This window comes from Diplotaxodon limnothrissa, linkage group LG3 (assembly GCF_057381915.1).
Source record: "Diplotaxodon limnothrissa isolate DT_005_m linkage group LG3, D_limnothrissa_male_GT1.1, whole genome shotgun sequence".
Lineage (NCBI taxonomy): Eukaryota > Metazoa > Chordata > Actinopteri > Cichliformes > Cichlidae > Diplotaxodon > Diplotaxodon limnothrissa.
The window spans coordinates 26153830-26207918 of NC_140598.1; the positions used below are offsets into that span (position 1 = coordinate 26153830).

Here is a 54089-nt window from a genome sequence, read left to right on the forward strand (position 1 = left end):
ATGAGGATATCACCAGGTAAACTCGCCACATTTTTAAACATTTTGTTGTTCAACAGCATCAAGACTGACGGAGTGTGTTTGAGTTAACCTCACAACTGTCACAGATGACACATTTGGTGTTTTTTTGCTGGTTTGTCGGTAGCAGCTCCTGAAACGCAAGTCTACCACACATCTGTTCGACCAACGCCAGTTAATCTGGAACACGGGCCGATTTTTTTGTCCCAGTCCAGCCCTGGATGCATCTGGAGACGGTCCTATTAAGTCCTATTCTAAAGGCTGATTGCCCTCCCCCACGCTTGTACCTGTGGCTTTCTGTCCTGGGGGTGGGGGCTGGTTGTTCTCCTGCCCTGCACCCAATCCTTTTGTTCATATTCAAAGACCGTTTTTCTGTATGTATTCTTACCCCCTAAAACCCGTCGTATTGTAATGTTGCACGCAATCACAAGTTCTAAGTCTGTCTAACTCCAATGTATACCAAGCAATCTATTATTCTCAACAGCGCTAAAAGCTTACCTTTAGATGAGCCCACAAACCGAGAGAAACTCCGTGATGAAGCTGGAAGTCTCAACAAACAGATCAGGGAGCAGAGACCCACGTGGTTCACGCTGATCTGAGCTACGATCCAGGAAACAAGGGTGTGCAGATCGATGCAGAAATTGATCCCAACGTTGGTAGTGGTATATATTCCTGTAAGTTTACTACTTTACTCCAGTTTCATGAAAAAGTAACTCTCTCTCTGCTCGACACCTCTCCTGCACACACACACAATTTCTCCGCCCCTTCTTCCCGACTCTGCCGTGATTTGTTACTCGGTTTGGTCACATGACTCATTTGCGCAACGTAACCACGCGGGGTGTAGTTTCAAAATTAGCGCTTAGCGCTTTGGCGTTGACGTCACGCCGCAAAGCATTGTGGGAGCGTGGCACCATTTTCGGGGTCTACGAATCAAAACAAACACACTGTGTTGGAACGAAGATTACAAGATGCTTAAAAGCAGCTCAAAAGAGAATGGACTGTATAGAGACCGATTTCGTTCAGAAATCAAACGCAGCAAACCTTCACCATCTTATCCAGGAGGGTCACCTCTTCACCCTCACATGGAAGAAGTAATCTGATGGTGGTATGTTTGAAGCAGGTCCCTTGTGTAGCGCTGCAACCCAGTCACGATGTTTCATCCATTTCATAGGCTGGTTTGCTAAAATAATGCCAAATTATTAGCAACTCTATAAATAGAAGGTAGTTCTGCAAAATCACTCAGTAGGATGTTTGTTCTAATTTGCTATGAGCTCAGAGCGCATCGAAAATAAAACTAATAGGCTATAAAGAGTGATATGAACATATTTAGAACTTACCGAAACGAAAATGTCTGGAGCACCGACAGATATTTGGAGATGGAAGAGAACTGGATATCAGCTCGTCTCACAGCTGCTATCCAGACTAGACGCCTTCGTTTGCTAACATCGATACACGAGCTGCCTCATGTTGCTTCCAGGTTGGGAAAGAATGAAAAGATAAACCATTTTCAAGCTTATACTCTGTTGCCGGTCGTGTGATTGAACATTGCAGCCGACCACACAGCAACATTACTGTGACCGGTGACTTTCCTTAAGCAATGTCACTCACACTTTGCATCACTATGAGCTCAACAGTAATCAGATAAGGAGCCCAACACTACAAATGTCACACAATCACTGCACTTCTACTCTAACATCACTTGTCTGTCTGTGTTGAATCCTTCACAAGCACTCTTAGAGAGAAACAAACGTTAGCAATATGGAATGGAATGTGATGAAACCAGATATGTTTGGGATGGATGGGTTTTGCGCTATGAATTCTATAGTGAAAGTGTTGTTTTGTCTCTCTGTGCAGGCCACGGCCTATTATATGCCACAGCCTATTGGAGGCAGAGTTGCAGAGGCTAGAGTGACCACTGGCTATGTGCTTGCAGGGTGGTGGGTCTCAGAGGACAACTTCTAACCCTGTTAAAGGCAACACGTGGAGTGCAACTGGCAGTGTGGCATAGCTGGCTCTGGCCTTGGGACTGTGTGTTTTTATTTGATTCATAAATGGGACACTGGACTGATTTATCTTTTATCTCTTGATTTTTTTTTCTCAATAAATTATCTTTTAGAATTTTATTGACTGTCATCTTTTTGCCCACGACTGAGACGGTTGGTCAGACCTAGAATCTTTCTTTGGGTGTGTTACACTGCAGTCACTGATTCTGGCTTTAATTAATAACTGACGCTTACATGGTCTGAAATCAGACTTAAGAGTCACTACCTTTGTTCATTTTCCCCACATCATATTTACTGGTTGCCCACAAGTGCTCCCGAATATCACACAATTCTGGAAAGTCTGGGGCCAACCAACATAGTTCCACCTGCTAAATACACAGAGAAATGTCCCCCTTTTTTATTAATAATAATAATAATAATGGATTGGATTTATATAGCGCTTTATAGGCACCCAAAGCGCTTTGCAATGTCACTATTCAGTCACTCTCGCATTCACACACTGGTGGAGGCAGCTACAGTTGTAGCCACAGCTGCCCTGGGGCAGACTGACAGAAGCGAGGCTGCCATATCGCACCATCAGCCCCTCTGGCCAACACCAGTAGGCGGTAGGACACAACGACACAACGACCAGGACAGAGAGCCCGGGGATCGAACTGGCGACCTTCTGGTTACAGATACGCTTACACGGTCACCCCTGAGCCACGGTTAGAAGCTGCAGAGTTCACACAACACTAATCTTCACCATTAAATGCTTCCTAAACACTTTCTTCTCCAGGTCTGTGCTTTTTGTAACCTGTTCATGTGTTATGCCTTTCATTCCGTTGTGTTCTGGTGTGAAAGTAAGAGGCAGGAGAAAGCACTGGGTCTTTGGCTCTTTACTACACATCTGCAACACAGAAATACGGGTCTGATCTGTGTGTGTCACACGCCTGCCAGTACAGCACAAAATAAAAAATATGTCACTGAAAGATCATCAAAACAACTTATAAGAGCAATAAACAAAATAATTCAAAAACAAATAAACAGTCAAATACAATTTAATAACCAGGACCCAATATTCTAGTGCTTATAGTTCAAACATTCAATTCAATTCAATTTTATTTATATAGCGCCAAATCACAACAAAAGTCGCCTCAAGGCGCTTCATAGATACAGAGAAAAACCCAACAATCATATGACCCCCTATGAGCAAGCACTTTGGCGATAGTGGGAAGGAAAAACTCCCTTTTAACAGGAAGAAACCTCCAGCAGAACCAGGCTCAGGGAGGGGCGGGGCCATCTGCTGCGACCGGTTGGGGTGAGAGAAGGAAGACAGGATAAAGACATGCTGTGGAAGAGAGACAGAGGTTAATAACAGATATGATTCAATGCAGAGAGGTCTATTAATACATAGTGAGTGAGAAAGGTGACTGGAAAGGAAAAACTCAATGCATCATGGGAATCCCCCGGCAGCCTGCGTCTATTGCAGCATAACTAAGGGAGGATTCAGAGTCACCTGATCCAGCCCTAACTATATGCTTTAGCAAAAAGGAAAGTTTTAAGCCTAATCTTAAAAGTAGACAATCATTGAAGAAATGAATTGCAGTGAGAAGCTAAAAAAACAGCTTCTCAACCAAACAGCTTGCATCAATTTTGAGAGGCCTGCACCACACCACCAGCTAGAGGAGTCCATCCCTCCACCCTGAGGAAAATCCTCAACTGGCTTCACACCTTCTACTGCAGATTTGAAAGTCAGTCTGTTCACACCTCCAATCTGTTCACCTCACATCTACACAAGACTTCCTGCAGCCCTCACCCCCCTCTGCTCTGATCCCCCTTGACCTCTTCTCACCTGTCTGCACTAAAGTACCGTGAGAAGGATGTGTCTGCTCTGCAAGAGACAGAAGCCCAGGAAGCCTTCAAGATCTAACTACTCAAAAATGTTGTGTGGATATTGAATATTTGTGTTTGGTAATCAATGTGCATGTCTGTTTTAGATTTTTAAGAATTTTATGCTTGTTTATCTTGTTATGTATGGATTAGCCTAGTTTTTGTTTTATCTTTCATGAAAAACATTTAAAAATAGAGAATAGCTAATATACTCAATATTAGTTATATCTTTTTTTGCCATGAACACCCCAATCTGGTATGCTTACCCCCAAATTTTATTTACAACAACACAAATTATACATACCAAGTGATGGATGTTGTATTAACATTTTGTCGATGCTTAAAATCTGGAGATGAAATTGAAAAACTTAAACGTCTTTTCTTGTAGGGCCAACACACATAAGTGAGTAGTTAGCATGTATATTAATGCCCATTCATTTCACTCCTCTTGGAAGTTATGAAATTGAAAAGTTAGTTGTCAGGAGATTTCTTCTCAAAGAGTATCCCTCCATGGCGCAATTCCAGCTGCTGATTGTGAAAAGGGCTCGGAGGCCAGTACGTAAAATGTGGACTCAAGTGAAGATTCAACCACAGGAGGCAGTGATAAGATTTCACGTAAGCCTTATTGACCACAAGAGTAAAGATCGACACGAGGGAAGAAAGCTTGGCAGGAAGTCTCTGACGTGGTGAAACTGTAAACAGAGGGAGAGTGTGGTTAGGAAGGAAGTGAGGGGAGCGAAGACTGGTGAAGTGAGGGTTACTGGATTTGTGTCTTACTTGACAGTTGGAGCGCATATGGCTCTGGAGGGAGGGGAGAGTGGCCTGGTGAGCATCTTGGAAGGCGAGTGAGGGGAAAGGATTGGACCTGGCTTTCCCTGAGATCCAGAGGAGACAAGCATCTCTACGACACCAACTGTCTGCCATCGATAACGCAGTTTTGAGATCCCTTCCCAGGCGCCTCAATGGCCACTCACACCTTGCATCAGATGATCTCAGTAGTTCCAATAATAAGGGAAGGTCTCATCGTGGTTTCACCTGAAATCTCTGATAATGACCCATGACCCATTTTTTTCACATCTTGGCTCATGGGATGAGGCAAATTATTATTATTATTGGGTCAGACTCCCTGCATATAATTTGCTTATATGCAGCAGCCTTTTCTGGTTGTTTTCACAGCATATCTATGTGCTTTGAAAAAGCACTCGCCGCTCCTTGATGGGATGGATCTCTAGATGCTCTTTTGTGAGAATATCATCCTCTTCATTCAATCCCTATGCTCATTGGTTCAGAGATGGACAGGTCATTTCCTGCAGATTCAGATAGAAAATATATATGTATTTAATTTTTTTAATTATGTATTATGTATTTATTATTTAGATGTATATTAGCATCTATATTATTTTAATGCTTTACCTCTACATCGATATAAAGATACCATGATGAGAGTGGAGATGAAGTATGGACAGAAGACCACCAGATAGCGAATGAGTGTAAAGTCAAAATGAAGGGAAGTTTGAGAAGTTCCTGGAGTTTCTGGAGTAGGAAGGGCTGTAATTGCAGGTATATCTGCAGACAGAATCCCACCTGTTCAGGTGAAAATGTGGATGAAGTGAGTGGAAAAAAATCAGAGTGAAGCTCCTCACCTGTGACAGTGATCCAGCTGGATGGAGACTCTCCATGACCGCTGATGTCACACTTGTAGAGGCCTTCATCAGACCTGGAAACATGCTGGATGGTCATGTGACCTGTAGGCTGCTTCCTGATGAGGGAGCCATCTTTATAGAAAGCAGCTGGGAGGTTGGAGGGAGTGGTCTTTGTTTTACAGAGCAGAGTGACGTCATCTCCCTCCATCACAGGGAGGACAGGACTCTGCAGGATCACTGATCCACCTCAACACAGAGACAAACTACAGCATTTCATCCATTTACACACAGCTTCATCAACACTAACTCCACACACTCAGCTTACCAGTGACTGTCAGGTTAACCATGTTACTGATGGGACCCTCTCTGGACTCACACCAGTAAACTCCACTGTCCCACGTGTAGATGTAGCTCATGGTACATGAAGAAACAGACCATATTCCAAAGTCAGCTCCACACTGAATCATCAGTTTTTTGCTTGTGTTTCTCCACAGACTGAACGAGCTGCGAGCAGAGCCGTCATCCTCCTCACAGTGCAAAGTTACAAGGCTTCCTTTAAAGAATTGAGAGCTGCTGGGACTCACAGTGAGATGAGCTGTTCGGTAAGGGGGACATAAGATATTACCAAATAGTTATTTGGAACAAAAATATTTGTATCTGGGAACAGAAAAACTTCATATCAAAAAGCTGAGTTTCCTTATGAGACCACAGTGCATGCCTTGGTCATTTAGACCAGTGGTCCCCAACCCCCAGGCCATGGACCAGAACCGGTCCATGAGTTGTTTGGTACAGGGCTGCGAGAGTTGAGGTTCGGGTGTGAAATTTATGGTTTTCGGGGTTTTTTATTGGTGTTTATCGTTTTATCGTTATTATTTCTTGTCTTTCATCGTTAACATAGTTTCCCTGGGTCTTTTCTCGTATGTTATGAATAAATTTGTCAAGAACTGTAGTTCTAACATGCAAGCTTGACCCAGAAGCAAACACAATACGCAGGAAATGCGCACAGAATAAACTTTATTTCTCAACTAAAGGCGACCCGGAATAACCAAAGGGAACATGCTGTTTCAATGTTAGAACAGAAGTGACCTGGAGATAAATGATTTGGGAACGCCATGATCAGAACCGTGGGAGGCTGCAACAGAAAAGGGAGCGAGTTACTGGGGAGCAGGGAGATAACAGCATACAACAGGGTAGAGCTATTTATCTTACGATCGGGCCGGACCGTTGGAAATGGAGGCAGGGGTGAATGTCCGCGGGAGAGGATTCCAGGGAGACGGAGAGGATGATGACAGGTGGTTTATCTGAACTCCAGGCAGGCAGGAGGACATGCAGGTGAAAGCTCAGTAACACAGTAGCAGGAAACACAGTAACAGGATTAACACAGTTCATAGAAAGCAGAAATTCCTCATCAACCTTCGCAAGGGGCGAACTAGCGTGGAGCAGCCGGCAGTGAGGGGTTAAATAGTCCCCCTGGTGATCGCCTGAAATGGGATGAAGGTGTGAAGACGACAGCCACACCCGCAGGTGTGGGCATCCCAACCGCTCCTCAGACACTGAGCTGTGGACCATGGCAAAATTATCTTTTTTTTTTTGGTGCCGGTACTGGATTTATTTTGTTATATTTATCCACGACACCTTAAAGGCCAGTCCGTGAAAATATTGTCAGACATAAACTGCTCCGTAGCCAACAGAACCACAAGAATCATGTGGTTCTGTTGGCTTCATCAGGTGACGATTTCCAGCTCACACTGGAGCATTTTGCAGCTGTGTGTGAAATGGTGGGAATAAAAATCAGCACCTCCAAAAGCCATGGTCCTCAGCCGGAAAAGGATGGAGTGCTCACTCTGGATCAAGGATGTGCTCCTGCCCCAAGTGGAGGAGTTTATCTTGGGGTCTTTTTAACAAGTGAGGGGAGAAGGTAGCAGGAGAGTGACAGATGGATTGGTGCTGCAGTGGCAGTGATTCAGAGATTGATAGAGAGCTACGTGAATCTCTTAATTCACCTATGATCACAAACTTTGGGTGGTGACCAAATGAACGCTGCTTTAGAGATAGGGTGAGGAGTTTGGCCATCTGGGAGGGGCTCAGAGTAGAGCCGCGGCTGCTCCACATCGAAAGGGAGACAGTTGAGGTGGTTCGAGCTTCTGACAAGGATGCCTCCTGGGTGTCTCCTAGGTCACATGTTTCCAGGACAGGCTGGAGAGATTGTATCTCTTGGCTGGCCTGAGAATCCCTTGGTGGTCTCCCGGAAGTCTGGAAGAGGTGGCAGGTCTGAGCTTCTCTATTTAGGCTGCTGCCCCTGTTTATCTGGCCCTAGATAAGGGTAGCTGATTCATTTAAATTGACACAATGATCCTGCTATAATCAGGTTTCTGTAAGGCACAGTAAATAAAGTTGAGCTCAATTCATATGCTAAGAGTTTTTTATGGATTTGTTTTGTTTTTGATGGTCAGGGAACAAACACAGTTTTAAGGTATTGGGGGGAATAACAAGAGACTCTACTTCCTGATGCTGGCACTGAACAGTCATGTATTTGGGGGTTTATTAAATTCGGCCAGATTTCTTGAAATGAGAGCAGATCCATCCAAATTTTCTAACCTCTGACATGAACAAATCCCTGGGGGCCATTTTCCTGGCCGCTAAAGTATGACCTGTCAAAATGATAAATATTCAAAATATGAACATGATGCAAAAAAAAAAAAATGGATATATAAATAAAATTTCAGCTTTTCAGCAAAAGTTAAAATAACAGAAAATCATAACATTCAATTTTCTTTGCTCTTATGCCATTTTGTCAGAGCTGGATGCATCTTTTTTTGGCAACAAGCTGGTTTAAGTTTGGTGTGAGGTCTTGTGTTGTAGAGATTCTCAGGGTGGACTGCAGGTGTTTATCAGTGAGACGACTCCTGTGTGCTGTTTTGTTGATCCTTATCACTGAAAACAGCTTCTGCATAACAATAATAATAAATCTATATAAAACGATCTCGCTGGTCAGAAATAAATGGCTGGATGTGGCCCACGGGCCTTGAGTTTGACACATGTGCTTTAGAGGGTTAAAGTTTGAAAGAGAAAAATTACTAACCTTGATGTGCATTGCAGCTCAGCAGTGAGGCGAGAACTAGAGGAAGTGACACCTAAGTTAGTTTGTTTTCACACTGCGCATTTATTTGATGCTCAGGAAGCTTCAGCCCTGCAGAACATGTTCTTTTCATAGTTCTCAAAATATATACAGCTCTTGTTTCTTTAGTCTAATCCAGACTCAGCTCATCATTGTTACAGTAAAAGTGTTAGAAGTAAACTTAAAAAGTTGCTGCTGTAACCAGTCATAGGGATGAGAAGATTTTTAAATTCTAATAATGTTCCCACAGAACAGCTATAGCTATCGCAAAGACATATTTCATATATAGCAAACGTTGTTGAATATACGGTTATTTGGTTTGTTACCATAATATCAACTTTTTCAAAATTTGTGTTTTAAAATGATTTCATAGTTTGGAGAAAGTGTAATGTGAGAATATCACAAACATTCTAAGAAACATTCTTGGAGCTGAAAACTCCAGATCAGCTCCGTACACTGAAAACTAGAAAAGACAACAGATCTGCAGTAGACTTCTCTGGTAAGATTTTTAAGGTAATTATAAGTCATCACAGTTAAAGAAACATATTTTGCTTACAGAGCAGTGGCAGCAGAGTTGTTTCCTCCATTGTTTTTTCTCAGTAATGGTACTGAAACATTCAGCTGCTTAACTTTAAGCCCCTCCCAGTCCCCTATCCTGACTTGCTCTCCACTGTGATGTCCTCACCATTTACCTGCACTGTGCTAGGATAGAAAGCAAGCACTCATGCAAGTCATTGAAATTCAGGTATTCTGATTACTTCCATGGCCATGGGTGTATAAAATCAAGCACCTAGGCATCCAGACTGCTTCTACAAACATATGTGAAAGAATTGGAGCTCAGTGAATTCTAGTAGTATCATGATAAGAGTCCAATCATAAAATTTCCTCACTAATAAATATTGCATAGTAAACTGTTTGTTTTAAAACCACTAACAGGAAGCACACACTCCAAATAGGAGTGCACCCGCCCGCAGCCAGCACACTGCAGCAGCACAGCCCAGGACATGCCACACACGTGCAATTAACCAAAAACCCAAATAATGTCACCACAAGCACAGTGTCTACCTGCGAAAAAAGGAACATCAACAGTCAGAATAATAAGTAGAATAAAAGAATGTCTGTCATGTCCTGTATTTACTTTCACTTTCCGTTCCACTGTCCACTGCATCGTGCACAGGGTCACAGAGGAGGTGGTGGCCACGCGCCACCAGGTCATCCACCTCCCACGGATGCCATGTGGAAAAGAACGAGTTGCCATGTCCAATGGGTTTGCACAGCTGGTAGGCCACAGGGCCTTTGTGAAGGGTGCTGGTGCAATCGACTGCTGCCATGTCTGCATCAAGCCCCCAGCGGCCCTGTCGGTCAGTGCTACAGCAACAGGAAGTTGTTCCCCTCCATGATCCTGCAGGCGGTATGTGACCATCAGGGCCGCTTTGTCGATACACATGTGGGCTGGCCGGGGTCAGGGCATGACTCCAGTGTCCTCCGCAACAGCCCACTGTACCGACAGGCTCGTTACCATCCCCCAGGGCATTTCATCCTTGCAGATGGAGGGTACTCATGTCTCCAACATCCACTCCCCCTCATCACCACCTAAAAGAGGCCAGTCCACGGTGCGGGAGCCCAGCACTTTGACGCACATCACTCCAGGGCACACTCCGTCATGCCTTTGGAATGATGAAGATGAGGTTCCGTGTCATCTTCCTGCAAGCGCTGGAGGTGCACCACACCTTCGTGCCACATGTACATCACGCTAATACGAGCATCATTGTTGTTTGTCGAATCATAATGGCAACTGTACTGTATAATCTGGCATGTACACTGTACTCACAAGATTAAACATCTGTCGCAGGTCATAACAGCACGTGCCGTGCTGCACAGCATCTGCATCAGTGCTGGTGACATTGTGGCCCCAGATGAGGGGCCCGAGGATGATGCCCAAGATGATGGGGAGAATGGTGTGGAGGTAGTCAGTGGTGCACACTGGCGGGACCAGCTATCTGCTGAGGTGTCTGCCCTGGAGGAGGTACCCCCAGACCACGATTATTGTCATCAGGCAAGTATCCCTTAATGGTGCATCTGCACAGTGCTGGGATTTCACGTGACAGATCTGTATTAACATGCTTGTTGTTACCATGTCGTTTTCCCACCGCCATGATTACAATCCAGGGACATGGCAGCTGTCAGTTTCACCAGCCCTGCAGACCCAAGTGGTGGATGATGTGGTGGACAGTGGGAATCAGCATGCCTGAGCAACATCTGGGGACGCCTATGTGGGATGCTCCACTCAGTACATGGTTATGCGAACCGGGGGTCTTACCTGTGGCACCTCCCTCATCTCTCTGGTCCTGGTCCAGCGGACCAAGCAGCACTGCACAAGACTCCCTGCTCAGGCAAATGTCAGGCCTGGTTGATGATGTATGTGCATGCTGGGACACTCAGGTTTATCCTGGACCACAGTGGGCAGTGCATTTCCCACAATCATGTTGTGTTTTACGTTGCACTGTTTATATTTTCACAATTTGGCATGTGCAATAGGTCAGGCCCCCCCCGAAATTGTGTTATGTAGTTTGTGACAGACATGCACTCACAGTTGGGATGTTCTGGCTGTTTTATTTACACAACTGAAATAATCATGTTTGTACAAAACAAAGGTTGGGGTGCCAGCATAAATAAAGTGCAACTATGTACAGTGGCTGTCTGTGGACATGGCTCAGTCCTTTTTCTGCTCCACTAGCTTTTTGAGGACACCTATCAGCCTGTCCATCCTCTCGGCTCTCCGTTCCTCCATTTGGTGTTGCTGAGCCATGTCCTCTTTTATTAGGGCAAAGAGCTCATCCTCCTCGTCCCTCCTCTTTTTCGCCACCCGTGCCTCAGGCGGCTCCTCATCCTCCTACCCCTTCTGGTGTGGGAGTGGGTTGCCAACTGCTGCACTGGGTCCTGGTGTGTCCTACTGGATGGAGGAGATTAGGACAGGTGTCCTAGCACCTCATCCATGGCACCAAACTAGGGCCATGTTGCGGCAGTGGGCTTCCCCACTTGCACCCTCGCCCGTCGCTGGATACTTGCGCTTCTGAGGGCATCACAAGTGGCAGTTGGCTGGCATTCCTGCCTGGTATATGTTGACATTTCTGTTTGCGGCTCAGGAAGGGTCATATTAGTACAGTCAGTGTTGGGAAGGTTACTTTTAAAATGTATTCCACTACAGATTACAGAATACATGCCCCAAAATGTATTTTCTAATGTATTCTGTTACGTTACTTAATGAGAGTAATGTATTCTGAATACTTTGGATTACTTAATATATTATCATGCTGTTTACAACTACCTGAATGTACTATTGCTGTGTGATTTATTACTATTACTGAAGGTCCGCGACTCCGAACTGTAGTAAAGGGACCTCTGGCTAATACGGCGGGGTCCCTGTCGGCTCGTAGCCGAAAACTAGCTTTACTTTGTTGTGTGGGTCAACTTTTCTTGCGAGAGACAGAGAGAGGCGTTGAAAGGCTGCTCCAACGGAACTTGTTGTTTTCGGAGGAAAACACGAACACGGTGTACAGTCGAGTCTTAATAGCTTACTTACAACTGGGCTCGTCAGGCACTCTTCTTGGCTGCAGTGGTTATTATTATATTTACATGCTTCCAGCTCCCGTTTCTGCTTGATGACAGCTCGTTCTTTTCCACTCGCCTTTTTCTCCCTCCTCTTGCTCACAGACACATAACGTGTATGGCAGTCCATTCTCCCTGCAACACGGACTACACTGCCCATGATGCTACATTCTTTAGAGCTATACCTGTAGCAATCTGCCTGTTAGCTTAGCACAACAACAACAACAAAAAGGCGCTCTCTCACCCAGGAAACGCAGAGAGAGCGTCGCCCTGTAACCATGGCAACCGTAACTCTGCCGCCTGGAACAACAGTCCTGACCCGCGACAAAATGAAACAGGAAAGTACCACAGTGTAATCCATTTATTTCAACAAAGTAACTGTATTCTAAATACCACCTTTTTAAACGGTAACTGTAACGGAATACAGTTACTCATATTTTGTATTTTAAATAAGACATGCATTCCGTTACTCCCCAACACTGAGTACAGTTGATTGCACTTGTAGTGGTGGTACTTTTATTCATACTGCCCTCCGTCTGGTACAGGATTCACAGCTTTGCGGGTCTGTGCGATTACGGTCACGTGGGCCCGACAGGTGTCACATGATTCACCTTGACATTTACTATTAACTTTCCATTAACTTATACATCTTGGCATTTGTTTCGCTCCTTCACACATTTGCAGTAGTTGCTGTCCCCTACCACCGTTTCAACCTCGTCCGCAGCTGATGCCATCATTACGCACTGACCTGGCTGCATCACGCTGTGCATTGTGGGATATATGGGACCACGAAGTGTGCACCGGACCACGCTTGATATTTGGGAAAATCGACGGCACATTTGGAGTATGCATTTGAAGTACACTTCAAATTGGGACAGCCATCGTCGTGTGGCGGTGACGTAATTCCACTCAAAATGCGGTCTCCAAATCGGGACACAGCCTCACTCTCCCTCAACATGATGAGCACATGACCACTGATGCGCTCATTTGGGTGCACTTGATTCTTGACATCCTGAGGCCCAGCCAGCAGGGAATTTGCACCTAAGTCATGGTTGGCTTTGTTCAGCATGAAGACAGCTAGCCTTACTCTATTCAAAATTGACAAGCAGCTGATGACAATTTGCTCATAACTGACATCTTCAATTTCTCTGTTGAGTAGATTACGGCTGGATTATTCTTTGTTGACCATAACATTTTACTTTAAATTTTAAAACAACTACAATATTATACTACAGCAACATCAAAATACTTTTACTTTTCTTCTTATATATAAGATTTTATAAAAAAAACAGCAGGTTCCCACACTTCGTATTCTTAACATCTCTGATGAGAAACAAAAGCCTTCATACAAAAGTTTGTTTGAAACGGAAACACCCAAACCCACAAAGCTGCCATCTGCTTTCAGTGTACGCTGACACATTTTACCACAGAGCACATTCTCACGAGAAGAAGACGGTTCTTAGCCGAAACAGGAAAAAAATGAGGTTAGTTAACTAGAATCAGCAAGACCACTGTGGTTTTAGTTTCAGAAATTTAAGGAAGTCAAAAGTACTCACTGTATTAAAAGAATGTTTGTGTCACGGTCTGGCTGGCAGACCGTGGGGGTTTAGGGAAGGACCCAGGCGCGGTGCTGTGTGTGCGAACAGTGCGTTTATTTACAGTGGAACCAAACAACAATAAAGCCCCCTGTTTTCTCCAGACTCCCGTGTTGTGCCTTCTCAAAAAGTCCGTGCTCCGTGTTCTCCACTCTCGTGTGTTCTACACACACCCCGTGCCTGCTGCCCTCCGATGTTCCACGCTCCTCCTGAGGGGAAAATAACAGAGGCAGCCGTCAAGACCATTGATTGTAGAAAAGTACTTTAATCCATAGTTCCTGATTAATGAGGAGTTGCTGAAGTACAAGCTTTTTAAAAAAAAAAAGTTACTGTCTTTATAGATGTGGCAAGAGACTGAAAACATGCTGTTGTTTGCACATATTTAGTATTCAGCTCTGCACAGGAGCTGAAGCAGGATGAAGCCTGTTGCTTTTACAGTATAATACTTGTAATAAAAGTACAGTAACAGTAATTAGTGACTGAGTAGCCCGGAGCGTTTCTCTTGATTTCTTTAGTCTGTGTAAATTCATTCACCTGCACGGGTTAGCTAAACGAACCCTGACAGCCGAGTCCTCATTTTAGCTAGCTAGGTCTCAGGACCGAGCTAAGGACGGTAGTTACGGAGTATCTTACAAACACATTTAACTTACCGAAAAAGTGCATCGGGTCCTTCTGTCGGGTAGTCCAGTTTACTGAAGAACACCTCAGGCTGTCAGGTTAAAACACTCGGTCGTGTTTTCGTAGCGTAAACGCTGGCCCTCCTCTCAGAGCCTACGCTCTATTTGCTATTCCCGAGCAGAGATACGCAAGTTTCTCCGTGACTGCAGCTGCCAGTCTGTTACGATGACGTTTCACCCCAATTTAACATCACCGCGGTAGGAATTAGAATCAAACTTATGGGAAAGGAGACCCCTTGGATATAAATCAGCATGATGAGAACTATTGAAAACAAAAGAAAGAATCTTTGGAAAAAAAATTTCTGAGGAGAATAAATTTACTTTAGTCTGACCCCAGTCCCATCCGCTAACATGGAGGAGGTGGGGTTTAAGATAAGATAAGATAAGATAAGATAAGATAACCTTTATTAGTCCCACACGTGGGAAATTTGTTTTGTCACAGCAGGAAGTGGACAGTGCAAAAGTTATGAGGCAAAAATTAGAATACAATAAGAATAAATACAGTACACAACTGTACAGAATAGAATAAAATAAAATACTATATACAGTAGAATAAAATAAAATAAATATACAATAAGATAAAAATAGAATACAAATACAAATACTATATACAACTGAGTAAAAATACAACAATGACAGAAAGGATTATTGCACTTAGTATTATAAGTATAAGTATTTAAGACCTATACTGCAGCCAGACACCAGGGGGCGATAGAGACGTTTTGGGGTGTTGTCGCGTCATCCATGTTTTCTACAGTCAATGGTCAAGACACTGTATTCCGGTAGGCATACACTCACAGACCTTGACTGAGCCAAGACTGACGTGAAGTCTCATGCAGTGATTCCGCATCGGTGGCAGCTCCAAGATTCTCCTAAGTAGCTCCCCCGACGAGCCCTGATCAGGAGCAGGTGTGTGGTTTCGGGTGTGGCCAGTCCCCAGCAGGGCCACACCCACCAGGCCTGAAGGTGCTTGTAAACGAGCGTTCAGACACACCGCCATACACACACATATGTACAAGCATAGAGAAGAGGGGTAGCAACACCAAAAATACATATGATGTAACATAAGTCTATAACTGCTCAGGGATCCTGGGTCACTCAGAACACATGTTCACCCATATGTGAACATGTGTTTTTGAAAGCTGGAGAAGCTGTCAAAAAGAAAAGGAACTGGCTCAGTCCAAACACAGTGGAAAAAATGTTTGTCATTGTGAGTACGACCAGTAGCACCTAGGTTCAAATAATGAGACGAGATGGAGGCCAACCACTTGTTTATTCATCAACAGTAAAAATACGAAAACATAAATGGTCAAAACAAAACAAAACAATGTAGCCAAGTGAGACTTGGTTTCACTAACTGCCTCAGATGTTAACTGGCTGCCCTTTATAGACTGCAGCTAACTGGCCCTATAGCCATACCATTACCTCAGGTTACATGGTAATATGGTCAACTACACCACACACACATATTTTCTAAGAACCCTCATTAACAATAAATCAACACTGTTGACATAAAATAATTAAATATTTCCCACTTGGCCTACTGACTACAGTGCACCATAGCTGGACTGGCCATTGGGCATACTAGGCATTTGCCTGGTGTGCAGATGGGGGATTTTTCATTTTTATGGTCCATTGCTTTTTGTTTTGTTCTGTTTTGTAACAGTGGTGAATTGGCCAGTTGGTCATGATCAACTATGGGCTGAACCAAGTACAGCTGAGGAGGTCTGATTCAGCCTCCCCCATGCTTGGGCAACGGCTCTGAAAGCAATCTTATCACAGACAAACGAAGAAAATTGTATTGAGATGTAAAGAAACACAATTCGTACTTCAGCTAGAATGAAAAAAAGACCCAAAGCTGGAGTTATCCTTTGTCTTTATGCTGTGCAGCTGTCTCTTCTTCTCATTCCCTCCCTTTCCCTCTCCTGTTGCTACTTCAACAATGAAACTGATCAATGATCAGCTGATCGGTTTTTGTGATGCAAGTCACTCTTGTTTACGCCAGAAAAATGAAACCAGCAGATGTTGCGCTAAACAATAGCAGCAGGTTTAAGCTTGATAAGCTGTTGTTACAATTTATTTTATATAACTTTCTATTATTATTTTATTTAATATCAGCTGATGATAGGTGGAGCCACAGCCATAAAAGCTGCTAAAATGTCTAGCTTTTAATAAATAATTATCTGAATTTTACAACCAAAGTAGTCATCTGATGTAAAATGTATAGAAATCATACAATCTTCCTCAATCGTCCTTACATCTGCTTAGTTTGTCCTCTGGAAGGTTTGTGTCCCAATCTGAACTTTCTGAGACATGTTAAGAAGGTAATTTATCCATTTAAATCAGCTGTGATGGATCAAGGACACATCTAAAACCTCTGATCCAGGTACACGAAGATGAAAGGCAATACAGTCTATCAATCACTGAAAAGTCATGGCAACACTTTTCAGGCAAAACAACATGTGCAAAAACTCGAGAAGGCCAAAGGGAGTAATTACTGTGGTTTCAGGAACGTGTTTGACGAGAACCTATTCAATTCAATTCAATTTTATTTATATAGCGCCAAATCACAACAGCAGTCACCTTAAAGTGCTTTATATTGAGCAGTGAATCGTACAATAATAGATACAGAGAAAAACCCAACAATCATATGACCCCCTATGAGCAAGCACTTTGGCAACAGTGGGAAGGAAAAACTCCCTTTTAACAGGAAGAAACCTCCAGCAGAACCAGGCTCAGGGAGGGGCGGGGCAATCTGCTGCGACCGGTTGGGATGAGAGAAGGAAAACAGGATAAAGACATGCTGTGGAAGAGAGACAGAGGTTAATAACAGATATGATTCAGTGCAGAGAGGTCTGTTAATACATAGTGAGTGAGAAAGGTGACTGGAAAGGAAAAACTCAATGCATCATGGGAATCCCCCGGCAGCCTGCGTCTATTGCAGCATAACTAAGGGAGGATTCAGGGTCACCTGGTCCAGCCCTAACTATATGCTTTAGCAAAAAGGAAAGTTTGCAGCCTAATCTTAAAAGTAGAGATAGTGTCTGTGTCCTGAATCCAAACTGGAAGCTGGTTCCACAGAAGAGGGGCCTGAAAACTGAAGGCTCTGCCTCCCATTCTACTTTTAAATACTCTAGGAACAACAAGTAGGCCTGCAGTGTGAGAGCAAAGTGCTCTAATAGGGTGATATGGTACAACAACCTCTGGTCTTGCCAGAGTCATCTGCTAGCCTGTCAGCTCAGTATCTGGTGTCCTACTAACTCAATAGCAGCCGGGCAACTGTTGTTAAACCATGTTTCGATGAAAAACATGCCATTTGAGTCCATAATCTGTCTGTTGTTGGTGAGGGAGCTCTATATCTCATCCATTTTGTTTGTCAGAGAATGGACACTGGCGAGGAAAATGTTGAACAAAGGGAGCAAGGTGGTGTTAGCTTTAGCTTAGCCCAGAGCCCTCTACACCAACCCAACCTTTGTTTACATTCTTGGCACCACCTGCATGCACATCCGCCCGGCCGGGAATAGTGGGCAGCCTCTGGTGTTCTGGAGATCTCTGGGATGAGTCGAGATCGGCGACAAAACTACTGGAGTAATTTCCACAAGCTCTTGTCTGCTGTAGGTCAGCAACACACAGCAATTCAGGCTGAACAATCCAGTCAAGAGAAAATGAAAAACCCTGCTACACAGCAGATTCTGGAGAGACACTGAGCCTGTTTTACTGTTGGATGCTTTCATCTGTGAAAACATATATTAAACAAATTCAAGAAAAACTGCCAGACTTTATCTGATACAACATATTGAAGAAAATCACCTCCATTATAAACGGTTACTGCTCGTCTGTTTCTGCTGCTTCTTTGTCCCTCACTGTAAACAGCCTCACTGGTTCTCCATGAAGAACAAAGATTTGCTCTCTGTGGCTCCAACACAACTTAAAGACAATCAGAGTTGGACGAAGTTCTCCAGAACAGCTGCACAGGAGGTCATGACCTTTACTCATTAGACCAAGTTCATTTTATTTCACTGACAGACACTGTGGAGGGTTGTCTCTATACACCGACCTGTTTTCTTTGAAACAAGGTCATTTCCTGTTACAGTAATACATTGCAAATGAGGCTGACTGTGGGTTAAATGGTTTACAGATATCTAAGATGCATCTGTAAAAACAGGATGTCAAAGTGAAACAGGAGTAATTTGAATCAGCTTTGTTCATCTGAGATCCGTTCACCTACAGATTAACTTGCTACATTATTTTAATTGTTCACATTTAAAAATGCTTGTGTTGAATAAACCTAAAAAGGAGTCAGTGAGTCATATTTCATCCATCAGTGATTGTGGCACAATGTTGTGTTTAACATGTTACAGAAAAACAGCATTATAAAGAATTTTTAAGTTGTTTTGCGGGGTTTTTTTTGGCGTTTTACAAAAAATCTTGTAATATAAGTAATATATGTAATACTTTCTGCTGCCAGCTTCCTAGAAGTTAACATTCTAGAGCACAGTGGCGCCGTACATGCCAGATATAGAAGGCATTAATGGACTGAATCATCCAATTAGAGGACTTGGATACATGCTCTAGATTGAAGGATTCATTTATTTTAATGTATATTTTGTTTTTGTTTTACACCACTCGGAGGAGGCCCTTTGTCTAGCTGCGGATCACCAGTGTGTTTCTGCAGTTGGGCTAGCCAAGGGGGTGTATATTAGGTTTATTTTTAAATACATTATAATTTTGTTTGGTTTTTTTTCATTCAGATGAAAGTGTGTGTGTTTCTGCTGCTTTTTTCTCCCTCACTGTAAACAGATGTACTGAGAGACTCCTGCACTGAAGTTTCATAGGAAAGTCCAAACAGCCTCACTGGTTCTCCATGAAGAACAAAGATTTGCTCTCTGTGGCTCCAACACAACTTAAAATGGTAAATGGCCTGTATTTGTATAGGGCCTTACTTAGTCCCTATCGACCCCAAAGCGCTTTACACTACATTCAGTCATCCACCCAGTCACACACAGGTGATGGCAAGCTACATTGTAGCATCTGACAAGGGGGGCATCCTTGTCAGATGCCCAAACCACCTCAGCTGGCTCCTTTCGATGTGGAGCAGCAGCTGCTCTACTCTGAGCCCCTCCCGGATGGCCGAACTTCTCACCCTATCTCTAAGGGAGAGGCCAGCCACCCTTCGGAGGAAGCTCATTTCTGCCGCTTGTATCCGCGATCTCGTTCTTTCGGTCACTAGCCACAGCTCGTGGCCATAGGTGAGGGTAGGGACGTAGATCGACCGGTAAATTGAGAGCTTCGCTTTTACACTCAGCTCCCTCTTCACCACGACGGACCGGTGCAGCGTCCGCATTACTGCAGCTGCAGCCCCAATCCGTCTGTCGATCTCCGGCTCCCTTCTCCCATCACTCGCGAACAAGACCCCGAGATACTTGAACTCCTCCACTTGGGGCAGGAACTCATCCCCGAACCGGAGTGGGCACTCCACCCTTTTCCCGCTGAGAACCATGGCCTCAGATTTGGAGGTGCTGATCCTCATTCCCGCTGCTTCACACTCGGCTGCGAACCGTTCCAGTGCGAGCTGGAGGCCCTCACCCGATGAAGCCAACAGAACCACATCATCTGCAAAAATCAGAGATGAGATTCTGAGGCCACCAAAGCGAAAGCCCTCCGCCACTTGGCTGTGCCTAGAAATCCTGTCCATAAAAATTATGAACAGAACCGGAGACAAAGGGCAGCCCTGGCGGAGCCCATCATCCACCGGGAACGAGACCGACTTATTGCCGGCAATGTGAACCAAGCTTTTACAAGGGTTGTATAGGGATCGAATGGCCCATAGCAATGGGCCAGACACCCCATACTCCCGCAACACCTCCCACAGGACACCTCGAGGGACACGGTCGAATGCCTTCTCCAAGTCCACAAAACACATGTAGACTGGTTGGGCAAACTCCCATGCACCCTCAAGTATCCTCGAGAGGATAAAGAGCTGGTCCAGTGTTCCGCGACCAGGACGAAAACCGCATTGTTCCTCCTGTATCCGAGGTTCGACTAACGGACGAACTCTCCTTTCCAGCACCCTGGCATAGACTTTCCCAGGGAGGCTGAGGAGTGTGATCCCCCTGTAGTTGGAACACACCCTCCGGTCCCCCTTCTTAAAGATGGGGACCACAACCCCGGTCTGCCAGTCCACAGGTACTGCCCCTGATCTCCACGCAACATTGCAGAGGCGTGTCAACCAGGACAGCCCTACAACGTCCAGAGCCTTCAGGAACTCGGGGCGGACCTCATCAACACCAGGGGCTCTGCCACCAAGGAGTTGTTTAACTGCCTCAGTGACCTCGCCCCCGGAAATTGGTGCGTCATTCCCCTCATCCCCAGACTCTGCTTCCTCCTCGGAAGATGTGTCAGTGGGATTAAGGAGGTCCTCGAAGTATTCCTTCCACCGCCTGGCCATTTTCTCAGTCGACGTCAGCAGCACTCCGCCAGCACTATACACAGTTCAGGTAGAGCACCGCTTTCCCCTCCTGAGACGCCTGATGGTTTGCCAGAATCTCTTCGAGGCAGTCCGAAAGTCTTTTTCCATGGCCTCTCCGAACTCCTCCCACACCCGAGTTTTTACTTCAGCCACTGCCCGAGCCGCATTCCACTTGGCCTGTCGATACCTGTCGGCTGCCTCCGGAGTCCCACAGGCTAACCAAGCCCGATAGGACTCCTTCTTCAGCCTGGTGGCTCCCTTCACCTCTGGTGTCCACCATTTGGTTCGGGGATTACCACCACGGCAGGCACCAACCACCTTGCGGCCGCAGCTCAATGCAGCAGCTTCGGCAATGGAGACGCTGAACATGGTCCATTCGGACTCAATGTCCCCAGTCTCCCTCGGAATGCTGTTGAAGCTCTGCCGGAGGTGTGCGTTGAAGATCTCGCGGACTGGGGCCTCTGCTAGACGTTCCCAGCACACCCTCACTACGTGTTTAGGTGCACCAGGTTTGTCCAGCGTCCTCCCCCGCCACCTGATCCAACTCATCTCAGCTCAGCCCCTCTCTTTACCCGAGTGTCCAGAACATATGGTCGCAGGTCTGGTGATACGATTACAAAATCGATCATCGACCTACGGCCTAGAGCACCCTGGTGCCACGTGCACTTATGGACACTCTTATGTTCGAACAGGGTGTTCGTTATGGCCAAACTGTGATTAGCAGAGAAGTCATTTTGTACAACCATTTAAAAATATTACTAAAACTAAAATAAGAGAACAATCAGGTGTCACAATAAGATGCCCCACAAATGATGTGTGCCAGTAAAAAACATGTTTTTCCACCAAAAGACAGAACAGCACAGGGATAAACCTGCAGGCCTGACAACAGGAGGTGTATCACTCTGCTGGTTTTCTACTTAGTGACAGTGTTTACATCATGGTCACCTAAATGCACAGTAATGGCAGGTTTTGTAATAACGCAGATCGCGCTAACATAATATGCACTGTTAGTTGATTATTTACCTGCCGCATTAACGGGAGAGGGCGTGCAAACGTTACCGCTGCTGCTGGGTTGAGATTCACGAGGCCGGAGCGGAATTAAAAACACGACATTCATTTAAGGTTATCGCGTGTTTTGTGAGCAAATGCTTTTGCATATTCGTAGTGTTTCCTCCATTAAATGAAATATCTACTTTGCAAGTATTGCAAGTTGCCCTGTTGTGATCTGTTCTCGTAAAGTATAACCAAACTTTTGAGCCTTTGAGCCGCTTAGGCGCCAAGTTTCCTGCCAGGTAAATGACGCTCCGCAACGTGGTGACGTCATTCAGGTAGACTGGAGTTGATAAGGGAATAGATTGCAAAAAAGGCGAACAATTCCAAGGAATTGAAACAGTGGGAACCGGTTCTCAACAAGAACCAGGTTTTGATACCCATCCCTACCCAGGACAATAAGTAATACCCGTCCACACACACAGGGCTGTACTGGCCCGGGCATTTTGACTAGAGACCGGCCCACCAGGTATTATAGGAAAAACCATAAAGCCTTTGAATGAAAACAAACGCTGTTGTCACAGTGATGTACAGTCTTGTTGGTACATATGCATCAGTCTAATAAACTTAAACCTACACCATCCTCCCTATCCTGGTATTCTAAACAGTACCTGAAAATAGACTGCTTGGTCAAGTTAACCTCCTGAACTATCTACAACACATGGTGAAAACCTGAAATTAAGACAGAGAAGACTAGAGGTGAGACATGACCATTACTGATTACTGATGACAGATTTAGATATATTTTCATAAACCATTCATTTACCACATCAATAAACAGCATGGCAGGGCAAATGAGAGAAGAAGAGGCAGCTGTGCAGCGTAAACACAGAATAACTCCAGCTTTGTGTCTTTTTCATTGTAGCTGAAATACGGGACAATCTGTCACGGCGGGGTGCGCCGGTGTGTTTTTGAAACAGGACCCAAAAGTAGATGTGGACGAAGAGTTGCAGGTTTAAACAAAAGCAATCCTTTATTTGGATGATGGCAGGAGTTAAACATGTAACCCTAAGCAAACTAAAAAACACTACGAAACAAACACTATGAAGCTCTAGGACTGTGACTATAGCAATGACTAAGACAATGGTGGGGATAACAGACGACTTGACAAAGACATTTAGAAAACAGGGGACCTAAATACACACATGAGGCGATCAGGGGAAGTGGAGACACATGAGGAATCCGCTGATTAGGATAAACATAACGATGCACAGGAAAGAATAAAACTAACCACATGAACACAGAACACAAGACCCTTTTCAAAATAGTCTCTGCTCCTCCTGCCTTTCTGTCATCCACCTGACAGCGTGTTGCATCTGCTGGCCAAAACCACTTGCTAATGTTACTGAATCTGTGGAAGCTCCGCAATAGCCACCAAACAACTGAGTTATTTTTACACATCTCCCTTCATCTTTTCCCTGTTCACTGAGGCCTGTAGAGTCTTGTCCTTTTTTCTGTTTTGTGTTTGTACAGGAGGTCACGACCTTTTATTAATCAGACCAAGATGATCTAAATTCACAAACAGAGTGGGGCGTTGTCTCTGCACATGTGTTCAACCTGTTTTATGGAAACAAGTTCACTTCCTGTTGCTTTGTGTATCTACTCTGGTCAAAAGAATCCACGCTTCACGTCCACAGTTCCTTTTTATTCCTCTCACAATCACGGCGCACCGTGAAAACTAGAAACAGGTAAGATGCTATCAATATGACATCCATCTCAGCCACTTACTTCTTTTCACAAAGTGCACAAGTATATAACACATAAACATGAGTACCAAATAAAGAAAACAAATAGAAAAACTATAACGATCTCAGACGCTCTTCTGCTGTTGTCATGGCAACCCACACACATATTTCAGCGTCGGCTACATTCATCAAGATTTCTTACTCAGATATGTGATGGGCACTGCAGATATAAGACGTGTCTGTATAGACATAACATCAAAGGGAGATAACAGTTTGTTGGTCTGTGCTTACTTGGAGCACAGTGCAGTTTACCCACAGATTTGAACTTGTTGCTTTCTAAAGAACTGTTTTCATTTTTCAAAAAACTTTTCTTTGTGTGGAATAAAACTTCCAAAACTGTTTTTCCATCCTGATGATCAGAAGAGTGTTTGAGGGTCTCAGAGACCCTTCAGAACAACATTAAGTGTTAATGACCTCTTTTAGCTGTTTAGTGATTACAATCATGTGATTTCCAGGAAGTGCTGCAGCTGATGCATGCCCTCTCTCCCTGCGGACTATTTGCTGCTGCCTGTCTCTACATGTTTCCTCTGTGTGTGTTTCTGCTGCTTCTTTGTCCTCACTGTAAACAGATGTACTGAGAGACTCCTGCACTGATGTTTCATAGGAAAGTCCAAACAGCTTCACTGGTTCTCCATGAAGCAGCGGTCCCCAACCCCAACCCCCAACCGGTCCGTGAGTCGTTTGGTACCGGGCCGTGAGAGTTGAGGCTCAGGTGTGAAATGTATGGTTTTCAGGGTTTTTATCGGTGTTCAGCGTTATTTTGTTATCCTTTTTAGTGTTAACTCGGTTTTCCTGGGTCTTTTCACGTGTGTTATGAATAAATCTTCTTTTTTTTTGGTACCGGTACTAGTTTTATTCTGTTGTATTTATCCGCAACACCTTAAAGGCCGGTCCGTGAAAATAATGTTGGGCATAAACCGGTCCGTGGCACAAAAAAAGTTGGGGACCGCTGGCATAAAGAACAAAGATCTGCTCTCTGTGGCTCCAACACAACTTAAAGACAATCAAAGGTGGACAAAGTTCTTCAGAACAGCTGTGGAGGAGGTAATGACCTTTGACTTTATTCATTAGAACAAGTTTATTTCAATTAACTGACAGACAGAGTGGATGGTGGTCTCTACAGGTTCATTTCCTGTTATTGTAATACGTCTGTCACTTTGCAGTCGTCGACTGTGGGTTGAGTGGTTTTGCTAAGCAGACATGTCTGAGATGCGTCTATAAAATAGGATGTCAAACGAAACAAGAGTCAGGTTAGTTCAGCTGGTTGTACACAGTCGAGTTCACCCACGCAGTATTTTAATTTACTAGTTTTTTAATTGCTTGTTTTGAATAAGCCTTCAGTAGGTTCCTTTTGACCTACAGAGAAAGCAGATGGATTATACCAACCTCACATTGTTTTTTATATTCATCTTTATATCAATCTTTGTTTTCCATTTTGATGATCAGAAGAGTTTTGGACGATTAACAAGATCTCTTGAGAACAACAGTAAGTGTTTGCTGTCTTTTTCTAACATCGTTTTCAGTCTTTTAGGTAAAAAGTTTCAGTTGCCATGGTTACAATTCAGTTAACATCCACCCACAAAAATGAGTGAGACTTAATTTCAAATGTCATTTCCTTTCTAGTGGATGCTAACCCCGTAAATCCTGAACCATGAAATAATTTCTAAAGAAATTCACATTTTATTGATCCAACATATCAAACATCACTTTAATGCAACTTCTCTATCATATCAAGACTGTCGTTCTGCTACTTCTGGGCATCGTTCAGGCATCGTAGTCTAAGGAGCTTTGAAAGAAAAGCATCTGAACTTCTTTCAATTGCTTGAAGATCTTTCACCTCTCACCCAAGAAACTTCTTCAGTACTAAGGGTCAAATGGTGGAGAGTCCCAGATTTAAGCCCTGTAGGAATATCCCCACCCAAGAGGGACAAAGGACCCCCTAATGTTCCTCTACACAATCACATGAGCCAAGGTGTGAAAACAGGTGTAGGTCACTGCGCCCCTTTGTTTTGATCATGCAGTATGGCAGCCCCTACATCTCAAAATTGTTTAGTGTGGCATTTCCATACCTTTAGAGGATTGGAGTGATCAATGTCTGCTCTGCTTGGGCTCTCAACTTGCTTTATTAGGCAGTGAAACCCCTGCTTATCACGTATACTGTTACACAGAGTGGAGTAGGCCCGTGCTCGATGTTTTGGCTCTACACGTGCCCTCTCCACTCCTCATGTTCCTACTCCCAAACCGCCTAGCCTCGCTCATGAAGGAGCAAGCCATAGCTCCTTCTTAGCCTCATTTTGGGTGGCACGCCCCCACCTCTGGCTGCCACAGTCCCGGCTCTGGATCTCCGGCTCCGATCTCAGACGCTCTTCTACTGTTGTCATGGCAACCCACACACATATTTCAGCTACATTCATCAAGATTTCTTACTCAGACATGTGATGGGCACTGCAGATATAAGACGTGTCTGTATAGACATAACATCAAAGGGAGATAACAGGAAGTTGGTCTGTGCTTACTTGGGGCACAGTGCAGTTTACCCACAGATTTGAACTTGTTGCTTTCTAAAGAACTGTTTTCATTTTTCAAAAACTTTTCTTTGTGTGGAATAAAACTTCCAAAACTGTTTTCCCATCCTGATGATCAGAAGAGTGTTTGAGGGTCTCAGAGACCCTTCAGAACAACATTAAGTGTTAATGACCTCTTTTAGCTGTTTAGTGATTACAATCATGTGATTTCCAGGAAGTGCTGCAGCTGATGCATGCCCTCTCTCCCTGCGGACTATTTGCTACTGCCTGTCTCTACATGTTTTCTCTGTGTGTGTTTCTGCTGCTTCTTTGTCCTCACTGTAAACAGATGTACTGAGAGACTCCTGCACTGATGTTTCATAGGAAAGTTCAAACAGCCTCACTGGTTCTCCATGAAGAACAAAGATTTGCTCTCTGTGGCTCCAACACAACTTAAAGACAATCAAAGATGGACAAAGTTCTCCAGAAGAGCTGTGCAGGAGGTCATGACCTTTGACTTTATTCATTAGAACAAGTTTATTTCAATTAACTGACAGACAGAGTGAAAGGTTTTCTCTCCAGGTTCATTTCCTGTTACTTTAATTCGTCTGTCACTTTGCAATTGTGGTCGACTGTGGGTTGAATGGATTTGCTAATCAGATGTCTGTAAAACAGGAAGTCAAAGCAAAACGACAGACAGGTTAGTTCAGCTGGTTGTACACAGTCGAGTTCACCCACGCAGTATTTTAATTTACTATTTTTTCTAATTGCTTGTGTTGAATAAACCTTCAGTAGGTTCCTTTTGACCTACAGAGAAAGCAGATGGATTATACCAACCTCACGCTTTTTAACTTTATATGGATTTTTGTTGCATCCTGATGATTAGAAGAGAGTTTGAGGGTTTAACAGATTTCCCGAGAACAACAGTAAGTGTTTGCTGTCTTTTTCTAACATCATTTTCAGTGTTTTAGGTAAAAGGTTTCAGTTGTCATGGTTACAGTTTGGTTAACATCCACCCACAAAAATGTTTGAACAGAAAAACTGTTTCAAAACTGAGTGAGACTTCATTTAAAATGTCATTTCCTTTCTAGCGGACGTTAACCCTGTAAATCCTGAACCATGAAATCATTGCTCGATAATTTTATTGGTCGACGTCACTTCAACGTCACTTCCGTACGAGACGTTACACCGTTGAAGTGTGGAGTTTGACCGAGCGGCTGAACGACAGATCTGAGATCTGTTCTAACAGTCAGTGACTTTCAGCTTTATTTTAAACCTTAAATTTAAACTTGTGTCGTCAGATTTAAACTCAGGTTCAGTTATTCGGTGAAAATACCGACAGACTCAGACATTTAGGACAAACTAAGAGTCAGATCAGCAGCAGCAGAGACACGGAAATGTCTGCTGTAACTGCGTCACTCTGCTCCACGTTGCTGATGTTCGATGAGGCTTCATGTTTGTCTCTGCAGGTGAGATTTAACTGTTATAAAACAAACTGAGTGTCACTCTGGTTAAATTTGTTATGTTTCTCAAAGAATTATTTTTATATTGATTTAGTTTGTCTGTGTGTGTGAAGGACACGCGAGGCTGGGTGGGTCTGTGTGGACGTCCGTGTCTGTGATGCAGCTGTGACAGAGACAAAGAAATCTAATGTGTGTGTTTTATTTTCTTTCAGATTTTCCACCCTGGTGACCACAGAGGCCTTCGAGGGTTCCAGACGTCCTTCAGAACAACAGTAAGTGTTTTCTTTCTTTTTCTAAAACTCACGTTTAGTCTTTTAAGCTAAAAGAAAAGCTAAAAAAAATCAGTTTGAAGGTTTCACTTTACAATTCACCTCCATAGAAAAGGAGGAAATTTAGCAGAAAACCTCAAATTCTAAAACTGATGAGTCTTTGTTCTTTAATCGGACAGCACTGGATGGACTGGTGATTTACAGGCTACTGGTTTTGTAAACTGGTGCAAGTTGCTGCTGGTTCTCAGGTTAGTCAGAGTTGTGTCGCGGTGTTGTTTGATAAGCTGCTCGGAGCTGAAGCCTAAATCGCAGCAGGAAGAGGTTGCAGCAGGATGTGAGCTCGAAACTTGCTGTGGCAAACAAACTCGGTGCAGAGACAAAAACTTCTGCTTCAAAGACAAAAAGTGTTCATACATGACGACTGACACGTGAAGCAGGTTTAGATTTTTCCTGCGAGGATGGTTCAAGAACAGAAAGAATAAAACTTTCTTTCGACTTCACCTCTTCTGGTGTGACGCGCTTGTTTCTACTCGACCCCGCAGTGCAGCGTACCAATCGTCACAACGTCACAACTTCCTTAAAACAAACGTTCCTGATCCAATTGCTTTCTTTCAGCCTAAATTTTAATCCCAGGACAGACTGAGACATTTAGAACAAACTAAGAGTCAGAACACCGGAAATGTCCGCTGTAATTCCGTCATTCACTTTGATGTTTGCCGTGTTCGTCTCTGCAGGTGAGATTTAACTTTGGCATAAAACAGGAAGTAATGGCTGCATATTAAATATATTTCCCTGAGAGCAATTTTCATACTATTCATATTATCAGCACGCTTCACTGTATAAGTGTTTATACAAAACACAGCTACTGTCATGCACAGTAATCTCCTCATTTACTGTAGATACTGTTATGAATAATAAGGGTCAAATTTGGAGCTTTAGGTGGAGGAAGCTGAAGTTCAGGTGTAGCTGTGCAGTGTGGGGAAAGAGTGCCCTCCAAAAGAGTCCCATAATAACCAGTGTTGTGAGCTCCAGTAGATTTGTTTTCTTTGTGTTCAGGCTGTGATCAGGCTGCTGCTTCTGATGCTTTTCTGCTCTTTGTGGATTAAAGCAGCTACAATCTACAACATATAAGCAGGAGTGACAAATAATCCTAAAGAACATCATCTGCTTGAACTGGTGACTCTAACATCCTTCTAGAAACAAGTCCTGCATTTGGGCACTTATTATGAAGCATGACCTAAACTGAGAAACCATCCACCACTGTCAAATCCAAATGAGGATGTTGTCCCAGCTCATCAAATGTTTAAATTAAAAGTGATGTGTTGGTGTGTTTTTGTTTGTTTGGCTGCTGTAGAAGTGAACCGTTGTAATTTGACCTTTAACCTTTCTCCTGTGTTGTTTCCTCTTTCAGACCAGAAAACCATCACAGCTGAGTGTGGACAGGACGTGACTCTGACATGTCGAGCTCCAAACAGCATCAACAAGATCATAGTTGTAGAGTGGAGCCGAGCTGACCTGGAGCCACAACATGTTCTTTTGCAGCAGAATGGGCAGTTCGATCTAGAAAACCAGCATCCATCTTTTAAGAACAGAGTGGATCTACGGGACAGACAGATGAAGGATGGAGACGTGTCTTTGATTCTGAACAATGTGATGATTAATGACACTGGAACATACGACTGTCGTGTTCAGAGACAGAGAGAAAGTTTAAGTCTCATCACCAGTGTCTACCTGCATGTTGATCCTCCAGGTGAGTGAGTAGAGTTCAGTGTGTGTGTGATCAGAGGTGAAGCTGCTTCCTGGTTGCTGTTTACTGATTATAAGTTGGAAGTGATTATGTTGTTATCGCAGCTGGATATGATAGCCAGCTCTGCATCCTGCTTTTATTTTCTCTCCCTGTGCCGTCTGTTCCCAAACTAACCCACACAGCACATGGTGCTTTTACAATCTCGGGTAGGATACTGTCCGTCCAAAGTCCAAGTTCCGGTGGTGGGCAATTTCTATTAGTTCCTAACGACTGAAAGTGATCAGTGTGTTGCAGGAAAATGTAAGAAAAAGGTATCAAATATACAAAAAAGGTGCGCAGTAGTTGGGAGTTCTGTGCCACTGCATACTACCATACGAACTGCCATCTTGTCCCACTAGTTTGCTTACAGAGCAAGTAGGTCCACGGAGGATGCCGGCATCAACACCTTTCACAGAGCACTGAGCCAAATGGAGATCAGGAAGAGTTATGTTAGGATTCAGATCCCCTCTGCCACCTGCTCTTTGATCACAGACTTCCTAAGCATCCTCAGTCAGTCTGACCGACCATCTGTAGGGGATCACACTCCTCAGCCTGTGTCATTTTTATCTTGAAAGGTGCTATACAAATAAACTTTTATTTACTTATTACTGAGGTGTTTCAGGCAACTGACTAGGATGCCTTGTGGGCGCCTCCTGGGTGAGGTGTTCTGGGCATGTCCCACAGGGAGGACGCCCCAGGGTAGAAATAGGACACGCTGACGAGATAATATCCATCAGCTGGCGTGGGAATGCATTGGTGCTCTTCTGGAAAGGCTGGAGAAGGTGGCTGGGTCGGGGCTTTTCTGCTTAAGCTGCTGCCCCCGCACCCCAGCCCAGGATAAGTGGAAGAAAATGGATGGATTCTTGGAATCTGTCACCACCTTCAGGTTTCTGGGCACCCATAACTCCACTGATCTCACCTGGACACCAACTCCCAAGGCCCAGCAGCAACTGCACTTGCTCTTTGTCCGGAGAAAGAATAACCTGGACCAGAAGCTGCTGCTGGCCTTCTGCTGCTCCTCAGTGGAGAGTGTGTTCTCCTGCTGCCTGGGTGTTTGCTACACAGGGCCACAACTGAGAACAAGGCTGCACTGAGGGTAATTACCACTGCCCAAAAAGTCATTGTCTGCCCTCTGCAACCCCTGGGGATCATCACTAGATCCTCCTGTCTCAGGAAGACCAGGACCACCACAGGTGACCCTTTGTTCCCCGCCCACCACCTGTTTGACCCGCTGCCCTCTGGTTGACCCCTCAGGTCTATCAAGTCCCAAACCTCCAGACTCACTAACAGCTTCTTCCTCTCGGCCATTTGCACTGTTAACCAACACTGTCCCTCCACATCCCACGCTTGCAGACCCGTATCACCGATCTGAGCCATGGTCTGAGTACCTCCATCATCACTCAGGCAAACACACATGAACTCTATTCGGACAAAGTCTTTTCTTTGCACTACTTTAAAGCACTTTGCTGCAACTATGTTGTTCTCTAATATGTGCCTTTATCTTGTTGTTATAGATATTTCTCCTGTTTGCTATTTATTCCTGCTCTCAGCTATTTATATTTTATTCCAGCACATTTGGTTTTACGTGTTCAACGACTAAAAAGAGCTATTCTGTTCTGTTCTATTCCTGCTTGTTTCTTATGCTTGTTTTTTCTGAACATCTGTTTCTTACCTGCAGGTCAATCAGGATGGAAAGTCGGTGTGTCAGTGTCTGCTGTGCTGCTTGTTGTTGCTGTTGTTGGATTTTTGATCTACAGAAAACATAAACAACAGCAGAGGCAGCGTCCTGATGAACTGCAGCCTGTTTGAAATGTCTCAGAGTTTTTCTCCTGCTGCTGTTCAGACTCTCAGTGTTGTCAGTGAACATTGAGGTACAGACAGAGGATCTGATCATCCAGCAGACAGACCTCAAACACGCCCAGAGTTGGTTTGATGTTAAATCCCTCTGATTATCATCAAAGCTGTTCAGACTGTGTTAGTGTGTCTCTGTCTGTCAGACACTCTGTGAACTACAGAGACTCAAAAACTGTAAGGCAGAGATAAAGTCAGTACATAACAATAAGATATTAAATGAAATGATTCAGAGTTTTTATAAAATTTTATTTCAAACACATCTTATCTTGTCTGTTTGCCATGTCGATTGCACATCAGGTTCAGTTTGTTCTCCAGCTGTTTCCTTCTTTCTTTGAGCCACAGTGAGTCTCATAGGATGAAGTAATGATATCAGTCATCACGCAAACATTTCAGAAAGCTGTGCTTTTTCCTTGTCCTCAGACACTTTGGTTTATTTACCTTAGAGGTGCAGATTTCTCTCTCACAACACCGCTCACACATCACTTCAGCCTGTGAAGTGATTTGTCTTATGTGGCAAATGTGTTTGTTCATTGTTTTACAAACAGTATTACTGAATGTTTTTCTTAATTCAGTCTTGATTCATTTGTTTTCTGTCTGTGGAGCTTTATTTACATTTGAAGTTTTCTGACTTGTTGAACCAGGTGTATGGGCTCAAATTGTGGTCATAAATATTTTGTACTTGTAAATCAGGATTTGTATGTGTAAAAAGAATTTGTGTGTGTGTGTGTGTGTGTGTGTGTGTGTGTGTGTGTGTGTGTGTGTGTGTGTGTGTGTGTGTGTGTAAAAAAGATTTGTGTGTGGATTTAGTCAAAAAATACGTGTGAAACTCTTCACTCAAGTTTCAAGTTACAAGTACGAATATTGACCCTGTTTTTCTTCCTTTCATCTCATTGGCCAATGTCATGTCAATCACAAATTTAACTATCCAATCAAAGAACAGGTGGGTTTGGCTATTGAAGGGGTGCTTTATGGAGCTTCAGGTCCTAGAAGGGAATAAATGCCCTTATACATGCCAGCCCAGCGTTTTCCTTCATCACCACGAAGGAAAACAGTCTGTGGTGTCTAAGTTTGGTGATTTATGTGTCACAGGTTTACATGCTTAATACAGGGACCTCCAGAGCCTTTTCAACAGCGCTGTGGACCTAGGGTGGGGGGGCGGGGCAGTATTGTGGAAATGACAGTCTTCACTATTGGGGATGGTTACAAAGCTTTCTTCGTTGTGAATTAGCATACATGTTTTTATTGAACATTTAAAGAACCAGCAAAAAAAACAAACTCTTGTAGTTCACATAAAGTCAGAGATAGAAAAGACAAGAAGCAGGTGCATCTAGTACAGGTAGAGCTGCTGAAAAAACCCACAGAGCCCAGCAGCCAGCAACAAATTCTGGATCCTTGGCTTTTAGTTAGCAGTTAGCATTAGCAGCACATCCTGCGTCCGATGTGAAAGGACTTTTATGCTGCGCACTGTGACTCACAGCAATGGTCCCGGGTCAGCCCTGACTTTGTGTTAAACTAATCCTAAAGTAATAATGGTATTTCTAACCACTGATATACCACAACTTTATCCTTTCAACAGCTGCTGAAAGTTAGGGGACCTAACTGCTATCAGATATTTATATAGAGATCCTCCAGCTTCAAACTGTATCACCCTTCAAGGACCTGAAGCTCCATAAAGCGCCCCTCCGACAGCCAAACCCATCTGTTCTCTGATTGGATAGTTAAATTTGTGATTGACATTGGCCAATCAGATGAAAGGAAGAAAAACAGGGTCAAAATTTATACTTGTTACATGAAACTTGAGTGCAGAGTTTCACACGTATTTTTTGGCTAAGTCCACACACAAATCTTTTTTTACACACACAAATTGTTTTTACACACACAAATTGTTTTTACACATACAAATCCTGATTTACAAGCACAAAATATTTATGACCACAATTTGAGCCCATACAGGTGAAGCAGAGCTGATCTGACCTGGAATCAGTGCAAACAAACCACTGAGCAGGTCTGATCCAACCTCCTGCAGACTATGTGAACTACAGTGTTTGTTCATCTACATCTTCATCCAATGTTGTCAGGGAAACAAACAAACGTTTCCTGTTTTAGCATCTTAATCAACCAAAAAGTAATGTGACTTAGTTTTGTTAAAATTTCTGCTTTTGTTGTAAAGCAGTAAATTTGAAGTTTCATGGATAACAACAATAATTATACTTTAGCATTAAAAATATGTCTTAATCCACACATTAATAAAAGTTGCTGTTATGCTGCTAACCTGGGTCAAAGTGTATCCTGAGGTTTTAGGGTGTTTCAACCAAACAGTATCAAGTACGTGAGTTATGAGGATCCTTTTGTTACAACAAGCAAAGCTGTTTATTTGTTTTGAAATGTGCCCACACATTTGAAATGATTTGCACTGTTTTGCTTTTGAAGGAATGATGTATGAAACTCCATTTTTGTTTGTGGAATGTTTTGGTTTACATGATTTTTCTTGTGAATTTGTCGATTATTGAGTGAATGGATTAATTGCTAAGTGCTAGAAAAGTGTTACAGTTATGCAAGACTCTGAAAATAGAGCTACGCAGCACTCTTTACAGCAAGCTGAATGCATCGCTCTCTCTTTCCCTCTAATCTCTTCCTCTCAGGTCGTGTGGTCCCTGTGCTATCTGTCATCCAAAGCACAGTTAGACTCGTGGACACTGTGTAACTGCTTTCTATGAGAGTGTCACATCTGTTCCCAGGATAACTTTGTAAGAAGTGCATAAATAAAACTCAGCTGTCTTTCACTGTGAATGCTTTTGCTTCCTTGCAAGTAAATAAATGCGTTGAAGCTCATTACTCTGAGTGTCTCACTTTATAAGAGAATTCTTCTAACAGTACCTTAATAACTTTGGTCTCACTGTTTATCCATTTTATTATACTTTCACAGAACTGGCTCTTGAGCCTGTGGGCTGCTTGCTGTCTGTAGCATCATCATGACACCTGTCCAGACTGTGTTAGTGTCACTCTGGGAGCTGCTGTGTCTGTTCATCGGCAGGATTTTCATGAAATTAGTTTAAAGGAAGAACAAAACTGTTGTTCATGAAATTCAGTGTTCTCACTGATTCATGATATCCTAATCAGTGAGTGCGTTTGTTACAGAATAATTACAGATACTGAGCCAACTGACAACAGAAACACTTTATGTGATGATGAACGTATAAAATACTATGAATTATAGCTCAGCAGTACTCTATGTGATACTCATTGAGTTACAGCAGACAAATGGATCATGAACACTGAGTGTTAGAGTGCAGTATCATAAAACCAAACACACAAATGTGTTAAATGTAGCTGCAGAGTCAGACGTTTCCTTTCTTGCATCAATGAAACTTTATTTGAGTCTTCAATCCCCCCTCTTTTGTTTATCCTTGTCGTCGTTGCATACTTTGAATGCAATTACCTAATACTTAAGATTTGCATATACTGGCACTCAATGTTTTTAATCATTATTCAGCTGATTAATGTGGCTATAAACGTTTTTGTTTAACCAGCTGATCTTGATGCTATGTGATGTAGAATCAGTCCAAAGCAACTTATGGACAGGCAGGAAGACCCAAGATAAGTAACAAAACATTCAAATAACTTTGAGACTGTCCCCGTGGGATGAGAATTAGAGTGTGAGAGTGCTAACTTATCAGCTAATGGTGATTATCTTTGTGTGTCATCCTCCACCCACAGACTGTACATAGACTCTGTACAAGACAGATAAACTCCATTTCTCAGTTTGTATGTCAGCACCTTTTTTTTTTACTACACAAAATCTCCCAAAATCTCCTTCTAACTAAAAATGGGAAATATATGCATGCTGTATTTCATGAGCATCACTTTGATCTGTATTGTATGTCTTAAACTATGTAAAAAAAAATTCTGTATGAATACATTTGCTGGGTTGACAGCTTTTGCAAGAGCAAGAGACTCTGGAAACCTAAAACTTGGCTGGTCTGTGGATCAGCAAAGTACAGACTGTAATCAAACTGTACTTTTACTGCTGACTGTGTTTATGAAATATATTCATTGTCTCTAGAATAAACAGCTTATAGTAGAAATATTACAGCCTGATCAGAAAGTAGAATGAACTCTGCAGTCAAAGAGTCCAGATCTCATTGTAACTCTGACTATATTTGAAATAAAGTAAACAACCATTTTATTATGAACAGTACATGCACAGCATGCCAAAAGAAACTCTGAAAGCATCACTGGTGATCTGCTTGTATCTGTGTTGGTATTCAAAGTGCAACATCTCCCTCTAGTGGCCAAATATAAACCATGTGTGAGGATGGTGTTCATGTAAAATGTGAATCATAGTGTTCCAGTCAGTCATCAGTGTGTCTCTGCACAGCTGTAATTAAAATGTGTTCAGAGGGCCTCAGTGTCTGAATGGTTCCAGTTCAGCTCCATAACAGCAGCGTCCCTGGTTTGATTCCTGTGTTTCAGCTCATATCTGCCTCTCTCACTGAGGGGGACGTAACTACATGGACATGGATTTGTTCATCAATCAAACTACAGATCACTGAGAGCAGAGGACATTTGAATTTATTCAATGAAGTTGAATATGATGCTTTTGGGCATCATAGACATGAATTGTAATCTCACTGGTCAAATTTAGATTATGTCACAACAGTGCACAACTTAAACTTTTTTTACATGTCCAAGTCCTTGTACATAAGTTTAAAAGAACAGAATTGTGATTCATTCTTTTTTGTTTCTGAAATAAAATTGAAGTGTTACAGTGTACCTTTAGATATATGTTTACATTATTTTATAACTTCTATTGTTAAAAAAGGAAAAAAGTCAGTTACCCACCTCTGTGTTTGAACCAATAGAAAGCTGGTGCTCAGAGGAAGAGGGCGGGCTTTACTTGGTGTCAGTGACAGAAATGAAAAGAAGCTCAAATGAGTGAGAAGGACGATGAAGGAAACATCTGTGCTGTGTCTGCTCTGTAAGTAGAATCTCTGTGTTTGTTTGAATTCTTGTACTTTGACTGTCTGCTCTCCTGATAACTGATGATGGAGGAGAAGACATGAAAAACAAATCAGGCTGAATTCAAGTTCAAACACCACGAGGACCAACTGCAGGTCTGAACTGACTCTTTATCTTTGCTCAGGAGTCGAGGAAACACTGTAACTTAGCAGCGTCATTAATATCAAGTTAGTGGTGAAAAAAACAACTTATATGTGTTAAGAAATGTTAAAAAACACAGAATGCAAAGCATTAGCAGATATGTTTAATAGAGCACACATAGAGGTTTTCTGCGGTTTGTGTGGAGTTGTTCTTTATGTTCAGCTCAAATCAACCTGAGTGTCATTTCTCTTTAGTTCTGATCTCACTGCTGAGCTGCACAACAAACCAAGGTCAGTAAAAAAATGAAACAACCTTTTATGAAGCACTGACATTGCAGACCAAAATTGTGCACATCACTATCCCCTTTGCTGTCACTGGGTCATGCTCTTGGTGCATGCATGCCTAATGGCACAACTCATTCAGCCAAACAGGGTGTGAGTGTGGTAATGTTGCTGACATGGGCATCCTGTGGCTGAGAGAACAGAGCCGCCGACTGAAGTCGGAATGACTTTTTTCAGTCACTGGAGAATTTGAATGTGATTAAGCAGGTCAAGAAAGGTCACTAGAAATGGCATCATACAGCACTTGACCTCACCCCCAGTGCTATCCCAGTCTGTTTTATTAAGGACATCAGCGGGTGCTAGTCTCCCTTTACTTTATCATAATGGTGGCAATCCATCAGTACACCATTTAGTGAGGCTGAAAAAGAGATGAATAACATGATGAGCTCTCTGATTACATAGAGAGTATCAGCAAGAGACCTGAGCGAGCTCTAGTAGCCACACCGGAGTACTCCAAAGCACTGACTGTAATCCAGTATTCGGCACGCATAACATGAAGACCTGTTCTCTCTTAGGACAACAGCTTGTTGTCCAAATTAAATTTAAATATCTGCGTCTCATCACCCCGACGCTTTATGGCTCCAGCGTAAATCCACTGTGGTCCTGCCGGAGTCCGCTTGAGTTGTTATTACAAAGTGACATGGCAGCATCAAGCTCCAAGTGAGACCAGGAATATATAGGTCTGCTCCAGCTTTCCTGAGCTAGGAAAGAAGGTGACTGGACTTAGATGAAGACATTTTACCTCTCATCCAAGAGGCTTCTTAAGTTATAAAAACCAGCAGGTGAAGAGTCTCAGATATTTAAACCCTGTTAGTCTTCAACACTGGTAATAAACAGAAATACAACGCTTAGGTGGTGGACTAAGTTATTCAAGTTGTTTACAATCAATCAAAAATAAATGTGTTTTATCTAAAAAAGTTTGCCACACATCAAAGATCTTATTAAGTTTATCCTCTAATACAGGGGTGTTGAACTCAAGGCCTCGAGGGCTGGTGTCCTGCAGGTTTTAGAGCTCACACTGGGTCAACACACCTGAATCAAATGATTAGTTCATTACCAGGCCTCTGGAGAACTTCAAGAGATGTTGAGGAGGTCGTTTAGCCATTTGAATCAGCTGTGTTGGATCAAGGACACATTTAAAACCTGCAGGACACCGGCCCTCGAGGCCTGGAGTTCGACACCTGCTCTAATATATAGCTGATCCTCTCCATGTGCAGCAGAGCAGTCAGTTCTCTTAGCCACATTTTAATTGAGGTACAATGTCAGACTGTTGAGCTCGAAGAGTTTTCTTCTTCTTCGGTCATGTTCTCTTAATAATGCACACACTTGGTGGTTGATTACTTTCCCCGTTTCTTTAATTGTTAGCAACACAGGAGGGAAAACCATACATTACTTCAGCAGTTCGCGCTTCGGAACAACAGGAACAGGAAGTGAAGTAATCTATAATCACCACAATAAAATCATTTTCAAAATAAAATGACAATCAGAAAACGTCTTTCACAACATAAAATAAATTAATATATTTACTCATGAGAACACAAATCTAACACCCCCCCCCCCCCTTGTTCTCATGCTGTTAACCCATAGCATCTCATGCATTTCCAAAGAACCATTTTTGAAACTTTCTGAGTCTCACTCTTGTAACTGGTTTTGTTAGTATGTCTGCAGCCATTTCTTCTGATGGACAGTGTTCAATGCAGATTTTCCTTTCATTTACCGCTTCACGAATGAAGTGATATTTCACATCAATATGCTTTGACCTCTGTCTGTTCACTGGGTTTTTACTCAATGCAATGGCCCCTTGGTTGTCCCCAAACAGTTTAGTACATGTGTACCTTTTTCTGTCCATGCCGTTTAACAGTTGGGTTAAATACATGCTTTCCTGAGTAGTGGTTGCAAGACCAATGTATTCAGCTTCACATGTTGAGAGTGCCACTGTAGGCTGTTTCTTTGTTTTCCAAGATATTACTGGTCCCTCTTTAGTAAGTGCAAAACAGTAGCCTGTTGTACTGCGTCTGTCTTTTACAGAGGATGCCCAGTCAGAGTCACTGTAAGCAATTAGATCTAGATCCTCACTGCTTTTCTTAAAGATCAGTTCGAAGTCGTTTGTGCCTTTTAGGTATCTGAGGACTTGTTTTGCCGTTACTAAGTCCTCTCTCGTGGGTTGAGCTAGTGTTTGAGATAGTCTGCTAACAACCCAGCTTATATCTGGTCTCGTACATGTCATGGCATATATCAAACTGCCCACTATTTCTCTGTACTCTCTTGAGTTAACAGTCTCATTTGCATCATTTCCTCCACATGTAGTAGTGTCCATTTTTAGTTCACACAGTGTGGATCTGGGTTTGCATTCAGACATCCCAAAGCGTTCCAACATTCTTTGAATGTACCTCTTCTGATTCATCCTGATTTCACTCTCTTTTTGTATAAACTGTATCCCAAGAAAACTGGATATTTTCCCCAGGTCTTTCATGTTAAACTTTGACCTCATTGTTTCTTTGAATGTATTTAACAAGTTAGTATTGCTAGCTGCAATGATCAAGTCATCTACCCAGATGATAACCAGTAGAGTTTCATGTCCAATGTTCTTTCTGTATACACAGTGATCAGAAAGGTTTCTTTCAAAGTCATTTTGTTCAAGGTAGTCATTCAAGAGTTTGCACCAGTTTCTACCTGATTGTTTTAACCCGTAAAGGGATTTCTTTAATTTGTACACCAAGTTTTCTCCTGACTCTGTTTGCTCAAAACCTTCTGGTTGTTCCATGTATATTTCTTCCTCAATGGGAGCATGCAAATATGCAGTTTTAACATCCATTTGGTGGATAATAAGATCATTCTGGACTGCTATTTGCATTAGGGTTCGCACAGATGTCATGTTTGCTGTTGGTGCAAATGTCTCTTGGTAATCTATTCCTTGTGTCTGGTTGTAACCTTTTGCTACAAACCTGGCTTTGAATATTTGTCCTTGTTCATTTTCTTTGAGGGCGTAGACCCATTTTCCTCCAATGGTATTTCTACCAGTAGGTAAAGTAGTCAGTTCGAATGTGTCATTCTCTTTCAGAGAGTTGATTTCGTCTGTCATTGCCTGTTTCCACCTTGGTGCCTCTGGTGACATCAGCGCCTCTTTATAGGTTTGGGGGATTCCACAGGTTGCTCTGTAACAATAATCAACACTTACAGAGGTTACATTTGCTAAATCTTTGCAGTTAGATGTGTAATCCTCTAAATATTTAGGAGGTTTCCTTTCTCTGTTAGGATAGCGCTCAGTTTGGTTTTGCTCATCACCCTCATGTCTTTCTATGTCAGGGTTTGGTTCATTTGTGCTGGTTTCCTCTTCTCTAGGAGGTCTGTTCTCTGCTGCATTTTCATTTTGTTGTTCTGTACTTTCTTTTAAAGGCACTACATGTTCATAAGTCTGAATTTCTGTGTTATATTCATCAGTCTGTGTTTGTTGTTCAACAGTGTTCTTCTTGATAAATCTCACGAGTCTGTGTTTTGACACTTTTCCTGTGTGAGGGTTATAAACCAGGTATGCTGGGCTATTTTTACTATAACCCACAAATATTCCTTTTTCACATCTGGGATCAAGTTTCTTGTGGTTATGTGTGTATGCATAACAGTCTGACCCAAATATCCACAGTTTTGAGAGATCTGGTCTTTTCCCTGTTAACATCTGATATGGTGTACTTTTAGTCCTGTTACTGTAGCATCTGTTGCGGGTGTGTGCTGCATTTTGAATGGCGTAAGGCCATAATTCTTTTGGCAGCTCTTTTTCTAGTAAAAGGCACCTCCCCATTTCAAAGAGAGTTCTCCATTGCCTCTCAGCTGTGCCATTCTGATGGGGAGAATATGGTGCAGATGTCTCATGCTTTATGCCCTTTTTCCGTAAAAGAGACTGGAAGGAACTGCTTGTGAACTCGGTGCCATTGTCCGATCTAATGCACTTAACACTGCCGTATGGTGCACAGTCAGTTAGAAACTTTGCTGTGGCCTCTGTGGTGTCACTTTTCTGTTTTAGAAAGTAAACTGACACTGCCCCTGAAAAATCATCTGTAAATAATATAGCGTATTTATGACCACTTTGGCCACTTGGTTCAATGGGGCCAGCTAGATCAGTGTGCACCAACTGTAATGGGTCACTCGCTTTTGGGTCGCTTTGTCTGTTTCTGTTGTTAGTGAATTTCCCTTCTGTGCACACATTACAATCTAACATGCCACTGCCTGTGATTTTCATGCCATCTACAACATCGGGTAGCTTTAACACATCACTAACATTACAATGTCCTAAAATTTCGTGCCATGTTTTCACATCACAAGCCAGATTAACAGTGTCACAGGACATCATGTCATTGTATGATGTTTCATTGTTTACCGTTTTCAAATAGTAGAGTCTGTTGTATTCTTCAATGGAGAAGACTGTCCCATCTTTGTTCACCAGTTCATTCTGTCCCTTCTTGAAGATCACCTGTGCTCCATAGTTTGTAGCTGCCTTCACTGAAAATATGCTCTGAGGGTAGGATGGGATGAACAGGGCATCTCTCAGTGTGATGGTGGTACAGTGTCCTTGTATGTCCCGTAGAGAAACGTTGGCGTCTCCCCTCTTGAGTGCGACGTTGTTTGTCCTGGATCCATCAGCGAGCTCCATGTAGGGTTTCTCAGGATCAAAAGTCTCATCAAACTTTATGAACTTGTTCTTCTCCGTAATGATGTGTGAAGTAGCACCACAGTCCACCATTAGTCCTTCTCTTATTATGTCAGTAGGCAGAAGTCTTTGACTAACTTTAAATACAAAAGTCTGCTCTTCTTTCTTGTCCTCTTGTTTTACTACAGTTAGTTTCGCATCATCTCTGTACTTGGTTTTTCTTCTACATGTCTCATCACTGTGTGTCGAGCTTCTATGGTAGCTACACCACTTAGGTGTTCCCTTTTGGCGACAATCTTTTACAAAATGTCCTCGGTTTCCGCATCCATGGCAGGTGATTGATGTTAAATCAACCTTCATCACATTATCTGCTTTTACTTTGTTGTCGAATTTCTCGGTTTCCTCATAACTTCGTAGGTTGCTTTTGAACTGTGTGAATGTTAAATCTTCACTGCTTTGAGTTGTGTGGATAGCAAATGGCTTGTAAGTTTCAGGAAGCCCCTTTAGAATCATAGCGATAATAAGTCCATTACTGATGACTTCTTTTGCATTTCTTAGGGAGGTCACTGCTTTTTCAGCTCGGATAATATAATCTGTCACTGTCTCATCTGGTTTCTTCTGTAAAGACGTCAGCTCTGTGTACAGTGCGATGATTCTGGGCTTGCCTTTACTATCGTAGTGGTCACGTAGTATTTTTAAAGCTTTTCTTCAGTCGTCAGTCGCATCTCTCATTACCAGTGACAGACTTTTATCATCGAGAAACTGTATCAGTTCAGCGTAGCATTCAGCATTCTTCTCTGCATCTGGGTTAGTGACTGATAATATAGTCAAAGGAGCTTGCAAAGAAAAGCGTCTGGACTTCTTTAAGTTGCTTGAAGACGTTTCACCTCTCATCCGAGAAGCTTCTTCAGTTCTAAGGTCAAATGGTGGAGAGTCCCAGATATAAACCTAGTGGGAGTATCCCCCCACAGAGGGACAAAAGGACCCCCTGATGATCCTCTAATCGCCTGAGCCAAGGTGGGAAACTGGGCGTGGGTCCCAATCAGCCAGAGTTTCGGGTGTGTTCATTGTGAAACCTGGCCCCACCTTATCATGCGAATTCCTGAGGTCAGATGGCCCAGGATGTGAGTGGGCGTTAAGGCGTCTGGGAAGGGATCTCAAAACTGGATTATAGATGGCAGAGAGTTGGTGTCGTAAACCCCCACCTCTGTTCAAAGATGGTCGCTCACAGTGGACATAGATGGCTTCTTTCACTCCTCTTTCAAACCATCTGTCCTCTCTGTCCAAAATGTGAACATTGGCATCCTTGAAAGAGTGACCTTTGACCTTTAGATGCCTCTTCCCATCGTTTTAATCCCAGCGGGCAGCCTTGTGGGGGTTTGAACAGCCGGTTCCACTTTCTTAATTCTTCGATAAGTCAGGTCCAAGCCAGCTCCGATCAGCAATCATGGTTCCGAATAGGTAGATATCTTCAGCACTCAGGCTCACCCAAGCCCAAACTTCTCGTTGAGAAAGGGGTGTCAATTGCATTTAGGGACCAGTTGATCAAATCCACAATTCCTCTTTTAGATTTTAGAGAACAGACTGTGAGAGAATGTTCCAGAGAAAAGTGCGACCGCCTTCATCAAGAGCAAGAGCAGTGCAAATTTGCAACCCAATAATAAAATAATAATAAATATAAAATAAAAATATAAAAAAAATAACAAAAATAACAAAACTGAAAATGTGGCAGACCAAATCCACCCTCATCTTTAGACTTACATAGATGAGCTTTTGATATTCTATACGTTTTCAAGCCCCAGACAAATGATAATACCACTGAGATGATCAATTTGAAAAACTGTTTATTCAAAAAGATTTAGGGAGAGAAACCATTTTAATTGCATTGATGCGTCCCACCAAGGAACTAATAACTAATTAGAAGCATAATAACACCCAGGTATTTCACACTGTCTATAATTTTAAAAGTTAAAGTTTTCAAAAAGTCAACATCCAGGTTTGCAGTTAAAGTCACAAATTCACTCTTCTGCCAGTTAATTGTATAACCTGAGATTTCCCCAAATGACCTCACCAGGTCTAAAAGTACAGGAACAGATCGCTCAGGATTCGACAGGAACAAAATAACATCATCACCGACCTAAGACCCCGTTAGTCTTTAACAGGGTCTTAGGTCAGTGCATGTTAAAGTAAAATTCACAGGGATGGGATAACCCAAGGTTTCCCAGGATAAACTGGCCCTAAGCATCACTGCCTTCTTCTGATAGTGCATCCTGGAGTGCTATTATCCTTCTGGGAATATTTTATTTTCATAAATAAAGGCAAACAGATCTGCCTCTACCTGCATCTATGAGTTGGAGGTTCTTCCATTTGGTATCACCAATAGCAAGGCCCAAAGCAAAGTGTTGGATTCAGTGGATGGACTCTGCCACTCAGACACTTTTGGATACAAATACTGCCCACATGATCCCCTTGTACCTACATGCACTAAATAATATCTATACAGGTCTTTCACATCTCTGGGCTTCATCCTTCCCTTTATCCCTGAGGCCAAGATCTCAGTGGAAGACATGTGGAGGAGACCCAGAACGTGGGATTGTCCAGTGCTGTCAGAAGCAGAGCTGCAGATGTGGACTTGAAGGCAGTTAGAACACCTAAAGCAGATATCCCTCCCTGACTGCTATATCAGCTCAGTTGCTTTTATGTGTAGAGAAGACCAGTGCGAGACAAGTAGATGCCTCATATCTAACTGCATGATTAAGAGTGGCTCCAAAGAATCAGAAATCCATGCCAAGCCAAAGTTTTGCAGCACTTACTTTCTCCCCTCTACTGAATATTGGGCAACAGAGATCCTATAACAAGCCCAGTGGGCCTCTGAGGAAACATAGTGGAAATCGTAGGTGTATGATGATTCAGGGCAGAAGGACACTGCAACTCGGTAACATTGGTATGATGGTAGACTCTGTCTAGCCATGAGCACTTTGGCCAGTGAGCCATGTCACCACCTTGCACCTTGGTGGCAGGCAAACTTTTTATCAGGACTGATAATTCACCCCAAAACCTCAAATACACACACACATACACATTATGTAATTGTTCTCATGTCTCAAGTATTTAGTTGTTTACTTTTAGTAAATAACTAAATACAAACTAATTTTAATGCAACATCATTTTCACTGTTGTTTCATCATAAGACAAACATAACAGATCATCAGTTTTTCACTTTAACCCTCACAGCTCGTCTGACTGTGAGTCCCAGCAGCTCTCAGTTATTTAAAAGAGACGTTGTGTCTCTGAGCTGTGAGGAGGACGACAGCTCTGCTGGATGGACTCTGAGGAGAAACACAAGCAAACAACAGAGGACTCAGTGTGGAGATGGGTGGGGAGAAGTAAATGGTTCTTCATGTAACACCACTGTTTTCCTACTGGACAGTGGAGTTTACTGGTGTGAGTCCAGAGAGGGTCCCATCAGTAACATGGTTAACCTGACAGTCACTGGTAAGCTGAGTGTGTGGAGTTAGTGTTGATGAAGCTGTGTGTAAATGGATGAAATGCTGTAGTTTGTCTCTGTGTTGAGGTGGATCAGTGATCCTGCAGAGTCCTGTCCTCCCTGTGATGGAGGGAGATGACGTCACTCTGCTCTGTAAAACAAAGACCACTCCCTCCAACCTCCCAGCTGCTTTCTATAAAGATGGCTCCCTCATCAGGAAGCAGCCTACAGGTCACATGACCATCCAGCATGTTTCCAGGTCTGATGAAGGCCTCTACAAGTGTGACATCAGCGGTCATGGAGAGTCTCCATCCAGCTGGATCACTGTCACAGGTGACACACCCACCTGTCTGTGTTTCTGCAGCTTTCAACATTCACAATGTGACGACAACTTAATGACTGTGTTTGCTTTATTTTAGGGGAACACACCACCACACCTCCACCTACATCCACACCTCCACCTACATCCACACCTCCACCTACATCCACACCTCCTCTTGGTTCCACCTCCATCACTCTTCCTCCATCACTCTCTCCTCCTGTTCTCTCTGTGTTGTCATCTGTTGGATCAGCCTGTGTTGCGGTTCTACTGGTGTTACTGGTTCTGCTGGTAAGACGATGTGTTCACAGTAAACCTGCAGGTGAGTCTCAGACTAATAGAATAAAGTTCACATTCATTATGATTACACAGAGACAGCACAGCAATGTACTGTAGGTACTTCCTGATCTTACATCCATGGTTTTCTTTTGCTGAATAATGTGCACAGTCATTATTTCTGGACATTGTAAAATGTAGAAATGATTTTTCTAAATAATTTCCTCACATTTTTAACAATTAAATTCTGTACAGTACATTAAATACAGTAAATTGTTCTTTTTTTTAAAATAATTTCAGAAGGACAAGAAAACACTTTAGAAAATGAAGTCATTGATGACATCATATACAGTGAGATCAAAACATCACACTGTCCGCAGCAGCCAATCAGACAAAGCAGAGGTAATATTGGTCTCGTCTTCTTTTTGTTTGTTTTTGTAGTAGCTTCCGGGGTGGGGACAAGATTACTTTGGTTTTTGAAGTATATACAAATTTAAATATTCCGTAATTTCAGGAGACTGTGAAGACATGAGATAATGAATAAAGAAACTATTTTTGCCATTTCTTTGTCACAAGTGGGTACCTCCACCTGTTTTCAAAGTGTTGTAGGGGATACCATTTCCCAATCTAACCAATTGTCTTCCACTTACCCAGACACTGTGTTAACCACTCCACTAAGGAAACAAAGACATTTTGAGAAAGCTATTACTATGAAACAAATCTAAATAATGTTTTTAAATAGTTCTCAATCAACAGTTATTTTTGGAAACAAATGAGCAACATTATGACCATTTCAGCTTTTTGTAAAGTTATCAGCTAATGTTAGCTAGCTTGGTTTTAAATCCGCTTCCGTGAACTGTATGAGAGCATCACAGAGACACAAACATCCTAGATGCTAACTCACCAATACTGGAGCTCAGTGTTCTTGTACAATTTACCCCAAAACAGCCATATTACTGTACAGACTTACATTAAAATGCCCCCAAAACCTCCAACAGCACAGCCACAGTCTCAGGGATCCAGTTTTGGGATAATGAGCTGAGGTGAAGGCTAACAGACAGCTAGCAGCTACAGGCAGCTTTCCCTGCCAGTCAAAAGGCCACGCCCCTAATAATGCAAACGTTAAGCCTTAATGTAATTACAACTCTGTTGCTTGTGAAGCTCGCACACAAGAATTTCACTCAAATGTGCTGTACCAATGTACCTGCACATGTGATGTGACAATAAAAGTGATTTGATTTGATTTGGATTATAGCAGGCAAACCTTGAAATCTTTCTGGGATTTCCTTATCTGGGTGACTCAGGAGGTAGTCCACACACTACAACATGACAACCACCAAAGGGAGATCATTTTGACTCCATCCTGCAACAGTTGCAGCACTGCTACTTTTCTACTCTAGAACAGTAGAAAACCATTTCATAAGTAGAAGTAAGCCTACACATTTTAACATCACATTTGGAGCCTCAAGTGAACATTTAACATTTGTGAACATTTGACATTTATTCAATTCAGTTCTGTTGCATCTTCAAAAATTAAAAATGAAATAACTGAGACTTACAATGGAGTATCGTTGCAAATGGTTTACTGAACCTTCTTTTCAGCGCATGTACAGAACATCAGTATCCATTTTCTACTGCCTCCTACAGGACACACTCTTCTTCCACTTCCTTACAACATTAATGTAACACAGAACCAATACTGCCTCTCCTGGCATTACCATTGTAACGACACACTCATTCTCATTCTGCTTCTTTCAGATGAATAACAGGAACTTAGGATGTAGGTATCTATGAATAATAACTATTATGCATACTCATATATTTATATAACCAACTAATTTCTTGATGCGATACCACAAGTTCAAAGCCTTTATTGTCATTGCATTTAGAAATGCAACAGAATGTGACATAACTGAACGATTAAACTTGTTTTTAAACCTTGTTTAGGAACAAAGTCGCAAACAATTATAATTGTGTGTCCACAAGAGAATTCGTACATGCACCATTTATTGGCATACATCCATTTTCTCCTGCTTCTCTTGGTCCAGACTGCAAAGATAACAAGACCTCTCTCTCTGGAGCCACCTCCTTTAACTCTTGTAAAGGAATTCCAAGCCAAGCCAACAGAAAGACAAAATCTCTCACAGAGAAATTATCTCTCCACCATGTTTTGAGTTTATTCCAAGGTCTCAAAGCCTCCAAGGGAACAGCCAACTTAGCAATGAAGATACAGAACATGGTCCAGTCAAACTTGGTGTCCCCAGCTTCTTTGAACAGAAACATCTAGGTTTGATTTCTCTAAAAGGAGGACAGATCAATTTATTTAACTGGAATAACTAAGTAATAATAAGTTACCTCAAGGGCCAGTGTTTACCCACTGGAAACATGTTGCTTAAATATGATGATATTAAGAAGGTCCGTGGTTGGGCAGCTCATGGGATTCATCAGTGTACAAATTAAAACCTCCAATTAGAATCACTTCACCCATTTTAATAATACAAGTCACAAAGTTAGGAAACCCAGTTAAAAGTGACGCTGTTGAGGTGGATGATCAATAAACTCAAACACGATAAAACAGCTTTAAGAGGAAGAGTGGAAAAAAAACCTGTGGAAAATATATATTCTAGATACTAGAAAGAAGATCTGTGTTCCAGTCTCAAATAGTGCTCCAGGTGATGACAGCTGATTGTTGTCAGGTGTGTGGGCCAAGGGCGGGAGCCCACAGTGAGCTCCGCCCAGGCAGAGAGGGAGGGAGAGAGAGAGAGAGAGAGAGAGAGAGAGAGAGAGAGAACCAATAGCCTTGTGGGGCCGGCCGGGCAGGCATGGAGACCATGGCTGTATCCCAATTCAGGGTCTGCAGCCTTAAAGTACGCAGCCCCAACGATCCTCAAGGGCCGCGTACTTGAGGATCGCTAAGGCCGGAAGTGCGAGGCTTGTGTAATGGGACGGTCTAGCCTCCGTTGCGCTGCCCAGGTTGCCTAGCAACCATGATACTAACAGCTGGAAACGTGTCATACAGCTTTGTTTGACAGAAATGAAGGAGAAAATCTTTTGTTCATTTCTTTCTTTGTTGCTACATGAGCTTTGATCATTCTCTGCAGGATTAAGCTCAGCGATTGAACGGCGTATATTTTAAAGTAAAGGCTTTAAAACCAAGTTAGTACAAACGTCACTAATGTCACATAACGTTGCCGACATGTGGCCAACAGTAATGTTTTAATGTTCTTCGTTATTAAATATTTGCACATGAATAAGTGACATAATATTCAGTACTTACTTAAAGTTTACTCTTCGGCCGCCCCTCATCCGCCGTTTTTTTTCCCGGCAAAATCATCCACACCCACCGCCGCACTATGCATTCTGGGATATGTTGGGCCACGAAGTCTACACTGCCACAGCCTTAAAATTCAGGGAAATGAAAGACGCATTTCAGGGCCGCATTTCGAGCAGCCTTTGAATTGGGACAGCCTTCGGCGCGCCGCTGTGACGTAATCGGCCTTGAAATGCGTACTTTAAGGCTGCAGACCCTGAATTGGGATACAGCCCATGACACATGGCCTGACATGTAAGGAGTTCCAGTTTACATTCACCAGCCACTTTTGTGCAGCTTACTAGTATGTGGTTGGACAAAAGTTTTTATCTATTCTAAATAACGTTATTTGAATGTGTCACTGTTACAGGTAACAGGAAGCATCCATGGACAACTATACATGTGTCCGTAGGAGATGCAGCTTGTTGTTGCTGAATGAGCCGTCGTTATTCATTCCACTTCATACTTTATGACAGATATGTCAGCTCATTACATGTTCTCTCGTCACATAGACAACTGCTATAATAATAAATCTACAATGTTCCAAAAGAGTGGTATAATCAGCACTACCTTGACTTGTGACTAGTGATCGTATATCTTAAATGCCAAAATGAATGACACCCCTCCCCCCAAAAATAACAGCTTATTTGGTTTCATCATTTTCACTTTAAACTTCTGCATGACAGTCCACGCTTTAATGATTCCAATTATCTATAGGAAGCCTTCTTTAGTTTGATGAAGAATACTCAGCTTGTTGTTAGAATACGTTTGCTTTGTGCTCTGTGGTGAAATGTGTCACTTTGCACTGAGAGAAAATGGCAGCTTTGTGGTTGCTCACCTTCAGTTTTCACACAAACATCACACAGATCGTTGTCATCTGTTAGCGTTTCTCTGCAGAGGTGTTAAGAAGTTGAGAAAAACTGTGAAAAGCTTCTGATGTTTGTAAAGGTTGGGACTTGTTTTCTTCATAAACAAGTATAAATAACATTTTGCTATAGCAACTATTTAATACTATTCCATTACTACTACTATTGTATCTGCAGCAACTAGGAAGGCACCACTTATGGACAAACACACATCAGATCAAAGAGGCCCAGAAGTACGGCTGCTCTTTAACTTTGAACAGTGCTGAAAGTTAGTTGGTAGCTAAACCAGCCTGACTCAAGCTCAGGATATTAAACTTCTAATCTCAGAAAGAAACCTTCCCAACACTATCTTTATCTGCACACAGGTTCTTATCTATATAGCACCAAATCACAACAACAGTCGCCTCAAGGCACTTTATATTGTAAGGTAGACCCTACAATTATACATACAGAGAAAAATAGAAAAGCAAGCAGTGGGAAGGAAAAACTCCCTTTTAACAGGAAGAAACCTCCGGCAGAACCAAGCTCAGGGAGGGGCGGGGCCATCTGCTGCGACCAGTTGGGGTGAGAGAAGGAAGACAGGATAAAGACATGCTGTGGAAGAGAGACAGAGGTTAATAACAGATATGATTCAATGCAGAGAGGTCTGTTAACACATAGTGAGTGAGAAAGGTGACTGGAAAGGAAAAACTTGATGCATCATACGAATCTCCCAGCAGCCTACATCTATTGCAGCATAACTACGGGGGAATTCAAGGTCACCTGGTCCAGCCCTAACTATATGCTTTAGCAAAAAGGAAAGTTTTAAGCCTAACCTTAAAAATAGAGATGCTGTCTGTGTCTTGAATCCAAACTGGAAGCTGGTTCCACTGAAGAGGGGCCTGAAAACTGAAGGCTCTCCCTCCCATTCTACTTTTAAATACTCTAGGAACAACAAGTACTGTAGGCCTGCAGAGCGAGAGCAAAGTGCTCTAACTGGGTTATGTAGTACTATAAGGTCATTAAGATAAGACGGGACCAGATCATTCTAGACCTTGACTGTGAGGAGCAGGATTTTGAATTACATTTTGCATTTAACCTCAATGGATGTGTCTATGAAGGGCCAAAAGGCTTTTTTCTTGGGGCCAGCACTGGCTTGCCTCCTCCTGTGAGAATGCCCACAATCCCTTTGGATGTCCCAACATATCCACCCTTTTATGAAGGTCTTGGCTGTCTTCACACTCACTGGCCAGTGGCAGTCCATCGACTCCACCTTTCTAATTAGAAGCCACAGTACCACCTGCTCCAGGATCTAACTGTAGCATGTCCGTTCCTTCCTCAGCCATTCCCGTTTGCAGCTCCCTGATTGCTACATTCTTCATCTTTTGTTTGTAGGAGAAGGGTCACTTCCCCACTTTCAGACAAGAGCTGCAAAGGTGGTGACAGTAGTTCTTGAGAATAGCCAAAGTGATCCAGCACAGCATTATGGACTTCCAAAAGATACTGACAGTAGGCTGAGCACTGGTATCTGGGCCTCCCGAGACAGCAGAGGAAGTAACCACACCGCCCATTGTGCTTCCAGACATTTACATGCCACTTGCATGGCCTCAAACAAGCCTAGAAATCACTGTAGGTAATCTGCAGGGATACAATGTGCTACTGCCTACTCTTGATGCTCTGCCGTGATTTCGGCCAGGGCTTGCACTGGCTGTACAACCTCAGTCCAACCTAGTTCTGTGTGTTGGGTGAAGTTGGGCACCACTGTAGTACTATGTTGCTAGCGTGAATTCCAGACACAAAGTCAGAGTTCATGTGTTTTATTTTTATGTTGCCACAGTTTATAGCAATTGTCTTTTCAGACATTAACTTGATTAGTTCAGCAACATTTCAGCGTACTCCAACACACACACACATTAAAAAAAACAGTTATTAGCAAACAATGAAGATATTTCGTGCATCACAAGTAGCCGTACGTTTAAGTGTGAATGCACTTGTACACTCAAAACGGCAGGTGTAAGTGGAAATAAATAATTTGGGATTGGCATGGTCTTGGTTTTGTAGCCATGGTTCTGAGTTGAACTTGTGAATTTTTGATTATTATTGAGTCAGTATTTAAATGTTTGTTTATGATTTACATTTATATCTTCATGCATTTCCTTAGTATTTTGAGTCTTTAGTCCTTAGTTTTAGTTATTGATCATATTAGTTTATTATTTCTCTCAGTATTTTCTGTTGCTTTCCTTAGGCTCCCTGTTGTTTAAACTGTGTGTGTGTGTGTGTGTCTTTGTACTCAGACTTTAACCGAGAGCCCAACGTTGTCTACTCTTCAATGAAGTAGTCCACGGGTCCAACCGCTGGTGTCTAACTGGTCCCCCCAGCACCACAGACACAGGATATGTACATGCTAAATAGATTTGTATGCAGATTTGTGTGTATTTTGCGTAATGTCTTATCTTTTATCTGCGTTTTTAAAGTGTATTTTGCTGCAAAATCAACAGTATGGTTACAAATGTTTTTAAGTCCTCAGTAAGATCACTGTTATTTATATTTTATTCATGTTTGTTACATCTTGATCTTGTTGCTGAAGTAGCAATTTAGTTCCTCTACAAGATTAATAAATGTTTGTTCTCACTTGTTTTCCATGTGTGTTTCTGTGGGTTTTGCCGCGGTATCAGATGGAAAATCTGACTTGAGTTTGCTTTGGCTAACTGACACACCTCTATTCAGTGCAGAAAAGTGTGAGACTAAAGACAGCAGAAGTGTCACTCGGTAGTTTCAAATGACACTGAAAAGCTTCAGTGTGTTTGATACTGATATCTGACATTTTGCAGCTGTACTTTGAAAATATGTTGGTATAGATGTGACCCGTGGGAAGTACTACTTAATTAGTAAATGAGCCTCAGCAGGGCTGGACTGGGACAAAAAATCGGCCCGGGCATTTTGACTAGAGACCGGCCCACCAAAAATGTGACGTCATTCAGGGGTAAGACCGCAAAGGATTCTGGGAACTTGTGGCAAGAGGTACTAGCGCATGCAGGCTTTCAATTGAACTCAGTTACACAGCGATAAAAAGAAACACAAAAAATGGCAAGAAGCTGTTGTATTATTAACTGCAATAGCCGGTGTTGTGCCAAAAAGTGATTGTCTGCCAAAAACTGATTGCTCGTATTTAAATTGCTATAAGTAACTTGTTGGGCTATAATATGTGAAACACATGTCAAATGCATCCCTCATGGATGACATAAAGTCATCTCTCCATCTCTTTCTGCAGCTCTTCTGTCTCTGTCACAGACTTCTCCACTTTTGATGATAAATCAGCCTGGTGCAACATGTAAGGATTGGCACAATTTGTTAAGATTTTGAGGAGTTTGAGAAACTAACCTTAAGCATAAAATAAAATTTACTATCAGTAACTTCATAGCACCCGCCCAGCAGTATATAAACTCCATCATGCTAGCTAGTACGCAGTACCAGTTATTCTAAGCGACTGTAAAAAGTCAACACAACGAAAACAAACTACAACTGAACTTGGTTCATATGTGACACAGATAGACAGCAGGTCATAACTCTGCCACTATGACCGGCCGCCTCGGGTCTCTCCTCCTCTTGCCTCCCCTTTCCCTTATCCACCTGCTGGCCTCCACCACTTGCTGATGTTGCTAAATCTGTGGAAGCTATGCCATAGCTACCGCCAAACAATTCACTTATTTTTACACATTTGGCAGCGTCTGCCTGAAGGGCTTGTTTCTTTTTGGCCCTAATTTTTTCTGCACCTCCTTTCCTTTTTTTGTTCTCCATTTTCTTTAGTTCATCTATAAGATTGCTAAACAAGGGGGAGGGTGCATCCGACCTCCTAGGCTGTAATTGGTCCAGCCCAGAGTCGATCATGACCAATTGGCCAATCCAACACCTTTCATTATTTATACCCTTCCAAAAAAAAATATCGATCGGCCCGTAGAATCAAAAAATCGCCAGCGGCCCACCGGGCAAATGCCCGGTATGCCTGATGCCCAGTCCAGCTATGAGCCTCAGGAATATAGTCAGTTGGGGGTTGCAGAGAGGTGTGAAGAGCTCTGGTGGATGGGGAGGGAAGGGCTTCT

General features: G+C 42.8%; 3 protein-coding genes across 4 annotated transcripts; 2 read left to right on the plus strand and 1 right to left on the minus strand.

Annotated features, from left to right (window-relative positions):
• Nucleotides 1-5147: 5147 nt before the first annotated feature.
• Nucleotides 5148-5997, minus strand: LOC146635107 (cell adhesion molecule CEACAM20-like). The gene is made up of 4 exons (XM_085346457.1): nt 5856-5997; nt 5531-5776; nt 5301-5453; nt 5148-5194 (listed from the first exon to the last, which is right to left on the minus strand). Exons 1-4 carry the CDS (start codon nt 5995-5997, stop codon nt 5148-5150), a joined length of 588 nt encoding a protein of 195 aa, XP_085202583.1.
• Nucleotides 5998-27496: 21499 nt separating this feature from the next.
• Nucleotides 27497-32155, plus strand: LOC146635108 (V-set domain containing T-cell activation inhibitor 1-like). 2 transcript variants are annotated; one of them, XR_014905065.1, is made up of 3 exons: nt 27497-27766; nt 27973-28032; nt 29441-29505. XR_014905065.1 is itself a non-coding variant. In XM_085346489.1 (3 exons), exons 1-3 carry the CDS (start codon nt 28709-28711, stop codon nt 31622-31624), a joined length of 525 nt encoding a protein of 174 aa, XP_085202615.1. In that variant the 5' UTR covers nt 28649-28708; the 3' UTR covers nt 31625-32155. The 2 variants fall into 2 exon arrangements, 1 of the variants encoding a protein (XP_085202615.1); XM_085346489.1 differs by lacking the exons at nt 27497-27766; nt 27973-28032 and adding exons at nt 28649-28763; nt 31494-32155 and having other exon boundaries at nt 29441-29779.
• A 4461-nt stretch (nt 32156-36616) lies between these two features.
• Nucleotides 36617-46371, plus strand: LOC146635109 (low affinity immunoglobulin gamma Fc region receptor III-like). Its single transcript, XM_085350029.1, has 7 exons — nt 36617-36647; nt 37024-37059; nt 44987-45247; nt 45327-45572; nt 45659-45880; nt 46156-46236; nt 46349-46371. The coding sequence occupies exons 1-7, from the start codon at nt 36617-36619 to the stop codon at nt 46369-46371; spliced, it is 900 nt and encodes a 299-aa protein (XP_085206155.1).
• Nucleotides 46372-54089: the final 7718 nt, after the last annotated feature.

What these genes read in the sequence shown, in the direction of transcription:
- LOC146635107 (XM_085346457.1), bottom strand. Translation starts at nt 5,997, where the DNA reads ATGATTCAGTGTGGAGCTGACTTTGGAATATGGTCTGTTTCTTCATGT. An exon ending in CAGCTGGATCACTGTCACAG is followed by an intron (nt 5,454 to 5,530) that starts GTGAGGAGCTTC and finishes TTCTGTCTGCAG; the next exon opens with ATATACCTGCAATTACAGCC. An exon ending in ATCTTTATATCGATGTAGAG is followed by an intron (nt 5,195 to 5,300) that starts GTAAAGCATTAA and finishes CTGAATCTGCAG; the next exon opens with GAAATGACCTGTCCATCTCT.
- LOC146635108 (XM_085346489.1), top strand. Translation starts at nt 28,709, where the DNA reads ATGTCCGCTGTAATTCCGTCATTCACTTTGATGTTTGCCGTGTTCGTC. An exon ending in TGCCGTGTTCGTCTCTGCAG is followed by an intron (nt 28,764 to 29,440) that starts GTGAGATTTAAC and finishes TTCCTCTTTCAG; the next exon opens with ACCAGAAAACCATCACAGCT. An exon ending in CCTGCATGTTGATCCTCCAG is followed by an intron (nt 29,780 to 31,493) that starts GTGAGTGAGTAG and finishes TCTTACCTGCAG; the next exon opens with GTCAATCAGGATGGAAAGTC.
- LOC146635109 (XM_085350029.1), top strand. Translation starts at nt 36,617, where the DNA reads ATGAAGGAAACATCTGTGCTGTGTCTGCTCT. An exon ending in ATCTGTGCTGTGTCTGCTCT is followed by an intron (nt 36,648 to 37,023) that starts GTAAGTAGAATC and finishes ATTTCTCTTTAG; the next exon opens with TTCTGATCTCACTGCTGAGC. An exon ending in GGTTAACCTGACAGTCACTG is followed by an intron (nt 45,248 to 45,326) that starts GTAAGCTGAGTG and finishes CTCTGTGTTGAG; the next exon opens with GTGGATCAGTGATCCTGCAG.